This window comes from Gopherus evgoodei, chromosome 1, assembly GCF_007399415.2.
Source record: "Gopherus evgoodei ecotype Sinaloan lineage chromosome 1, rGopEvg1_v1.p, whole genome shotgun sequence".
Lineage (NCBI taxonomy): Eukaryota > Metazoa > Chordata > Testudines > Testudinidae > Gopherus > Gopherus evgoodei.
The window spans coordinates 217,475,165-217,547,253 of record NC_044322.1 but is presented as its reverse complement, the minus strand read 5'-3'; the positions used below and the strand labels follow the sequence as shown (position 1 = coordinate 217,547,253).

Sequence of the window (72,089 nt, the reverse complement as noted above, 5' to 3'; positions counted from 1 at the left end):
CAGCACAGAGTAAAGCGGAAGAATGACTTCTCGTGTCTTGTTTACAACACACCTGTTAATGCATCCCAGAATCATGTTTGCTTTTTTTGCAACAGTATGACACTGTTGATTCATATTAAGCTTGTGGTCTACTATGACCCCTAGATCTCTTTCTGCCATACTCCTTCCTAGACAGTCTCTTCCCATTCTGTATGTGTGAAACTGATTGTTCCTTCCTAGGTGGAGCACTTTGCATTTATCTTTATTGAACTTCATCCTGTTTACCTCAGACCATTTCTCCAATTTGTCCAGATCATTTTGAATTTTGACCCTGTCCTCCAAAGCAGTTGCAATCCCTCCTACTTTGATATCGTCCGCAAACTTAATAAGCGTACTTTCTATGCCAACATCTAAATCGTTGATGAAGATATTGAACAGAGCCGGTCCCAAAACAGACCCCTGCGGAACCCCACTTGTTATACCTTTCCAGCAGGATTGGGAGCCATTAACAACTACTCTCTGAGTACGGTTATCCAGCCAGTTATGCACCCATCTTATAGTAACCACATCTAAATTGTACTTTCCTAGTTTATCTATAAGAATATCATGCGAGACTCTATCAAATGCCTTACTAAAGTCTAGGTATATCACATCCACCGCTTCTCCCTTATCCACAAGGCTCGTTATCCTATCAAAGAATGCTATCAGATTAGTTTGACACGATTTGTTCTTTACAAATCCATGCTGGCTATTCCCTATCACCTTACCACCTTCCAAGTGTTTGCAGATTTCTTTAATTACCTGCTCCATTATCTTCCCTGGCACAGAAGTTAAACTAACTGGTCTGTAGTTTCCTGGGTTGTTTTTATTTCCCTTTTTATAGATGGGCACTATATTTGCCCCCTTCCAGTCTTCCGGAATCTCCCCCGTTTCCCATGATTTCCCAAAGATAATAGCTAGAGGCTCAGATACCTCTTCTATTAACTCCTTGAGTATTCTAGGATGCATTTCATCAGGCCCTGGTGAGTTGCAGGCATCTAACTTTTCTAAGTGATTTTTTACTTGCTCTTTTTTTATTTTCTCTTCTAAACCTACCCTCTTCCCGTAAGCATTCACTATACTAGACATTCCTTCAGACTTCTCAGTGAAGACTGAAACAAAAAAGTCATTAAGCATCTCTGCCATTTCCAAGTCTCCCGTTACTGTTTCCACCTCCTCATTGAGCAGTGGGCCTACCCTGTCCTTGGTCTTCCTCTTGCTTCTAATGTATTGATAAAAAGTCTTCTTGTTTCCCTTTATTCCCATAGCTAGTTTGAGTTCATTTTGTGCCTTTGCTTTTCTAATCTTGCCTCTGCATTCCTGTGTTATTTGCCTATATTCATCCTTTGTAATCTGACCTAGTTTCCATTTTTTATATGACGCCTTTTTATTTTGTAGGTCACTCAAGATCTCGTGGTTAAGCCAAGGTGGTCTTTTGCCACATTTTCTATCTTTCCTAACCATCGGAATAACTTGCTTTTGGGCCCTTAATAGTGTCCCTTTGAAAAACTGCCAACTTTCCTCAGTTGTTTTTCCCCTCAGTCTTAATTCCCATGGGACCTTACCTATCAGCTCTCTGAGCTTACCAAAATCCGCCTTCCTGAAATCCATTGTCTCTATTCTGCTGTACTCCCTTCTACCCTTCCTTAGAATTGCAAATTCTATGATTTCATGATCACTTTCACCCAAGCTTCCTTCTACTTTCAAATTCTGAACAAGTTCCTCCCTATTTGTTAAAATCAAGTCTAGAACAGCTTCCCTCCTAGTAGCTTTTTCAACTTTCTGAAATAAAAAGTTGTCTGCAATGCAGTCCAGGAACTTATTAGATAGTCTGTGCCCCGCGGTGTTATTTTCCCAACAAATATCTGCATAGTTGAAGTCCCCCATCACCACCAAATCTTAGGCTTTGGATGATTTTATTAGTTGTTTGAAAAAAGCCTCATCCACCTCTTCCACCTGATTAGGTGGCCTGTAGTAGACTCCCAGCACGACATCACCCGTGTTTTTTACCCCTTTTAGCCTAACCCAGAGACTCTCCACACTTCCGTCTCCTATGTCCATCTCCACCTCAGTCCAAGTGTGTACATTTTTAATATATAAGGCAACACCTCCTCCCTTTTTCCCCGTCTATCCTTCCTGAGCAAACTATACCCATCCACACCAACATTCCAGTCGTGTGTATTATCCCACCAAGTTTCAGTAATGCCAATAATGTCATAGTTGTATTTATTTATTAGCACTTCCAGTTCTTCCTGCTTATTACCCATACTTCTTGCATTTGTATATAGGCATCTAAGATACTGGTTTGATCTTGCCTCCCAGCTTTGCCCTGACCCTCCTTCCTCTCTGCCATTATAGCCCGTGCTCCCTCCTGTTAGACTCATAGACTCATAGGTCAGAAGGGACCAATATGATCATCTAGTCTGACCTCCTGCACAAGGCAGGCTACAGAACCCCACCCATCCAATTTTATAACAACCCCTAACCCAGGACTGAGTTATTGAAATCCTCAAAATTGGTTTGAAGACCTCAAGCTGCAGAGAATCCACCAGCAAGCGACCCGTGCCCCACGCTGCAGGGGAAGGCGAAAAACCTCCAGGGCCCCTGCCAATCCGCCCTGGAGGAAAATTCCTTCCCGACCCCAAATATGGCGATCAGCAAAACCCTGAGCATGTGGGTAAGACTCACCAGCCATTACCCAATAAGTAATTCTCTGCAGTAACTTAGTTCCCATCCCAATCCAACATCTCCCCGCAGATCATTGAGCAGACCTATCTGGTGGTAATCCAAGATCAATTGCCCAAATTAACGATCCTATCATAACATCCCCTCCATATACTTATCAAGCTTTGTCTTAAAGCCAAAAAAGTCTTTTACCCCCACTACTTCCCTCGGAAGGCTGTTCCAGAACTTCACTCCCCTAATGGTTAGAAACCTTCATCTAATTTCAAGTCTAAACTTCCTAATATCCAGTTTATACCCATTCGTCCTCGTGCCTACATTAGTACTAAACTTAAATAATTCCTCTCCCTCCTTAACGTTAATCCCCCTGATATATTTATATAGAGCAAGCATATCCCCCCGCAGCCTTCTTCTGGCCAGGCTAAACAAGCCAAGCTCTTTGAGTCTCCTTTCATAAGGCAGTTTTTCCATTCCTCGGATCATCCTAGTAGCCCGTCTCTGAACCTGTTCCAGTTTGAATTCATCCTTCTTGAACATGGGACACCAGAACTGCACACAGTATTCCAGATGGGGTCTCACCAACGCCTTATATAACGGTACTAACACCTCCTTGTCCTTGCAGGAAATACCCCGCCTGATGCATCCCAAAATCGCATTTGCTTTTTTAACAGCCGTATCACATTGGTGGCTCATAGTCATCCTGCTATCAACCAATACCCCAAGGTCCTTCGCCTCCTCTGTCGCTTCCAACTGATGCGTCCCCAACGTATATCTAAAATTCTTATTATTAATTCCTAAGTGCATGACCTTGCACTTTTCACTATTGTATTTCATCCTATTTCTATTACTCCAGTTTACAAGGTGGTTCAGATCTTCCTGAATAGTATCCCTGTCCTTCTCTGTGTTAGCAATACCCCCCAGCTTTGTGTCATCCGCAAACTTTATTAGCACATTCCCGCTCTTTGTGCCAAGGTCAGTAATAAAAAGGTTAAATAAGACCCATCTCCTAGGTCTTGTTCCCCACTTACCTGTGGGCTTTGCTCACCTGTCCCCATCGAACCTATTTTAAAGCCCTCCTTACTAGGTTAGCCAGTCTGTGCGCAAATAAGGCCTTTCCCCTCTTCGAAAGGTGAACGCCATCTGTTCCTAGCAGTCCTTCCTCGAACAGCATCCCGTGGTCGAGGAAGCCAAAGCCCTCCTGGCGACACCATCTTCGCAGCCAGGCATTCACCTCCATGATGCATCTGTCTCTGCCCGGACCCCTACCTTCAACAGGAAGAATCGAAGAGAATACCACCTGCGCTCCAAACTCCTTAACCCGTACTCCCAGAGCCCTGTAGTCACTCTTGATCTGCTCAGTGTCACACCTCGCAGTATCATTTGTGCCCACATGGATGAGTAGCATGGGATAGTAGTCAGAAGGCCGGATAATCCTCGACAATGCCTCTGTAACATCTCGGATACGGGCCCCTGGCAGGCAGCATATCTCCCGGGATGAACGGTCAGGGCGACAGATGGGTGTCTCCGTCCCCCTCAGCAGAGAGTCTCCAACCACCACTACCCTATGTTTCTTATCAGTGGTGGCAGCAGACCTCCCAGCCTTAGGGGTATGAGGCTTCACCTCCTTAACTGTTGGGGGTGATTCCTTCTCTCCTGTATCAAGAAGAGCATAACGGTTATCTTTTACCACAGCAGGAAGGTTCGCAGCCACGGTGGAGCATTGCCTACTGCTAGAAGTAACCAGCTGGCTGTGTCCACCCTGAGCCTCCTCCTCCACTGGTGTGTCAGATACACCCTGAGGCATCTCCTCCTCCACTGGTGTGTCGGTAGTCCTGTGAACTGGGACAGCTACGTCAGTTGTCTCCACATGAATACTGTCCAGGAATTGCTCATGGATATGGATGTTCCTCAGCCTAGCCACCTCCTCCTGTAGCTCTCCCACCTGCTGCCTGAGAGATTCCACCAGTATGACTTATATCCACACTGTTGACTTATATCCAGCTTCTCATCCACTGTAACTCCTAGGTCCTTTTCTGCAGAACTGCTGCCTAGTCATTTGGTCCCTAGTCTGTAGCAGTACATGGGATTTTTTCATCCTAAGTGCAGGACTCTGCACTTGTCCTTGTTGAACCTCATCAGATTTCTTTTGACCCAATCCTTTAATTTGTCTAGGTCCCTCTGTATCCAATCTAGCCAGCTTTCTATCCACCTTATAGTCCATTCATCCACCCCATACTTCTTTAACTTGCCAGGAGACTGTATCAAAACCTTTGCTATAGTCAAGGAATAACATATCTACTGATTTCCCTTCACCTACAGAACCATAAGGCAATTAGGTTAGTCAGCCATGATTTGCCCTTGGTGAATCCATGCTGATTGTTCCTGATCACTTTCCTCTCCTCTAAGTGCTTCAGAACTGATTCCTTCAGGACCTGCTCCATGATTTTTCCAGGCACTGAGCTGAGGCTGTCTGGCCTGTAGTTCCCCGGATCCTCCTCCTTCCCTTTTTTAAAGATGGACACTACATTAGACTTTTCCCAGACATCCGGGACCTCCCCCATTCGCCATGAGTTTTCAAAGATAATGGCCGATGGCTCTTCACCCACTCCTTTAGCACTCTCGGATGCAGCACGTCCGGCCCCATGGACTTGTGCTCATCCAACTTTTCTAAATAGTCCCAAATCACTTTCTCCACAGAGGGCTGGTCACCTCCTCCCCATGCTGTGATGCCTAGGGCAGTAGTCTGGGAGCTGACCTTGTTCATGAAGACAGAAGCAAAAAAAGAACCGTGTATATTAGCTTTTTGCACATCACCTGCACTGGGTTGCCTCCCTCATTCAGTAGGGGACCCACACTTTCCTTGACTTGCTTCTTGTTCTAACATACTTGAAGAAACCCTTCTTGTTACTCTTAACATTTCTTGCTAACTTCAACTCAAAGTGTGATTTGGTCTTTCTGATTTCAATCCTGCATGCCTGAGCAATATTTTTATACTCCTCCCAGGTCATTTGTCCAAGCTTCCACTTCTTGTAAGCTTCTTTTTTATGTTTAAGATCAGCAAGGATTTCACTGTTATTTACTATTCTTCCTGCACATCAGGATGGTTTGCTTCTGCAACCTCAGTAAGGCTTCTTTAAAATTCAGCCAGCGCTCTTGAACTGATTTCCCCCTCATATTAGCCTCCTTGGGGATCTTACCCATCAGTTCCCTGCAGTAGTCAAAGTCTGCTTTTCTGAAATCCAGGGTCTATATTCTGCTGCTCTCCTTTCTTCCTTGTGTCAGGATCCTGAACTCAACCATCTTATGGTCACTGCCTCCCAGGTTCCCATCCACTAATTCTTCCTGGTTTGTGAGCAGCAGGTCAAGAAGAGCTCTGCCCCTAGTTGGTTCCTTCAGTATTTGTACCATAAAATTGTCCCCTACACTTTCAAAAAACTTCCTGGATTGTCTGGGCACCGCTGTGTTACTCTCCCAGCAGATATCTGAGTGATTGAAGTCTCCCATGAGATCACAGGGCCTGTGATCCAGTAACTTCTGTTAGTTGCCAGAAGAAAGCCTTGTCCACTTCATCCCCCTGGTCTGGTGGTCTATAGCAGACTCTGACCATGACATCATCCTTGTTGCTCACACTTCTAAACTTAATCCAGAGACTCAGGTTTTTCTGCAGTTTCATACTGGTGCTCTGAGCAGTCATATTTCTCTCAAGTGGTGAGCTGGAGCCGGTTCCCACCGGTTCACGGGAACCGGTTGTTAAATTTAGAAGCCCTTTTAAAACCATTTGTCCCTTGACAACTGGTTTTAAAAGGGCTTCTAAATTTAACAAAAGCTCCAGCAGTTCCCTGCCCTTCCTCCAGCCCCAGCTCATCTCACTCCGCCTCTGCCTCCTCTTCTGAATGCTTCCCCGGCTTCTCCTCCCCCTCTCCAGCTTCCCGCGAATCAGCTGTTTGCGTGGGAAGCCTAGTAGGGCTGAGAAGGAAGCATCAGCATCCCACAGGTGAGCTGGGGCAGGCGCGCAAGTGAGAGGAGAGCTCCAGGTGTTGCCCAACCCTGACCCTGAACCCGCCCAGTGCATGTCCAGTTGAGGTCCCGGCTGGCTGGCTGGCCAGCCGGGTGACGCGTCTCTAGCCTGGCCCTGGTCCGGGCAAGGCTCCGGCCCAGCCCCTAGCTCCCGCCCCGACCTCGGAAGGTTGATGTGGCTCTGGCCCGGCCGCTGGGTCCAGCCCCAACCTCCGAAGGGCAGCTCGGCTCTGGCCCCTGGGCCTGGCCCCAGCCGGGCATCGCAGCTCCAGTCCCAGACCTGGCCCGGCCCGGTTCCAACCTCCAGGCACATGGTAAGTGGGTAGGAAGCAGGGAGGGAGTGTTGAATACAGGGCAGGGGATTTGTGGGGGCTGGATTATTGTCAGAGCAGTCAGAGGGCAGGAAACAGGGGAATTGAATGGGGGCAAGGATCCTGGGGGGGCAGTCAGGAAGGAGCAGGGGCTGGATGGGGATGGTTGGATGGGGCAGGGGTCCCAGGGTGCCATCAGGAATGAGAGGAGGGGTTGGATGGGGCGGCAGGGGGAAGTCAGGGGACAGGGAAGGGGCGTGGATGAGGCAGGGGTCCCAGAGGAGGCTGTCAAGGAATGTGGGTGGTTGGATGGGGCAGGAGTCCCCCAGAGGGGGGCGGAGGCACAACCCCCTCATGGGGTGAGGAGCAGGTAATTGGTTGTTAATATTTTGGCAGCTCATCACTGGGCCCATACATCAGAAGAAGACCCCTTTTGAAGGGGGGACAAAGAAAGGAGGCACATTTCAAAGTGGCAAAGAGAAATAGGCTGGCCAGGGGCATGAGGACAATGGCCCAGACAAACTGGGAGGGACTTGCTCAAGGAGTGGAGAGAGACAGAAAAGCAGACAGGCATGGGATTGGTTTCCTGTCTTTTTTCCTTTGGTCACGATTTTAACTGTGACTGTAATGGGGAGACTTGAGAAATACCTGTGGCCGCTGGTGAGGTAGGTGGCCACCCCGAGAGCACAGAGCTGAACATTTTGCACTCACCTGTTCTCTGCCCCAGAGCCGGGCCGTGATCGTATAGTGGTTAGTATTCTGTGCCGTGGCTGCAGCAACTTCAGTTCGAATCTGGGTCACGGCATCTCTTTGTGGTGGTGGTGATGGTGGCGGGGGGCTATCCTGCAGCACGCTTGGTGGCTCAGCCTAATTGCGTCCATTTGCAAAGAGAGCCAGCAGCCGGTCCCTACTTTCTGCTTGGTATAGGAAGGTTTGCTGCTGAGCTGGTAGGTGAGGTCAAGGTCCCAGGCGGATGTTGTGTGAGGAGCTGTGTGGGCCTGAAAAGGCGGGCTGCTGGACAAGGGCAGGTGCGTGGGGCCAGTGTGATGGTGTAGGGACTGTCTATGTGAGGGATGGGAGAGCAAGGGGTGACTTTAGGTGAGGGACCGGTGCTAAGCCTGTAACCTGAGCTAGGCAGGGGAGAGGGGTGTCAGCACCTTTGCTCGGAAAGCTGGACAAAGGAAGGGGTCGGCTAGAGGGAGTTGGGGGAGTTCAGTTTCAGTTTCGGGCTGGGTAGTTGGAATTCAGGGAATCTCAAGCTGGGAACTAAGCTTTCTAAACCCCAGAAGGACTTAATTGAGGGGTCCTGCTTGTACCTACTGTTATATCCTTGAGGGCAACCAGTTTAGAAAGAAATCACTTGAGGCCAGACAGCAGACAGCTAACAAAACTACCATTTATTTACAGACACAGAGCTCGCCTAACTGACCGAAGCTGGCTGGGCTGTCCCCTAATAATCTAACTCAGTTGCCATGGGAACAAAAACCATGACAACCAAATACACAACATATTTCTCCGCCCTAATAAGAACATCCCCTAAATAAAACACACACTAGACTAGAGAAGGAGGGTAGACTGCCTCCATTCCCGGCTAAACCCTGGGGATTATTTTGCTCCATAACCGTGGGTTCCCCCTAGCTAAAGATCCAGCCGATGAGGAGGCCTTCTGTCTATAGGTGGATTACGGTGAACTTCTGGTGTTGTTGCACCCGAAAGTACCATGGGCTTAGGGTCCGCAGCACGAACAGGTGAGGAGGTGGTATCAGCTCGTGCTGGGCAAAGGGGTATCTCAGCCACCAGCAGTAATGGAGGAGAACAGTCAGGAACAGGTGATTCGTGATTCAGTGTCTCATCAGAAGAGGTGAAGTCAGACCACTCAACTGCAGATGTGTCCTGAGGACTGGCATGACCTGGCAACAGCTGATCTACATGTCGCCGCCAGGTAAGATTCTCTGCAGTCCCGACTGTGTAGAAAACAGGTCCTGTTTGAGTGATGATCATGGCAGGGACCCATTTAGCTCTGGAAGTATAATTCTGAGCCAAAACTGGCTGTCCCGGGCTAAAGGTTCGATCTTTTGCTCTGGGTGCCCATCTGATGACTTGATATTGCTGCTGATGTTGCACAATTTGTCAGGGTTCAGAAGGTTTCAGCAAATCAAAGCAAGTGCGCAGCTGTCATCCCATCATTAGAAAGGCCGGGGATGTCTGGGTCATAGCATAAGATGTGTTTCTATAGGAAAGTAAGAAGGTATCCAGACGCTTTTGAATGGAGTGTTGTCCCCTTGCTGATTTCAAAGCGTGTTTCATTGTCTGCATAAATCTTTCATCTAATCCGTTGGTAGATGGATGATATGGTGCTGACGTGATGTGGTGTATCCCATTTGCCTTCATAAAATTTTGAAACTCCTGAGAGACGAACTGCAGTCCGTAGTCGCTCACAAGTTGTTCTGGCAGACTGAAATGGCTAAAGAGTCCCCGTAGTTTTCGGATAGTACTCTCTGCAGTAGTGGACTGCATTATAGAGAGTTCTGTCCATTTAGAATGGGCATCTACTGCCACCAAGAACATGCTTCCTTCAAGGGGTCCAGCGAAGTCAATGTGAATACGTTGCCACAGGTTTTCAGGCCAGTCCCATGGGTGTAGGGGTGCCCACTGGGGTGCATTTCTCACACCCTGACATGACATACAAGCTTTTGCCTTCTCTTCAATAGCACTGTCCAATCCAGGCCACCAAAAATAGCTTCGTGCAATTTCCTTCATGCGCACTATTCCACAGTGACCGGAATGTAGCTGTTCTAACATTTGTGATCTCAGTGGTGGTGGAATAATGACATGTTTCCCCCACAACAAACAACCAGATTGGACCGATAACTCCGTCCTCCTGGACATGTAGGTAACAAGATCGCGTGAGACCGGAGATATTTGTCGAGATTTTCCATGCATCACCAGGTCCATAACTTGGGACAATACTGGGTCAATGCCAGTTGCCTTCTTTATCTGAGTAGCAGTGATGGGTGTATTCTCTACCTGTTCAAAGTAGAAAATTTCCTTTTGGGCACTATCTTGATGTTTGACTGGCAAAGGCAACCTTGAGAGGCCATCTGCATTGCCGTGCAAAGTGGATTTCCTATATTTGATTTCATATGTGTGTGCTGAAAGTAACAATGCCCAACTTTGCATACGACTAGCAGTTAATGGGAGAATGCTTGTGTAGGGTCCAAAAATTGACGTCAGAGGTTGATGGTCTGTGAGAAGAGTAAACTTTCGCCCAAACAAGTACTGATGAAACTTCCGAATTCCAAAAACAATTCCTAATGCCTCACGTTCGATTTGGGCGTAGTTAGTTTCTGCTTTGCTTAGAGTGCTTGAAGCAAAAGCAATAAGTCTCTCTTCTCCCGAAGGCATAATGTGTGACACAACTGCTCCCACTCCATAAGGGGAGGCATTGCAGGCCAATTGTAGGAGTAAGGATGGATCAAAGTGCATTAGAACTTCAGAATTTAGCAATGCATCCTTAGCTTTGTTAAATGCAACATCACAGGCTTCAGTCCACTTCCAGGCCTTGTTCTGCCCAAGGAGCTCATGAAGTGGTTTTAGCAGTGTGGCTAACTATGAGATGAACTTTCCATAATAGTTCAGTAGTCCTAGAAACGAGCGCAGCTGGCTTACATTTCGAGGTGAGGGAGCCTTCACAATAGCTTTAACTTTTGCAGGGGCCTTATGAAGACCTGAAGAATCAATGGTGTCCCAAATATTCAACAGAGGGCTTGAAGAATTCACACTTGTCTTTGCGAACTCTTAGGCCATACTCTTCCAGTCTTTGTAGGGTAGCCTCTAAATTATTTAAGTGATCCTCTTCATTCCTTCCAGTGACCAGGATATCATCCAGATAGCACTGAACTCCTGACAAGCCACACAAGATCTGGTCCATAGCTCTCTGGAACAGTGCAGGAGCAGACGTTATTCCGAAGGGTAGGCGACAGTATCAATAAAGCCCCTTATGAGTCACAATAGTCAACAGCTCTTGGGACTTTTGCATCTGTAAATATGCTTGACTCAGATCAATCTTACTGGACTTTTTGTCCCCAGCCAGGCCTGCGAAGAGGTCATCGATGCGGGGAAGCGGGTATTGCTCTGCACACAACACTAGGTTGACAGTGACTTTAAAATCATGGCAAATCCGGTGGTATTAGGACTCCATTGTTGACCAGGTGCTCCAGGTCTGCTTCAACTTTTGGCCTGATGGCATATGGCACAGTTTGGGCTTTCAGATATTTTGGTGGACTGTCAGGTTTAATGGTCAATGTCACAGTGATTCCCTTCATACTTCCCAAATCATCTCCAAAAACAGCAGCATGTTTCCTTAGTATAGGGGTTAGACTGGTTTCTTCTTTAGTCATCCGGTGCACTGCTGCTCAGTTCAGCTGAATCTTCCCAAGCCAAGACCTATCCATTAAGGCTGGGTAGTTACCTCTCACCACAAACAGTGGCAATTTAGCAGCCTGTCCATCGAGTTCCACCTTAACATCAATAGTGCCCAACATGGGCACAGCTTCTCCCGTATATGTCTTCAGAACAGTTTTTGTTGCCTTAAGTGGAAGATGCTGTAGCTTTTCTTTATACACAGTCTCAGAGACCAACGAGACGGCTGCACCGGTGTCCAGTTCCATGCTTATAGGTTTGCCATCCAACAACGGGGTCACCCAGTATTCATGTGAGCCCACTGCCAAAGACAAAACATGCAGTGGCACTTCCTCTTGCGATGAGATGTCACCTTGATCATCCTGGGTCTGCTCTAGGGTATGCAGGGTTCCTCTTTTTTTGGCCCAACCACAAGCCTCTTTTTCTTTTGTTTACAGGCACACTCAATGTGTCCCTTTTTGCCACAGTGTCGACACACCAGGTCCTTAAACCAGCATTCTGATGCCTGGTGACCCAGTTTACCACAGCGGTAATATTCTTGACTCTGCACAGTTTTGTGGGTAGGTCCTTGTGACACTTTTTGCACCCTAGGGGATGCACCGATGTAATGCACCTCCCTTGTAGCCAGTTCCATGGAGACAGCAATATCAACATTCCCTCTCAGATCTGAATCTTAGAGTTCAGAAAATGAGATACTAGCACCTGAATCCTCTAAGCTTAATTACCAGCTTAGATCTGATAGCACTGCCACCACACAAAAATATAGTGTTTTGGGGCACTCTGACCTCTCCAACCTTCCCTGGGGACCCCAAGAACCCAGATCCCTTGGGTTCTTAAAACAAGGAGAAATAAACCATTCCCCCACATTTCCCCCTCTCAGAACTTCCCTCCCTGGGCTATCCTGGGATACTGATCTAACCTCTTAAATCACCATACAGAGAAGCATCTCCCTTCCCTTCCACAAAGAGGCAAACAGATTCAAGGAAAACAGAGAGAGATTCTATCTCTCCCCCCTCCCGTCTCCCCCACCCATCCTGGTGAGTTATCCCAATCCCCTGGAATAAAACAAGGGAAACAAAAAAAGAAAAATCAATCAGGTTCTCTAAAAGAAATCTTTTAATAAAAGAAAGGAAAAAGTAAAGAATTATCTCTGTAACTTCAAGATGTAAATATTACAGGGTCCTATAGCTTACAGACACCAGAAAGAGACTTTCCCCCCAGTACCAATACAAATCAAAATATTCCCAGCAACTACACATATAAAAGTTAACCAGCCAGATCCACAATTGCAAATAGAGTAAAACAATCAAAAAGCCTAAACCGCCTGTTTTTACTTACTATTTGAAAAGAAACTTAGACAGCCTGTAGTAATATCTGGTCTCTCTCAGACCCTCCAAGAGAAGAACACACAACGGACAAAGAACACACACAAAAGCTTCCCTCCACCCAAATTTAAAAGTATCTTGTCTTCTGATTGGTTTTCTGGTCAGGTGTCCAGTTCCCTGCTTGTAACCCTTTACAGGTAGAAGAGACAATAACCCTTAACAATCTGTTTATGACAACCTCCCTTGTAGCCAGTTCCATGGAGACAGCAATATCAACAGCCTTCTGGAATATAAGCTGAGCCTCTGTCAGTAGGTGCTTCCATATAGCTTCACTGTACAGGCCACACACTAACCTGTCACGCAGGGCATCATTTAACACCTCTTTAAATTCACAGTGTTATGCTAGTTTTTTTTAAATTGCTACAAATTGTACAACTGTTTCATCTTCCTTTTGGTCTCTTTTGTGGAACCTATATCTTTCAGCAATTACCAGTGGTTTTGGGGAAAAATGGGAGCCCAGGATTTCCACAATGTCATTATAAGATTTAGTCTAAGGCTTAACAGGGTGTAGTAAGCTGCTTAGCAGGGAGTAAGTTTTAGCCCCTACAATACTTAAGAATATTGGCACCTTCTTCGCTTCTGTAATGTCATTTGCAACTACAAAAAGCTCAAACCGCTCAGTATACACATGCCACTGCTCTATATTCTCATCAAAAGGTTCCAGTGGCCTGGTCAGAGTAGCCATGATTTTTAGTTTCACTTTCATAGTCAGTGCAAACAAGCGGGGTTTTTTTGTTTGTTTGTTCTTGACCTTGACTTCTACTTCCTTCTGTTACTGGAGCAGCACCGGAATCCCATCCTTGTCGTCACTTGTTATATCCTTGGGGGCAGCCAGTTTAGGAAGAAATCACTTGAGGCCAGACAGCTGACAAAACTACCATTTATTTACAGACACAGAGCTCGCCTAACTGGCCGAAGCTGGCTGGGCTATCCCCTAATAATCTAACTCAGTTGCCATGGGAACAAAAGCCATGACAACCAAATACACAACACCTACAAGAGCTGCTGTATCCTTCGTTCCTGTTGTCCAATAAATCTTCTGTTTTACTGGCTGGCTGAAAGTCACTGTGAGTCCCAGGAAGAGGGGTGCAGGGCCGGACTCCCCCGGACTCCATGACAACTGGTGGTTGCAGTTGGATCTACTGCACCCCGTGGACGGCGTTTCCTGCGGTAAGTGACTGGGGAGCAGGAAAACGTAGGGACAACTTCAGGGGTGATTAACCCCTGGGAGTGTGTGCCCAGTGAGAAGGATTCTGCAGTAACAGGTTCCCCCAGGGGATTGCAGCGAGCGGTCCTAGGGGCGGAGGAGTCTGCAGCTCGACCCTGGCAGAGAGATGGTGACCTCAAGAAGGGCTGGTGCACGAGGGGTCTCCCTGGAAACCGTGGGGAGCAGCAAGCACCTTGGCCTGCCAGTGGCCAGCAGGAAGATGTATGCCAAGTGCCTTAGGTTAGATCTGGTGGAGCTGTGCAAGCAGAGGGGACTGCGCAGTGGGAGGCTCATCAAAGACCAGCTAATTGCCCAGCTGGAGGAGGGAGACCACTTGAATGAACTGATCCCTGTCTCTGAAGGAAGCAGCCTGGCAGATGCAGTGCAGGCACCAGTGTCTCTTCCCACTGGGAGTGGTCAGCTGGCCACTGAGGGCTTCCCGGGACTCCCCATTCCTATGCCTAGGGGAAGGGCAGGTAGGAGCCCAGCGAATGCCAAGGGAACCATGACACCCCCGGCCAGCAGGGGATCCTCCCAGCGACGCTTGGCATCCATGGAGCAGAAGCGGCAGGAATGGGAGAGAGAGCTACAACTGAGAGAGCTGGAGGATCGTGAGATACCTAGAGAACATGAAGCGAGACAGAGGAAACATGAGGAGAGACAAAGACAGCGGGAACTGGAGGAGAAAGAGAGACAGCGTCATCATGATCTGGAAATGTCGAGGCTGAGGAGCAGCGGGCCCCCGGCTGCAGTGAGTGAGGGGGGGCCCAGGAATCCGCAGAGCTTTGATAAGAGCGTCCTGGCCCAGCGTAAGAAGGGGGAGGACATGGATTACTTCCTGGATGCCTTTGAGATGGCCTGCAAGCTGCACCAGGTAGATCCTGCGGACAGGCTCCGGGTTTTCATCCCCTTACTGGACCGCAAGGCCATGGCATTGTACCGCCAGCTGGGAGAGCAGGAGAAAAGGAACTACGAACTATTCAAGCAGGCTCTGCTACGTGAGTTTGGGCTGACTCCTGAGATGTACCGGGAGAGGTTCCGGAGTCGGTATAAAACCCCTGAGGTCTCATATCGGCAGCTAGCTGTCTGCATGGAGGGATATGCCAACAACTGGGCAGATGGGGCCCAGACGAAGGGGGACCTGGTTAAACTGCTGGTACTGGAGCAACAGTATGAGCGGTGCCCATCCGACCTGAGGCTGTGGTTGAGGGACCAAAAGTCAGAGAACCTGCGACATGTAGGGCAGCTGGCTGATGAGTTTGTGAAGAGCCAGAAGTGGGGTGGCAGGGAGGAGTTCCAAAGGAACAGGCCTACCACAATGCAGAGAGAGAGTCATCCTGGAACCTCCCAAAGGGGGAATAGGGAGAACCCCCTCCCAAGGGGAACGCCCAGCATCAGGGACAACCGACGGGTTCGCGGGGAGCAATGGGACATGAGCTGCTATCAATGTGGCCAGAGGGGCCACATACGTTCCCAGTGCCCCAGGCTCAAGTACAGACTGAGCAGACCGACCCCACACCGGGTTAACTTGATAGAGACCCAACTGGACGAGGGGCATCATTCACAGGAAAAGGGGGCTGGCCGCGTACTGCATGCGAAGGAGGGAGGAGGGCCCCAGGTCAGCTCCTCTGTGGGGCTGGATGCTCCAGGCTCCGGGTTTTTGGTTTACAGGGTGGGTGTGGGGCTGCCCCTCCGGAGAGAGTGCCTTGTTCCCATGGAGGTAGATGGGAGGAAGGTCACTGGGTACTGGGACACGGGCGCAGAGGTGACGCTGGCCCGGCCTGAGGTGGTGGCCTCAGATTTCATGGTGCCCGACACCTACCTGACTCTGATGGGCGTGGATGGGACCCCATTCAAGGTGCCCGTGGTGAGGGTACACCTGAAGTGGGGGGCCAAAGAGGGCCTCAAGGACGTGGTGGTACACCCACATTTGCCCACGGAGGTGTTAAATGGGGGGACCTGGAGGTCTGGCCAAGCAACGCCCGGGGTGCCCTGGTCGTCACCTGTAGTCAGAGTTGGCGCAGGGCACTGCGCCCTGACAACGGGGAAGGTACTCTGCCCGAGACACAGGACCCTAACCTGGTGGGGAGGTAACGCCCAGGGGCACGGCTCAGAGAGGCTGCTGCCTCAGACCCAGCTGACAAGAGAGAGCTTGTCCTCATTCCTGTCCCAGCTGCTGAGTTCCAGGCTGAGTTGCAGAAAGATCCCTCCTTGCGGAGGCCAAAGGACCTGGCCGAGCTCAGTGCGGTACAGTCCATGAGAAGAGTTTGCAAGGAGAGGTTCCTGTGGGAGAAGGGATTCCTGTATCGAGAATGGGCTCCCTCGGGGGAAGTAGAGGCATGGGGGATCAGGAAGCAGCTGGTGGTTCCCCAGATGTTTCTCCACAAGCTACTGTACCTGGCCCATGACATCCCTCTCACAGGGCACCAGGGAATCCGGAGCACCAGGCAGAGGCTGCTACAGAACTGTTACTGGTCTGGGGTCTTTACTCATGTCCGACAGTACTGCCAATCCTGTGAGCCCTCCCAGAGGGTGGGGAAGGCCCAGGACAAGGAGAAAGCGGCTTTGAGGCATTTACCCATCATAGAAGAACCTTTCCAGAAGGTGGCCATGGACATAGCGGGACCTCTCAGCAAGGCGACCCGGTCTGGGAAGAAATACATTCTGGTGGTGGTAGATTTCGCCACTCGCTACCCCGAGGCAGTAGCCTTGTCCTCTATCGAAGCAGACACTGTAGCAGATGCGCTGCTGACCATTTTCAGCTGGGTGGGGTTCCCCAAGGAAGTCTCAACGGACCAGGGGTATAACTTCATGTCGACACTGCTCTGGTGCTTGTGGGAGAAATGTGGGGTCTGGCACTACTGGGCCTCAGCGTATCACCCCCAGTCCAACGGGCTGGTGGAAAGGTTCAACAGGATGCTAAAGATGATGCTAAAAACATTTATGAACCAGCAACTGCAGGACTTACCTCACCTGCTGTTCACGTACAGGGAGGTACCCCAGGAATCTACCAGGTTTTCGCCTTTCGAACTGTTATATGGAAGGCGAGTAAGGGGGCCCCTGGACCTGATGGAAGGCGAATGGGAGAAGAAGGCTGCTCCTGATGGAGAGTCAGTGGTGGAGTACGTCCTGACCTTCCGGGAAAGACTTGCCGAGCTCATGGGCCTGGCCAGGGAGAATCTGGCCTGAGACCAGAGGAAGCAGAAGGTCAGGTATGACCGTGCCTTCGCCACCATGGATCAAGTGATGGTTCTCATCCTCGTGAGGAAAAACAAACTCCAGGCTGCCTGGGAAGGGCCCTTCAAGGTTGTCAAGCAACTAAATGAGGTAAACTATGTGGTGGAGCTGTCAAACCGGGTGCACCACTGCCTAGTGTACCATGTGAATATGATGAAGCCATACTATGACAGGGGGAATGTGGTGCTGGCCATGTGTGGACATTGGGAGGAGCAGGGAGATGACCCTTTAATGGATCTATTCCCTGGGACAAAAGCTGGTTCCCCCCGGAGGCAATTCCCCTCTCTGATCAGCTGACCCTGGCTCAGCACGCTGAGATCAGAGGGGTGCTGCTTCTATACCGACAACTGTTTTCCAATCAGCCTGGATGCACTAATTTGACTGTCCACCGGGTGGAGACCGGGTCACAGCCCCCTATAAGATGCTCCCCTTTTCAGGTCACCGGGAAAACTGCCCAGGACCTAGAAAGAGAGGTCAGGGACATGCTGGCTTTGGAGGTGATCCAGCCGTCTTCCAGCCCTCGGGCCTCACCAGTGGTGCTGGTCCCCAAAAGGGATGGGTCAACCCGGTTCTGTGTGGACTATTGAAAGCTCAATGGCATCACCGTATCTGATGCCTACCCCATGCCTGATGAGCTCCTAGACAAGCTAGGAGGCGCTGGTTACCTCACCAACATGGATCTTACAAAGAGCTACTGGCAAGTGCCGCTGGACACAGATGCCAGGCTGAAATTGGCCTTTATCACCCCTCTGGGACTCTACGAGTTTCTGACCCTGCCATTCGGCCTCAAGGGAGCGCCGGCCACCTTCCAGAGCCTGGTGGATCAGCTACTGAGGGGGAAGGAGAGTTTTGCCATGGTATATATTGACGACATCTGCGTCTTGAGCCAGACCAGGGAGGACCACGTGTCCCAGGTTAAACAACTGCTGGACCGACTCCGGGAGGTTGGGTTAACCATAAAGGCTGAGAAGTGCAAGGTGGGGATGGCTGAAGTATCTTACCTGGGCCATCGGGTGGGGAGCGGCTGCCTAAAGCCGGAACCAGTCAAGGTGGAGGTGATCAGAGACTAGCCTGCTCCCCAAACCAAAAAGCAGGTCCAGGCCTTTATTGGGATGGCAGGGTACTATCAAAGGTTCGTGCCCCACTTTAGCGCCACAGCCACCCCCATCACTGAGCTGTGCAAAAAGGGGAAGCCAGATAAGGTGATCTGGACCGAGCAGTGCCAGCAGGCTCTCCAGGCGCTGAAGGAAGCTCTGGTTAGTGGCCCAGTTCTGGCAAACCCAGACTTTGACAAGCCCTCTATGGTGTTCACCGACACCTCAGACACAGGACTGGGAGTGATGTTAATGCAGGAGGATGAAAAGGGGGAGAGACACCCCATCGTGTACCTGAGCAAGAAGTTACTACCCTGGGAGCAGAACTACGTGGCCATCGAGAAGGAATGCCTGGCCATGGTGTGGATCCTTAAGAAACTGGAGCCATATCTGTTTGGGTGACACTTCACCGTGTACACCGACCACTCTCCCCTGACCTGGCTGCACCAGATGAAAGGAGCTAATGCCAAGCTCCTGAGATGGAGCCTGCTCCTGCAAGACTATGACATGGATGTGGTCCATGTGAAGGGAAGTGCCAACCTGATAGCAGACACATTGTTCCAGAGAAGGGGCCCTGAACTTCCCCAGGTCATTGGGCAGAGTGACCCCGCTCAGTTCAGTCTCGAAGGGGGGAGAGATGTGATGGAGTAGGGACTGTCTGTGTGGGGAATGGGAGAACAGGAGGTGACTTTAGGTGAGGGACAGGACCTAAGCCTGTAACCTGAGCTAGGCAGGGGGGAGGGGTGTCAGCACCTTTGCCTGGGAAGCTGGAAAAAGGAAGGGGCCAGATGGAGGGAGTCAGTTCAGTTTCGGTTTTTGGGCTGGGTGGTTGGTATTCAGGGAATCCCTAGGTGGGGACTAAGCTTACTGAACCCCCAGAAGGACTTGATTGAGGGGTCCTGGTTGTGCCTCCAAGCTCTGCTGTAACCTGCATTCCTCTTGTCCAAAAAACCTTCTGTTTTACTGACTGGCTGAGAGTCAATGTGTTGGTGTTACTAGGCATAAATCTAGGTAACTCGGGAGGATGGTAGACCACAAGTGCCAATGAAGCCCTCCTGTTGTAGGCCTCCATGAACCCATGTTCCTCCATGTTCAACACTTTGTGTAACCTAGTGTAACCTAACGTACTAATAGTTGCAAAAATGTAATGTTAGCAGTTAGTTTTTGGTTGTAACAGCCAGTTCTCTGCTGTAATACATTGAAGCTAGGCTGAAGCAAGTTTCAAGGCCACTTTTAGATACAGCATACATGTCTCTGCAGTAGAGAAGGGGAGAGGGAGCGGGAAAACAAAGAAATGTGTGAGAAGAGAATGCTGCAGCTGGACAGAAGAGGGAGAGGAAACGGGGGATTGCTAGTCAGTGAGAAAAGTTCTCATGGATATAAAGGAACAGATTGCTTGTTTTAGACGTGCTTGATCTGAGTCATTCTCCCTGCACCGCTTTGAGATCTCAAATAAATTTAGTTTGCTTCTCCACCCTGGTGTGTTTATTGGCGCGGCAAACCAAGCAACGGACTCCCGCCGCTGTTGCTTGGCCTCAGGCAGTTATCTGCCGGCAACAGTTCTTGGCGCCCAACGTGGGGCATTGAGGCAAAAATTAGCCTTGCCTGGATCCCTTCTGGTGGTTGACAGATTGCGGCGACGACCGACGCCCAGCGCGCACCGGTGACTTCACCGGGGGCCTCGGCGGAGACGCGGTGTGAGCGACCCCAGAGGGCACAACGGTGCAAAGTGCTCGAGTAGTGGAGAAGCAGTTGTGGGCGACAGTGAGGAACCGGTCCCTTGGATAAGGTAGGAACAGTCCAGTAGTGTGGACTTAGGCCCGAGGCTGGGGACGCCCAGTTGTTGTAATTCCCATTAGGCGATAGAGCATCATATAATGGGTCAAGGGCATGGTATGGGGCGCCAAATACGGTGTACACCCCTGGAATGCATTCTGGAGAATTGGAAGGTGTTTGGATCGGATCCGTTATCCAAAAATAGGTTACAAAGGTTTTGTACAGTGGACTGGCCTCAGTATAAATTAGAGGGTCAGGAAAGGTGTCCACCTGAAGGATCAGTAAATTACAGTACAATTACTCCTGTTTTGTCAGTGAACAGGTAGGTTCTGAAACTTTGTATGAAAAGCTCTGGTTAAAGAAAAAAAAAGAAAAAGAAAAAAAACGAACAAAACCGTAGCTCCTGGTCTTCCCCGTCTGGCGGAGTGCAAGGATCCAAAAGCAGGTTAGGGATAGTTCAGGGACAAAGGAGGGACCTGTCTAGGAAGGGGAGACCCTATGTCCTAGTGTACTCTCTCCCTGTTGTGGCTGCAAAAAAAAAAAAAAAAAAAGGGGGGCCAGTGTGAGTGACTGTTACCGGAAGACACCCAGAGTACCCTGTGAAGCAAAAGCTCGTGACCAGGACTACTCTAACACAAGCCCAGTAACTAGTGGATCTTTAGGAGGTCTGATCCATGGTGGGCTGACGGCCTGGCATCGTCCGGTGAGGAAGCTGCCTGGGTGTAGGAGTGTGTATACCCATCTTCCCTCCCCCTTTCCTTTTCTGTGTGGGCTACTGACAATCTGATCATCTCACTGGATGCAATCAGAGTAAGCGGTGCCGTCTCCCAGAGACTAGCCGATGCTCTTTGCTGAAGGGAGGTGTAGGATGGTCGTGGCCATCCTCGTTAGCCTCTCCTGTGTGAGTACCCTGTAGGGAAAAATCCTTAGTTTATGAGCCGCTAGCGCGGACAGGGCACCCTCCCTGTGTGTGTAAGTGGAAAATGGATGGAGGGGCAGTCTAAACATTCCATCTCACCCCCTAAGAGTACCCCAGCATATTACATGTACGTACATTATGGTTCATCAACCTGCAGGTATTTAGAGTATTGGAATATTTACATGCGTGAAAATCTATCTAAACAATGCCCACTAGAAGGTACTTCAATCTAGATAAGATCATACATCTAAGAGGAGCGTTTAATCACCGAAAAGCCCTGACACAGCGTGAGCAAATTTGTCTATTGAGGAAAGGAACGGGTTAATTTAAAAATCATCTTGGCTCAGGGATGGAAGGGGCGGGGTTGCTCTGCGTTCAGGGTCAGGAATCGGCGCGGACTGTGCTTGGTGCAGGGAGGGGCTGCTTTCAGCCACAGCTGGCTGTGAAAAAAAATATAGACAGAGGCGAACCAAAGGCAATACAAGTTACAGAACTGAGATTACATTTGCAAAGATTAACTGTCCAGTAAGATCCAATAGTGAGCCTTTGTGACCCTGGAGTCGGTGTGGCTTGGTGACACCAAAGAAGCCACAGGCAGCCGACCTGGACTGGAATCTCTGAAAGAGACGCCGCAGGAGATTCCAGGGTGTAAGAGAACAGCCCTCCCAAGAGCAGAAGCATGTTGGAAACTCTGGACAAGCTGCATACAGGATAATCTCCTGTCCACCTCTCCCCCTTCTCTGAACATTATACACAGAAGTGACCAGTCTGGACGTACGTGTGTGGGTATGAAAGGGGCTTAGGGCATTAATGTTTTCCTGAATGATGAGGGAGCGTTCCCAACACTCTCTGTTGTTGTTTTATTATTTTATTAATGAAGCTTTAAAATTCAGTTATATGGTGTGTTTTCTTTATCTTCCCCCAACGATCCTGTAGTGTCAGCCTGATCACCTGACACGAGGGATAGATTGGTAACAGAAATTTGTCACAGTTTGGTGAGCAATTAAGAGGGGGGAGCCCTGCAGAATTTACACCATCTATTTGTTTTACACTTGTTATTTTATGTTTGCTTTGCTTGGTACTGTTGGTGTTATATGTTGACAACTCCATGAGTAAAAGTAAGCCTTAATAGGATAAGGAAACACTATCTGGTTCTGGTTCTGTTCTGTTTAACCGATTACTGTTGTTTTTCTGCTCTGTTCATTTGGGCGTTATTAGTGTGGGCGGAACTGAACCTCTCGTTCGTAATTCCTCGGAGTGGAAGCCATGCTTGCGAGGAAGCTCTGAGGTCAAATTGAGATCCTTCTGTCCCGTCCCCTGTAGCGGTCAGTGTATAGAATTGGGAAAACCTGGCTTAAACTGTAATTTCCTCTGCTCTCTGTGTAATTCACTCTTCTGTTTAAGTGTCAGCAGACAGATGGGTGGGTCTCTAGGAAAACTCTCTAAAGGGGGTTGGATTATATGTTAAGTAAATGGCCTTTGCCCAATGGGCCATGTGTTTTTGTCCAGGTGACAAGCCTCATGAAGGAGGACTCGGATAGTCTTGTGAGTAAGAATGTTTAAGGGAAAAGACCAGGTGGGGTGGGGGCTAGTTGAGAAGCCCACCTTCTTAGCTAAACTGGTAGTGGAACAAGTTGGTGCCCATGGAAGGGACGGTTCAGCAAGAAAAGCAGTATCGGGCCCAGGTGGGCAGGCAACAGACAGAGAGATTGGAAAACAGATTGGATAACTTTAAGGGTGTAGTGGAAGGAAGGAGTCAGTAAGTATAAGCATGGGGATTTAAAATACCCAGGACTTACTTGGAATGGTGGGTTAAGTTGATAAAAGTGGCTGTTGGGAGACAAGCAAGTGATTTAAGAGAGAGTGAGAAGTTTACTCTGTAGTTGCTGGAGGGAACAGCAGTTGAACTTTGTAAAAATGCTAAAGAAAAAAGTTTTTGGTGTCTGTGAAATGTTTGTAAATAAATTCAGGCAAAGAAATTATTGGATTGCAATCATTTGGTTTGGCTATGAACAATTTAGTTAAATTAGCTGAAGAATGTATACAGTGTTATGTAATTGAAAACCTGGGCTGCCTATGAAACAAATACAAGAAACTATGGGGTAATTCCTCTGTTTTGCCTGAAGTCAACACGAGTATTTATATATTTTAAGCTATGATTGTCTGCCCAGAAAGGGTAGACCTCTGTTTTTTTGTCTTTCAGATAATCAGAGAAAACTGATGCCAGCTGAACAGCATTCAACGTACCATGCATTTACTGGCACAATAGGAATCATGTTTTGTGTTCTATGTTCTGTCTTGTGGTGTTTGTCTTGTGGCCGGAATTTTTGTGTTGAATATTTTTATAAAATAGTCTAGTTTAAAATCAAACAAAAAGGTTAAATTAAAATGCAGATACTTGTTTTGTTCAACTTGGAATACAAAGTGTTTGGATAAATCAGGAGAATGTGATATACTAAAGTCTAATGCATTTCCTTAAATAAGGAAAAGAAACTTTATTGGTCAAACTGTTAATTGCAAAATTGTTGTTAAAATTTGCATACCAACAGTCTTTGAAAGCAAGGACATGCAAAGTTAACCCACTTCCCATATTGAATATAGGATCTTTCTGGCTACCTCAGATTTCTAGCCAGAGGGCTGGGGATGGTGGGAAGCTATTGGACTAGAGGTTAAATTGAATAAACTCCTCAAAGTGGGTGTGGTTGTCCTGGCTTGTTGCTCCAAAGTTCTGTAATAAGGTTAGTAAAAGGGAATGTGTGGCATATCTTGAATAATAAGACTGATGTACTGTATAATGACAATGTTTATGTCTTCATTATTGGGAAAAAAGGTGTATAAGTAAAAAGTGAAAGTTTCCTTTGCAGGTTAAAAGAAGCCAAGAAGGGAAGAAAGACAAAGAATACAATGAGTTAACTGGAAAAAAAGAATTAGCTAGCAAGCTCAGGCTATAGATAAGACACTGACTCCATTCAAGGACACTGCTCACAGTTAAGACTTGGCTAACAACTAGGAAAAGGAGGGCTTGAATTTGCCCACGCAGCTATGAGATCTGAAAAACACTGCCAGGCACTAATGAAATGTGTTAAGTTTCTTTTCTCACAGGTAAAGAAGCGCTACCCAAAGATCCTAGCAGCCCTGCCACTCCTTGGAATTAGGAGATGGGATTGATGTAAAGGTCCACCAACAAAAGTCTGCTCTGACTCCACCCTGGAAAGGCCCTTATTAAGTCCCGGTGACTACCAACATCGCTGTAAAATGTCAAAGACTGACTGCTTGGACCCAAGATTCTCACTGCAAAAAGACCCCTCCACATTGGGAGAATTCTTCTACTGATGATTAGCCTATTTCACCTTCTAGCTCCACTGTGCCTTCTGGACAGTAGGGAAAAAGTACAAGGATGCTGCACCACGACTGTTTTGGGAAAGAAGAAGGAACACTCGCTCCACTGAAATTGCCAAAGTCCAGGAATTCCTGACTAGAAAGGACATTAAGAACTGACCCTGGTGAAGAAGCAAAGAATTATACACTGGTGGGAGGACATTTGTGGGACCCATGTTTGGGAATGTGGTATTGAATGGATTTTGGGATTTATTCTACAGGCTGTGCCCTGTGTTTTGGATATATCCTTCAGCATGTATTGCTCTCTCTAATTGGATTTTAAATAACAAGTACCCAAAGAGTTTGTTCTGCTACTAGAAATTTTACCCATATTGAAATCATTCCAGTGACTAATAATGTATGCTATTAATGGGAATGCCTTTTGACAGTACCTGAGAATAGTTAAATAACAGGTGTATTATAGTACTACACCGAGAAAAGATGGTATTGAATATAACTGAGGCTGGGAAGGCATTGCAGTGGGATCTAGTATGTTTAGGAATTTGGGATTTCCTGAATGACCAGCTGATGGCCATTCGGAGTGATCTTGAGTACCAGACTTGGTCCACTGCCCTTACAGACACATCAGGAATACCATCTGATCTGTGATCATGGAGACATATGTGGACACTTCCTGGGTGGAAGTGTGGCTTCCCAGGGCGGGGTGTGCGCCCTTATAGGGGATGAATACTGTACTTATGTCCCAGAAAGCCCACAGGATATTAACAAGCACATCCTGTCAGCCAAAAAGGCTTTTGAACAGTGGAAGGCCCAGGAAAGGAAACCTACTATTTCTGATTCCCTCTGCGGCTGGTTAACTCAACCTGGGAGAACTAGGGGAAGGTATTGTTCACCTCCTGCTCACTGGTGTGGTGTTGTGTATCGTTACTCTTCTCTTGCTTGCTTGCTGTAAAGCACTCCAGCTCCCTAGAGCTTAATCACGTTATCCTTTAAATGTGAGCACACTCAGCCAAAAGTTTGTTGAGTATTCTCAAAGGAAGGAGTTGTTGGTGTCACTAGGCATAAATCTAGGTAACTCGGGAGGGTGGTAGACCACAAGTGTCAATGAAGCCCTCCTGTTGTAGGCCTCCATGAACCAATGTTCCTCCATGTTCAACACTTTGTGTAACCTAGTGTAACCTAATGTACTAATAGTTGCAAAAATGTAATGTTAGCAGTTAGTTTTTGGTTGTAACAGCCAGTTCTCTGCTGTAATACATTGAAGCTAGGCTGAAGCAAGTTTCAAGGCCACTTTTAGATACAGCATACATGTCTCTGCAGTAGAAAAGGGGAGAGGGAGCGGGAAAACAAAGAAATGTGTGAGAAGAGAATGCTGCAGCTGGACAGAAGAGGGAGGGGAAACGGGGGATTGCTAGTCAGTGAGAAAAGTTCTCATGGATATAAAGGAACAGACTGCTTGTTTTAGACATGCTTGATCTGAGTCATTCTCCCTGCACCGCTTTGAGATCTCAAATAAATTTGGTTTGCTTCTCCACCCTGGTGTGTTTATTGGCGTGGCATACCAGGCAACAGACCCATCCCCCCACCCCCGTTGCTTGGCCTCAGACAGTTATCTGCCGGCAACAACTGTGAGTCCCAGGAAGAGGGGTGCAGGGCCAGACTCCCCCATCCTCCGTGACACTGACCTCCTGCATACTATAAACCACAGAATTTCACCCAGTGATTCCTGCATTAAATCCATGACTTTTGGTTGAGTTACAGGGTGTCTTTTAGAAAGATGGAAAGAGAACTAGTTGAAAATTTTCCAGCTGAACCTTTTTCTGTCAGAAAATGTTGATTGACAAAACAAATATTTCACAGGAAGTATCTATTTCAGCAAAATTTTGGACAGAAAATTACTTAATTGTATTATAACACCACACAATATCCCCACACAAACAATCCCACTACAACACCCAATATATACACATTCCACCAACACCCCACCCTATCACACACAAAACCAACACATGCTCAACACCCTCCACACATATCACACTCAATTCACACTCCTCAGACATCACCCAAGCCACACCCAACACATAAACAACATACACAACACCACCATCACACACTTCATAAAACACTCCACTGTGATGGAAAGGGACTGTCTGTGTGGGGGATGGGAGAGCCAGGGAGGACTTTAAGTGAGGGACAGGACCTAGGCCTGTAACCTGAGCCAGGTGGGGGGGAGGGGTGTCAGCACCTTTTGCCTGGGAAGCCAGACACAGGAGGGACAAAGGAAGGGGCCGGCTGGAGGGGAGTTAGTTTTAGTTTCAGTTTTGGGTTGGGTGGTTGGACTTCAGGGAATCCTAAGGTGGGATCCAAACACCCTGAACCCCCAGAAGGACTTGATTGAGGGGCCCTGGTTGTGCTTACAAGCTCTGCTATAACCTGCATTCCTGTTGTCCAATAAACCTTCTGTTTTACTGGCTGGCTGAGAGTCACTGACCCAAGCCTCACCCAACACATAGACAACAAACACTACACCACCATCACTCACTTCATAAAACACTCCACACCCAACACTCATCCAGTACCCACACACCCACTGTCAGACACACACACACACACACACACAAACACATATACACCGTCACATGCACCAGGGCAACACACATGTAATTTTAACACTCTGATGGCCAGTATGGAGTTCGCTGTGCAGGCAGCTCTGGACACGAAAAAGCATGTGCAGGAACACAGCAAGGAAATCCCCTTCCATCCCAGGGCCCTCTGTTCCACACCACGTGAAGTGAACACACTGGAATAATACAATGAATATAGGAAAGGGAAATATTTATTCACAGAGTGATGAATGGTGAAAAACAACAGTTGAGAAGAGGAGGGAGTAGTAAGATGGGGTTACATCCAACTACGGCTACCAATTTTCTAATTGCTCAAAACCAAACACCCTAGCCCTGCCCCTTCCTCAAGGCCATGCCCTTGCCACGCCCCTTTCCTGAGACCCTGCCTCTGTCAAGGTATATTTCCCCAATCTGAACCTTAGAGTCCCAAAGATGGGGTACCAACATGAATTTCCCTAAGCTTAATTACCAGCTTAGATCTGATTGCTGCCACCAATCAGGACTTGGAGTGCCTGATACACTCTGGTCCCCCCCAAACCTTCCCTGGGGACCCCCAAGACCCAGACCCCCTGGATCTTAACACAAGGAAAGTAAACCCTTTCCCTCACCAGTGCCTCTCCTAGGCTTTCCCTCCCTGGGTTACCCTGGAAGATCACTGTGATTCAAATCCCTTCTCCCTCCTTCTCAGGCTCTCCTTCCCTGGGCTATCCTGGAGAGATAGTCAGATTCAAGCTCCCTGAATCTAAAACAAAGGGATTCCACCCTTCTCCCCTCCCTTCTCCTTTCCTGTTAAGTACAGACTCAATTCCCTTGAGACTCAACAAGGGGAAAAAATCAAACAGGTCTTAAAAAGCAAAACTTTTAATAAAAAGAAAGAAAAAAACCTAAAAGTTGTCTCTGTAATTTAGATGGTAAAAGTTACAGGGTCTTTCAGCTTATAGACACTAGAAAGAAGCCTCACCCCAGCAATATACAATTTAAAATACTTCCAGCAAAATACACATTTGCAAATATAGAAAACAATCAAAAGACTATAACCGCCTGTTCTACTTAATACTTACTATTCTGAATACATAAGAGACTGTAGCAGGGAGATTGGCAAGAAACCTGGTTGCATGTCTAGTCCCTTTCAGGACTCAGAGAGAACAAAGCAAAACCCAAAAACCACAAACAAAGGCTTCCCTCCACTGAGATTTGAAAGTATCTTGTTTCCTGATTGGTCCTCTGGTCAGGTGTTTTTGGTTCCCTGTTTGTTAACCCTTTACAGGTAAAAGAGACATTAACCCTTAACTATCTGTTTATGACACCTGCCTCCCATTCACTGCATTCCCTTTCCCTTGGTGGCTTGCTCTCCCTCACTCTCACTCACTTTCACTGGGCTAGGGCAGGGAGTTGGGGTCTGAGAGGGGGTGTGCGCTCTAACTGGGGATACGGGCTCAGGGGTAGGGCCAGAAATGAGGGGCTCAGAGTTTGGGAAGGGGGGTCTGGGCTGAGGCAAGGGGTTGGGGTGCAGGAGCGGGTGAGGACTCTGGCTGGGAGTGCGAACGCTGAGGTAGGGCTGGGGGTGAGGGGTTTGGGGTGCAGGAGGGAGCTCTCGGCTGAGGTGGAGATTGGGGTGTAGAAGGGAGTAAGGGATCCCACTGGGGTTGTGGGCTCTGGCGTGCAGCCAGGGATGAGGGGTTTGGGATGTGGGAGGGGGCTCCAGGCTGGGGAGTGGGGCAGAGGGGTTCATGGTGTGGGAGGGGGTTGCACATTGAGGCAGGGGGTTGAGGTGCAGGATGTGAGGGCTCTGTCTGGGGTTGCAGGCTCTGGGTTGGGGCTGGGCATGAGGTTTTGGGTTCAGGAGGGGGCTCCAGGCTGAGGAGTGGGGTTGAGGGGTTCAGGGTATGGGAGGGGGCTCTGGACTGGGGCAGGACTGAGGGCTTCAGCTGGGGCTGCAGGCTCTGGGGAGGGGCACTAGATGATGGGCTTGGGATGCAGGAGGGGGCTCTGGGTTTGGGGAAGCTCAGGGCTGGGGCATGAAGTTGGGGCACTGGCTTACCTCTGGCGATTCCCAGTCAGTGGTGCAGTGGAGGGGCTAAGACAGGCAGCCTGCCTGTCCTGGCATTGCGCTGCACCTGGGCTGAAGTGGCCAGCAGGTCTAGCGCCTAAACGGAGGTGCACAGGTGGCTCTGCATGCTGCTCTAGCCCACAGGTATCATCCCCAGCTCCCACTGGTCGCAGTTCCAATTGCAGTGCGGAGCCAGTCCTCAGGGCAGAAGCAGCTCGCAGAGCCCCGTGGCCCCCATGCCTAGGAGTCAGACCTGCTGATGGCCGCTTCTGAGGTGCAGCGCAGAGCCAGGATAGGTAGGGACTAGCCTGCCTTAGAGCTGCAGCACCAGCAACCAGACATTTAATGGCCCAGTCCACAGTGCATCTGAGGAAGTGGGTATTCACCCACAAAAGCTCATGCTCCAAAATGTCTGTTAGTTTATAAGGTGTCACAGGATTCTTTGCTGCTTTTACAGATCCAGACTAACACGGCTACCCCTCTGATACCAGTCCACAGTGCTAACCAGAGGTGCTAGGGTCCCTTTTTGATTGAGTGTTCTGGTTGAAAACTGGACACCTTGTCACCCTACATCCAACACAAAGCCCCACAGATCCAGCAGTACCACAACATGACAGGGCAGATAGCTAGCACTGCATCTCCACTCAGAGTTCAGGAATACTCGGCAGAGTTCCAGTCTGGCAATGAGTCTAGGGTGCTCCTGGTCATCTTTGGTGCTAGTGAACTGTCCCCAGCAAACCCCTCTGGTGCCCTCTTCTCTGCTCTCTGCAAAGCCACACAGAGCAACAACTTCCCCACTTAGCTAAATACAGCCTCTTTCCTTATTCCCAGTGCAAGGTCACACAGCCCCATATAGCTCTGGGCAACCGTGATAGTGGGTCCAGCTCTGGTTTGTTCTTCTCAGGGGATTGCTCCCTGGCAGGGTGCTCCTTCTGGCTCCTGTTCTGGGGTTTCTCCAGTCAGTCATTCTGTCCCTCCCAGGCTTAAGGCAGGTTCTTGGCTGCTTCACTATGTGATGGCCTGCTCACTGTAGTCCTCTTGTCTGGAACTACAGACACACACACTCTGGTTTTAAAAGGGCCACACACAAGGTTTTCAAGGGACCACACTCTCTAAACCCCAAGGCGGTTACACAGACAACACAATCATATCACATATACAGAGGCATTTTAACCTTCTCTTAGATATTCCCATAGAATATCAACTCTAATTCAAGGTCTCAGTTCATATATTCAATCAAGAGCCTCAGAGGTAATTAGGCCCCACAGGATTGTGAAAGCTGGCTGACCCCCCTTAAGAGATTACAAGCGGCCAGTAAGTGGGGAGGGGGGAGTAAGTACTGCTCATGGACACAATAGTTTGCATTTTTGCACTCTCTCTTTTCCTCTGCCTCAAGGCAGGAAGATCCTGCTCCAAACCAGTTAGTTCTACTTAGATAAGGAGAACATGAAATTTTACACTTACCAATCAAGTATTAACATGCAAGGGTCTTTATCTAAATGTGTATAAAAAGTTTGTAAAATTTGTGTAAAACAAAATCTTTTGTACCAAGGTACAGGCTCTCCTTTTTCTGCAAAATAAAGCATTTTTCCTGATTGCTGTCAGGCTTTTAATTGGCTCTCAGCTAGGCAGACCCGATATTTCGGTAACAGTTTCTGGCGACTCCAGACGGGACTCTCCTAGCTCAGACAATGGACTCCAGACGACTGCGGCGAACTAGGAGCGGCGCCACTGGGGTGCTTAACCCCTCTTCCTCACTTCTCCGTGGCTCCTGGGGTTCGTGCTCCGATAAGGTGAGCCCTGATAGGATAAGGAAATACTATCTGGTTCTGGTTAGAGGCAGGCCTCTTATCTGGTTATCTGGTTCTGGTTCTGTTCTGTTTAACCAGTTACTGTTGTATTTCTGCTCTGTATACATTTGGGCGTTAGGAGTGTGGGCGGAACTGAACTTCTCGTTCGTAATTCCTCAGAGTGGAAGCCATGCGTGCAAGAAAGCTCTGAGGTTGTATTGAGATCCTTCTGTCCCGTCCCCTGTAGCGGTCAGTGTAATAGAAGTAGGAAAACCTGGATTAGACTGTAATTCCTTTTGCTCTCTGTGTAATTCTCTTTTCTGTTTGAGCGTCAGCAGACAAATGGGTGGGTCTCTGAATAAATCCTCTAAGAATAGTCCTTTAAATTATATGTTAAGTAAATGGCCCCTACCCAGTGTTCAAAAAGGGATGACAAGGAAGCGCTTTTTACAATTTTGCACCAAGGATTGGCCAGTCCTGGGAACTGCATGGCCCGAGTTTGGCTCCTTTAATATTCCGACTCATTTAACCCCTTTGCCCCAATATTGGAGGATCAAGCGCCAGGTCAAATGAATTATTGGTTTTTGTGGGATGATGAGGCTCATCGTCGCTTAAAAAAGGTGCACATTCAGGCCCCTCTATTCCCGAAAGCCTCTGCCCCTCACGAAGCTGATTGTTGGGAGGATATTTCCCCCATGTATTGCCCCAGACCGCGGCCACCTTCAGCGGTAGTACCATTGCCTGTGGCGGATTCGGTATCCTCCTCTACAAAGCCTGGGACAGCAGGTGTATCAGGACAGGTCCCACCCATAAAAATTAAGGAAGCCACAATTCAAGCCAGTGAGCTAACTAGTGGAGCAACAGGTGGTGGGAACATTTCTTCTCTGACCACTGTCTTTAGTCCGTCTCGTATGAGACAAAAAGCTGACTATAAAAAAAAGCAGTTAATATTCAGGCACCCCTTCAGATCATCCCAGTCCCCACAACGGATAGGAATGTAATAGACCATTATGTCCATGTCCCTTTTACTACTACAGATCTTATGAACTGGGAAAACACTACGCCTCGCCTTAGAGACGATCCAGACGTCATTCACAGGCAATTCTGTGCCATTTTTCAATCTCATAATCCTGATTGGCAGGAAGTGGGCCAACTGTTAGATTGCCTACTGCGCACAGAGGAGAAGGAGCGGGTCCTAAGGGGGGTCAGGGAGGCTGCGGAGGTTGCCGGTGATGGAAGCGATATTATAGCTCTTACTAACCCTACTCAATGGAACCCAAATGATTCAGCCCACCAAGCAAACTTAAAAAAATTCCTAACTCATATTTTAACAGGTATAAAACAAACAAAAAAACCCTCTAAATTAGTCTAAAGTCCATAATACTGTGCAAGGGAAAGAAGAACACCCCTCCAACTTTTATAAGACACTTTGTAAAACATTTTGTACTTTTACTAATATAGACCCCAAGGCTGCGGGCACACAGTCCACGATCAGGCTTATTTTTATCTCACAATCAGCTCCAAATATTAAAAAGCGGTTGCAGCAGCTCGAGGGGGCTAAAAAAAAATCTCTAAAAAAACTGGTAAGCATAGCCACCCAGGTGTATCACACAAAAAATAAAGTTAAAAAAACCAAGCAAGTAAAAATGCTAGCAGCCCTTGTAAATGTAAAAAGTAAAAAACAAAGTGAAAGGCGAAAACCCCCCAGGTGGCAACCGAAAGCGGATAAGGGGAGGGCCCCAAGCCATGCTAATAAAATATGTCATTACTGTAAGCAACTTGGTCACTGGAAAAGAGAGTGCCCAAACCAACGCACCCGATTACAGCTCTGACCTAAATACCAGATGGCTGTAAACAAAACAAACGCTGTCAATAATAAAAAATAACGGCGACCCGGAAGTTCACATGTTACCTATTCAAATAACTTTACAACTTATGTTTATTCCTCCACTGACCCCCAGGTCCATTTAACTTTAAAAAAAATCATTTATTCTTATCTTCTAAACTCTGGGGCTGCCCTTTCCACCGTTACTGCTAAGCCAAAAAAAAAACCCCTTACAAATAAAAGCATTATGTTCCCCTTATCTAAGTAGAACTAAATGGTTTGGAGCAGGATTTTCCTGCCTTGAGGCAGAGGAAAAGAGATAGTGCAAAAAAAAGACCCAATATTTCAGTAACAGGATCTAAAAAAAAAAATCACCTAACAACTCTCTGTTCCACTTGCCAGGGAGCTACTTCAATCTGTCTTCACTAACAGAAATTTGTAGCACATCATAAAACAAAACCATCAATAACTGCCTGTAAAACTCCATAAAAATCCATATGTGCTTTTGCCCTTAGGGGAGGAAGGAGAATGAACCACACATGATGACAGAAAATAATGCCACTTAACTAAGGCCCTTTTCTGACATTTTGGGATTTCATTCAGACCAGTAAGGAGTTGTGTCACTGCCTGTCCTGTAACCCTGGATGTCTCTGTCCTGTGCAGCTTTGGCTCAGGGCCCTGACACCAGCAGCCTAACCACAGCACAGTGGCCTCACCCTGGCTTCCACCACCAGGTATACTCCTTAGAGGGTGACACTAACGTCATCCTTCCAGTCCTGAGACTCCCAAAGTCATCTCCCCTGCAGTGCCCAGTCCCTCTCACTGTACCCTCACATAAATGATTGCACTCCCTGCCTCCACAGAGACAGAGGACGCACAGAAGCCTGATAGTTTGGATAAAACCCATGCTCCAACTTAATGCACAACTCTGAGATGTTTCTGTAATTAAATTTAAAAAAATGTTTATTAATAAGGGCATAAGTTGGAGTGATTACAAGTAACAGATAGGAAAGGTTACAAATAAAACAAAACATACTTTCAGGTGACTGAAATTTAATATTAGAAAGTTACAATCTTTGCCTGATCAGTTTCCTAACTTACATCAAGCCATCAACATCCCTGGTTCCCCACACCACAGGACCCAACTGTCATAGGCTTGAAGGTTCTGTGACCTGTTGCCTGGGATGGATGACAGAACAACTTTTTGCCTCTACTGATATCTTCTCAAAGTCCATTGACCCTGTTTCAAGAGGTAGGGAGGCTTTCTGGGGTGTAGCCTCCATCCCCCATCAAGATGGTTAATTGGACAATTCCCCCATGATGGCTTTGTCTACCTTGCCTGTAAATGTCCATTTCATTGTCTTAGGTCACACTTTGCTTAATTTACACTGGAGACACAGGCAAGTTGCAAAAACACATTCCTTTGTTTGAGAAAGGCAGCGCTTAGGCACAGTCTGCCTAACACATTTTAGAAATACATTTCCAGCACACACCTCTATTTCTTTACACAGCACCTGTGTCATAAACAGATAGCTAAGGGTTAATGTCTCTTTCACCTGAAGCACCTGACCAGAGGACCAATCAAGAAACAGGATTTTTTCAACTCTGGGTGAAGGGAAGTTTGTGTCTGAGTTCTTTGTCTTCTGCCTGTATGCTCTCTCGGATGAGAAGTGATTTCTGTTTCCTGCTTTCTAATCTTCTGTTTCCAAGTTGTGAGTACAAATATAGTAAGACAGTAAGGTTTCTATTGTTTTCTTTGTATTTACATGTCTATAGTTGCTGGAGTGCTTTAAATTGTATTATTTTTTAATAAGGCTGTTTATTCATATTTCTTTTAAGCAATTGACCCTGTATTTGTCACCTTAATACAGAGGGACCATTTGTATGTATTTTTCTTTCTTTTTTGTATAAAGCTTTCTTTTAAGACCTGTTGGAGTTTTTCTTTAGTGAGGAACTCCAGGGAATTGGGTCTGCAGCTCACCAGGGAATTGGTGGGAGGAATAAGTCAGGGGGAGATCTGTGGGTGTTAGATTTACTAGCCTGACTTTGCATTCCCTCTGGGTGAAGAGGGAAGTGCTTTTGTTTCCAGGACTGGAATTAGAGAGGGTGGACTCCCTCTGCTTAGATTCACGGAGGTTGCTTCTGTGTATCTCTCCAGGAGCACCTGGGGGTGGGGGGGAAGGGAAAAGGTTTATTTCCCTTTGTTGTGAGACTCAAGGGATTTGGGTCTTGGGGTCCCCAGGGAAGGTTTTTGGGGGGACCAGGGTGCCCCAAAACACTCTAATTTTTGGGTGGTGGCAGCAGTACCAGGTCCAAGCTGGTAACTAAGCTTGGAGGTTTTCATGCTAACCCTCATATTTTGGATGCTAAGGTCCAAATCTGGGACTAGGTTATTGACATGAGTGCCAGCGGTGGGATAGATAGAATCCAGAAGCCAGTAGGAATATTATATTTTTCTTTTCTCTGCTAGGGGCTTTTTAGCAGAGAGAAACAGTTTGGTTTTAAAAGGGAACCAGAAAGAATTTTTTTTCTGCTCTCTCTGGCAGCTGTGGCTTGCATATTAAGCAAGCAACCATTAAGAGACTGTTAAGGGTCTTTTGTCACACAATAGCACTCCCATTAGGAGGCAAATACCAGCACTATATACATGCAAATAAAGTGGTTTTTCTGGTTTACTTTACATTGAAAAAATTAGCTAGGAAGAAAGGGAATAAGGCACTGTTGCTAGGCAGACCCCAGGAGGCAACAGAGCCTGCAGTTCAGAAGATAAACACCGGAGGGCACCCCAACACAAGAAAACAGGAACAATGCCTACCAAGACAAAAATGGAGGCCGAAGAACAAATCAAAGAAGCTGAACACAGGCGAGAACTGGAAAAAAGACAAAAAGAGGTGGAGCTGAAAGAAAAGGAAGAAAGCATCAAATTGGCAGCCTACAAAAGAGAACAAGCAGCCAAAGAGGCAGCCCACAAAAGAAAACTAGAAGAAGAAGAGGTGGCCCACAGAAGGAAACAAGAAGAAGAGGTGGCACACCGAAGGAAACAAGAAGAAGAAGACATGGCCCACCGCCGAGAAATGGAAAAACAACAAAAAGAAAGTGAAGAGAAGGAAAAACAGAGAAAACATGAACTGGACTTAGCGCAAGCTGGGCTGCATACGCCAGCCAATCCTAACAACCCTTCGCCAATTATGGTTCCACATCCCAGGAAATTTCCCACCTACAAGGCAGGTGATGACACCGAGGCCTTTTTGGAAAATTTTGAAAGAGCCTGTCTTGGGTACCGCATCCCTGAAGACCAGTACATGGTAGAATTGAGGCCACAGCTCAGTGGACCTTTAGAAGAGGTGGCAGCTGAAATGCCTAAGGAGAACATGAACGACTATAAACTTTTTCAAACCAAGGCCAGATACAGAATGGGGATAACCCCGGATCATGCCCGTCGGTGTTTCAGAACCCAAAAGTGGAAACCAGATGTGTCATTTCCCAAACACGCCTACTACGTTGGGAAAAATTATGAGGCCTGGGTATCAGGACACAATGTTAAAACCTTGGAAGAATTGCACCTCCTCATACAAATTGAGCAGTTCTTAGATGGTGTTCCTGAGGACATCACACGGTATATACAAGATGGAAAACCCAAAAATCTCGCTGAGGCGGGGGAGATTGGAGCCAGATGGATGGAAGTGGCAGAAAGCAAGAAAGCTACGGTCAAGGGGAACGAATACCCCAGGGGGCACACCGACCATAACCCCTACAACTGAGGACAGCCAAAGACCCCACATACAATCCAAGTAAAGCCACAGACGCCCTATTCTTCCACCTCACCAGTCTCCAGTAACTCACCTCGGCCCAGTGATCCATCAGATGGCAGATGCTTTAAGTGTAATGAACTGGGACGTATCAAGGCCAACTGTCCAAAGAACGCCATCCAAGTGCAGTTCATTACACCACCAGCACACCAAAGATCCCCAGGCCCAGATGCCTCTCAAATACCCTTGGAGCGGAGGGAAAATTTGAGAGTGGGCGGAAAGAAGGTTACTGCGTGGAGAGACACGGGAGCACAAGTGTCAGCTATCCACCAATCCTTCGTAGACCCCAAATTCATCAACCCGAAGGCCCAAGTGACAATTTACCCCTTCATGTCACAAACTGTAGACTTGCCTACAGCTCAACTGCCTGTCCAGTACAAAGGCTGGTCAGGAATGTGGACTTTTGCAGTCTATGACAATTCTCCTATCCCCATGCTACTGGGGGAACACTTGGCTAACCAAGTGAAGTGGGCCAAGAGAGTGGGAATGGTTACACATAGCCAAACCAGGCAAGCTTCCAGACCCATTCCTGTTCCTGAGCCGTCCACAGACGCCCCGTCTGTGTTACCAGAGACCCAGACAGAGGTAGTGGACCCGGATTCCATGCCAACCACTGAAGCAGCCACAGCACCTCCAGTCCCAGGCCCGGAATTGGAACAGCAACCAGCACCAGCAAGTGCAACTACATCTTCAAACTCAACGCCAGAGGGCACCAGCGAGCCAAAACTGACAGAAGCAACAGACAGCCATACCCAAAAGGCTCAGCCAGAGCCTGAAATACCCTCAGGTGCACCAGCGGAGAGCGGTTCACCAGCAACAGAAACAACCCCATCACCTACATTGGTTCCAGAGGGACCAAGCCCAAGTCCACAGTCTGAGGAAGAACTGGTGACCCCAGCCTCAAGGGAACAGTTCCAGACTGAGCAGGAAGCAGATGACAGCCTTCAGAAAGCTTGGGCGGCGGCACGGAGCACCCCACCGCCTCTCAGCTCTTCTAATAGATCCCGGTTTGTTATAGACCAAGGACTTTTATACAAGGAGATTCTTTCTGGTGGACACCGGGAAGAATGGCAGCCGCAAAAACAGTTGGTGGTTCCAACTAAGTACCGGGGGAAGCTCTTAAGCTTAGCCCATGATCATCCCAGTGACCATGCTGGGGTGAACAGAACCAAGGACTGGTTGGGGAAGTCCTTCCACTGGGAGGGGATGGGCAAGGATGTTGCCAAGTATGTCCGGTCTTGTGAGGTATGCCAAAGAGTGGGAAAGCCTCAAGACCAGGTCAAGGCCCCTCTCCAGCCACTCCCCATAATTGAGGTCCCATTTCAGCGAGTAGCTGTGGATATTCTGGGTCCTTTCCCAAAAAAGACGCCCAGAGGAAAGCAGTACGTACTGACTTTAGTGGACTTTGCTACCCGATGGAAGCAGCAGCTCTAGGCAACACCAGGGCTAACACTGTGTGCCTGGCCCTAACAGACATCTTTGCCAGGGTAGGTTGGCCCTCCGACATCCTTACAGATTCAGGATCTAATTTCCTGGCAGGGACCATGGAAAAACTGTGGGAAACTCATGGGGTGAATCACTTGGTTGCCACCCCGTACCACCATCAAACCAATGGCCTGGTGGAAAGGTTTAATGGAACTTTGGGGGCCATGATACGTAAATTCGTCAACGAATACTCCAATAATTGGGACCTAGTGTTGCAGCAGTTGCTGTTTGCCTACAGGGCTGTACCACATCCCAGTTTAGGGTTTTCACCGTTTGAACTTGTGTATGGTCACGAGGTTAAGGGTCCATTACAGTTGGTGAAACAGCAATGGGAGGGGTTTACGCTTTCTCCAGGAACTAACAAACATTCTGGACTTTGTAAGCAACCTACAAAGCACCCTCCGACACTCCTTAGCCCTTGCTAAAGAGAACCTAAAGGATGCTCAGAAAGAGCAAAAGGCCTGGTATGACAGACATACCAGAGAACGTTCCTTCAAGGTAGGAGACCAGGTTATGGTCTTGAAGGCGCAACAGGCCCATAAAATGGAAGCATTATGGGAAGGGCCATTCACGGTCCAAGAGCGCCTGGGAACTGTGAACTACCTCATAGCATTTCCCAATTCCTCACTAAAGCCCAGAGTGTACCATGTTAATTCTCTCAAGCCTTTCTATTCCAGAGACTTACAGGTTTGTCAGTTTACAGTCCAGGGAGATGATGCTGAGTGGCCTGACGGTGTCTACTACGACGGGAAAAAAGACGGTGGCGTGGAAGAGGTGAACCTCTCAACCACCCTGGAACATCTGCAGCGGCGACAAATCAAGGAGCTGTGCACTAGCTTCACTCCATTGTTCTCAGCCACCCCAGGACGGACTGAACGGGCATACCACTCCATTTGCACAGGTAATGCTCACCCCATTAGAACCCCACCCTACTGGGTGTCTCCTCATGCCCAAGCTGCTATAGAACGGGAGATCCAGAACATGCTACAGATGGGTATAATCCGCTCATCTACTAGTGCATGGGCATCTCCAGTGGTTCTGGTACCCAAACCAGATGGGGAAATACGCTTTTGCGTGGACTACCGTAAGCTAAATGCGGTAACTCGTCCGGACAACTATCCAATGCCTCGCACCGATGAGCTATTGGAGAAGTTGGGACGTGGCCAGTTCATCTCTACAATAGACTTAACCAAGGGGTACTGGCTAGTACCGCTAGATGAACCTGCCAAGGAGAGGTCAGCTTTCGTCACCCATGAGGGGGTGTATGAATTTAATGTCCTTCCTTTTGGCCTTCGAAATGCACCCGCCACCTTCCAGAGGCTGGTAGATGGTCTACTATCAGGATTGGGAGAATTTGCAGTTGCCTACCTCGATGATGTGGCCATTTTTTCAGACTCTTGGCCCGAACACCTACTACACCTGGAAAAGGTCTTTAAGCACATCAGGCAGGCTGGACTAACTGTTAAAGCCAAAAAGTGTCAAATAGGCCAAAACAGAGTGACTTACCTGGGGCACCAGGTGGGTCGAGGAACCATAAACCCCCTACAGGCCAAGGTGGATGCTATCCAACAGTGGCCTGTCGCAAGGTCAAAGAAACAGGTCCAATCCTTCTTAGGCTTGGCTGGGTACTACAGGGGATTTGTACCACACTACAGCCAAATCGCTGCCTCACTGACCGACCTGACCAAAAAGACCCAGCCAAATGCAGTTAAGTGGACTGATGAGTGTCAAAAGGCCTTTACCCAACTTAAGGCAACGCTCATGTCTGACCCTGTGCTCAGGGCCCCGGATTTTGACAAGCCACTCCTAGTAACCACGGATGCATCTCAGCGTGGTATAGGAGCAGTTCTCATGCAGGAAGCAACAGATCACAACTTCCATCCTGTCGTGTTTCTCAGCAAGAAACTGTCTGAGAGGGAAACTCACTGGTCAGTCAGTGAAAAGGAATGCTATGCCATTGTGTACGCCCTGGAAAAGCTACGCCCATATGTTTGGGGACAGCGGTTCCAGCTACAAACTGACCATGCTGCACTAAAGTGGCTTCATACTGCCAAGGGGAACAACAAGAAACTTCTTCGTTGGAGTTTAGCTCTCCAAGATTTTGATTTTGAAATTCAGCACATCTCAGGAGCTTCTAACAAAGTAGCTGATGCACTCTCCCGTGAGAGTTTCCCAGAATCTAGTAGTTAAAAAGTGTTCTTAAAATGTAGAAGTCTGTTAGTTATATACTTAGTGGTATATGTAACGGTGCATGTGTTGTATTAATCTGTTTAGTTTAAAGTTCTAGGAGGAAATCGCCGCCAGTGAGCTTCCCCACTGTCTGCAATTTGGGGGGCGTGTCATAAACAGATAGCTAAGGGTTAATGTCTCTTTCACCTGAAGCACCTGACCAGAGGACCAGTCAAGAAACAGGATTTTTTCAACTCTGGGTGGAGGGAAGTTTGTGTCTGAGTTCTTTGTCTTCTGCCTGTATGCTCTCTCGGATGAGAAGTGATTTCTGTTTCCTGCTTTCTAATCTTCTGTTTCCAAGTTGTGAGTACAAATATAGTAAGACAGTAAGGTTTCTATTGTTTTCTTTGTATTTACATGTCTATAGTTGCTGGAGTGCTTTAAATTGTATTATTTTTGAACAAGGCTGTTTATTCATATTTCTTTTAAGCAATTGACCCTGTATTTGTCACCTTAATACAGAGAGACCATTTGTATGTATTTTTCTTTCTTTTTTGTATAAAGCTTTCTTTTAAGACCTGTTGGAGTTTTTCTTTAGTGAGGAACTCCAGGGAATTGGGTCTGCAGCTCACCAGGGAATTGGTGGGAGGAATAAGTCAGGGGGAGATCTGTGGGTGTTAGATTTACTAGCCTGACTTTGCATTCCCTCTGGGTGAAGAGGGAAGTGCTTTTGTTTCCAGGACTGGAATTAGAGAGGGTGGACTCCCTCTGCTTAGATTCATGGAGGTTGCTTCTGTGTATCTCTCCAGGAGCACCTGGGGGTGGGGGGGAAGGGAAAAGGTTTATTTCCCTTTGTTGTGAGACTCAAGGGATTTGGGTCTTGGGGTCCCCAGGGAAGGTTTTTGGGGGGACCAGGGTGCCCCAAAACACTCTAATTTTTGGGTGGTGGCAGCAGTACCAGGTCCAAGCTGGTAACTAAGCTTGGAGCTTTTCATGCTAACCCCCATATTTTGGACGCTAAGGTCCAAATCTGGGACTAGGTTATTGACAACCTGTACATACATCATGCCATTATATTAATGAGCAGCATCTTAGAAGTTTGCATAGAACATCTTACACAACACCCTTTAGATATAGATTATATGAGTGGATTGGGACAATAAGAGTGTCAGGCCTCATGAGATTCTGGTATGGTATGCCCTCTCTCTACTGGTTCCCTGGATCACAGGATGGAGGCAGAATGAACACACATGATGAAAGACAATAATATCACTTAATTAAGGGCCTTCTTTTTAGGTTTTTATTTTGTTTGAAATTTCTGGGAAATGCCTCAGTGTTTATCTCAAAAATTAAAAAAAGGGTGGAAAATCAGTAGAAAAAATTAACTTGGCAGTTTTGGGAGGGAATATCAGGGAAATATGACTCTTTTCTCCTAGGCTTTTTTTTGTCTATTTGTTTTCTAACTTTCAAGCCCCCCCTCACCCTCTGTATGTTCTGAAATGGAAGCAGATACAGTTTTTTGTTTTCAACCCATTTTATCATATCTTAACTACCTTTATTTTGCTTTGACTGCTGATGACACTCTGCACTATCTGTAAAGCTGGTATTCTGTATGTGGTGGGTGTGGGATTGACACCAGCACATACACCACCACTCAAGTTGTTCTAGTGCTTTTGATCTGGCTTCCCACTCTGGAAAGAGAGATGATGGCATGGTAACCTGGGTCATTCAGGTTACCAAGCTGCCATTTCTCCTGGAGCAGGGAGATGGGGTTCCACCACATCTAAAATTTGGGTGAAAATTGTTAAAAACAGAATAACGGTTTTTGTAAAACTCAGCAAATGTTCATTACAAAATCAGTATAAACCAAAGATGAAGGACCTTACACTTAATGCACCACTGAAAGATGCTCCAATGCTACAGTAATGGGCATGAGATATGAATTTGTACAGAAGAGAAGAGAAGAGGATGGGAGGGGGGTATCTTTTAACTGCTATCTAATTGTGTGTGTGTATTAAGGTTCCTATAAATAATGTCCATTTATCCTCCTGGATTTTAAAGGAAAGTCTGGAGTTTGGATGGCAGTTCGGGCCATCTCTGGAGTTAGGATTATTCTGTTGCTGGGTTTTTAACCATTACCACACAATGGACAGAACGTTCATTCTCCATCCAGCACCCTATTGAACAATCTGCAATACCGAGAGGTGACATTTTGCAATTATTATTTTTTGTGGTTCAGACTCCATCTCACTCTCTTATGATCCCTTATGCACCTTGTGAGAGAAGCATCGTTCCCGGAATAAACTTTTAAAAAGGATTCAGTATGAAAAAGCAAAAATGCACAATGAAGAAAATATTAGGAATAAAAAAGCAGGACAAGTTCCGGGCAACCAGATCAAAGAGAAATTAAAGGGAAAATCACAGACCCTGTCTCAGTCACACTTATATTTCTTTCAACTACATAAAACCCCAATATAAAAGGTGAGTGAACTAGATTCATGGCAGGGACTATCTCTGATGCCCCTATGCCCAGTTAGCATTCAGGAGAGAAAGAGTCTAATCATACAGCATTTACATCCTCGCATGATATATGATTGGAACTCGGTCATTCTTATATTGATGTCTCAGAGATGTCAACATCAACGTCATCATAACCTGGGTCTCCAGGAGGCGGGAATGGGCTCTCTCTCTCAGTCCCTGAGGCCCCTTCATTTCTTAGGGAGTGCAGATTCCAATCTAAAAATATCAAAGGAGACACATTACAGCCAATAGATCTATTCTACACCTGTGTGCACTCACCTAACATGGGTGAGCAGCCTATAGTATGGGCTGTGAATTATCCCCTCTGTTCTTCTGATTGGGATTCTGCCAAGTTTAATCCATTATGTCCCATAAAGAAAACATCTGGGAGTAGATTCTCTCCATGCTGAGATGCGCAGGGGAGGGATAGCTCAGTGTTTTGAGCATTATCCTGTTAAACCGAGGGTTGTGAGCTCAATCCTTGAGGGATCCACTTTGAGATCTGGGGCAAAATCAGCATTTGGTCCTGCGAGTGAAGGCAGAGGAGAAGACTCCATGACCCTTCAGGGTCCCTTCGAGCTCTAGGAGATAGGATATCTCCATAATTAAAGTGTGGGAATGTCAGTGACTTGGTGACACCTCCTTGATGCTTCAGTAGGGGCTGCTCTAACTCCCGATGGCTAGCATAGTCCCTAAGGGGACATGTGCCAGGTGAGACTGGGTGGGGAGGAGCAGCGCAGGGCCCTACCCCAGGGGACATGCAAGGGCAAGGAACCCAAAAGGGAAGGATGTCATAGGCTTCATCCTGTCCACACAATACACATTTGCATGTTATTCTCATCAAGTACAATGAAATGCACATTTCATCCCAACCCACTTTCCTCTGAGGTGCAAAGTGGGAGCTCAGCCTCAGACTGTGAAGTGCTCTGGTATAATTGGGTCCATACGCACACTGAAGAGAGTGATTTCAAACCTGAAGCCAGGCCACTAACTAACCCCATCACAGGGCCCTGTTCTTCCCATTACCATCCAGGCCACTGCCACCTTGTTTGGGCCCTGATCCTGCAAATCCACTCATGTAACTTTGCTGATCTGGACAGTCCCATTGAAGTTGGCACTAGGGTGGGGCTTGCAGGGGCTATAGCCACCCCAAAATTTGTCTTAGCAGCCCCACAGCCACCCAGTAGCAGCTGCCACTCTCCAGTCAACTAGCTCTGAAGGCAGAGTGGAGAGAGTGGTGGCTGCTGGCTGGGTGCCCAGCTCCAGCAGCAGCAGAGAAGTTAGCCCAGGCCAGGTGCCGGGTGACCAACAGCAGCCCCCAGCCCATGTCCCTGCCTGCCGAGATGCATCATGCAGGGCAGGTGGACAGTCCGGGGCTTCTCACAGTAGCCTAGACTGACCTGCTCTGGCCCAGGCTCCTAGGCCCTGCCCCCCAAGGGCTCTGTTAGCCCAAAGCCAGGTCCCCCTGCCTGGACAGCTTTTAACAGCTGCAGTCAGCCAGTGCCTGTCATTGCCTGGCTCTGGCTTCCAGCCTGCAACCTGGGCAGGGGGCAGGGCCACAGAGGGGGGTGGGATCTCATGGTGAGGAGGAGCACAGCCCCATCCCCTCAGTTTTCTGTCTGGCTCACTTCAGTCCCCCCACCAGGAAGAGGCTGGTGTCACCCTTGAGTCAGTGAGAATATTCATGTGATGAGAGTGACAAGTGGGCTCTAGTGTTTGCAGGATTAGGGCCTTATCCAGGAATCATCAGGTATTTCAGTCCATTTAACAGTGTTTAGCAGAAGTCAGGGTAGGGATACAGCTGAGAAGGTTGGTTTAACAATAGCTGTATTTTAGTGAAGTGACCTCTAGTGGTCAGTAGAGGCTGTTCCAGGTTATTTGCTCATCAATCCTTTCTGCAATTTCTATCTCAAATGTGTCCATGCAAAGAGCTCTACAAGAAGAGGAGATTCCTCACAACCATCGCTTTGGCCAGTGTCACTTCTTTGCTGCATAACCCACATCCCCCTCACCCTGAGATTGTTCCTGTGGGTCACTGGGAAACACAGACATTTCCAGCACTGCCATCTCCCAAGTGTTTGGAAATTGGGATTAAGGCCTCAAATATCATGAGATTGGCTTAAAAATCTGGAGATTAAAACAAACATTTTGGTGTCCTTTTGGTTTCTGTTTGTCTTCCAAGGGTGCTAAAGGACTTGGCGGATGTGATTGCAGAGCTATTGACCATTATCTTTGAAAACTCCTGCCGAAAGGGGGAGGTCCCGCATGATTGGAAAAAGGCTACTGCAGTCCCCATCTTTAAAAAAGGGAAGAAGGAGGATCTGGGGAACTACAGGCCAGTCAACCTCACCTCAGTCCCTGGAAAAATCATGGAGCAAGTCCGCAAGGAATCAGTTCTGAAGCACTTAGAGGAGAGGAAAGTGATCAGGAACAGTCAGCATGGATTCACCAAGGGCAAGTCATGCCTGACTAACCTGATTGCCTTCTATGAGGAGGAAATAACTGGGTCTGTGGGTGAGGGGAAAGCAGTGGATGTGTTTATTCCTTGACTTTAGCAAAGCTTTTGATACGATCTTCCACAGTATTCTTGCCAGCAAATTAAAGAAGTATAGGCTGGACAATTGGACTATAAAGTGGATAGAAATCTGGCTAGATCATCGGGCTCAACGGGTAGTGATCAACAGCTCCATGTCTAATTGGCAGCCGGTTTCATGTGGAGTGCCCCAAGGGTCGGTCCTGGGGCCGGTTTTGTTCAATATCTTCATTAATGATCTGGAGGATGGTGTGGACTGCACCCTCAGCAAGTTTGCAGATGACACTAAACTGGGAGGGTAGTAGATACGCTGGAGGGTAGGGATAGCATACAGAGGGACCTAGACAAATTAGAGGACTGGGCCAAAAGAAACCTGATGAGGTTCAACAAGGACAAGTGCAGAGTCCTGCACTTAGGACGGAAGAATCCCATGCACTGTTACAAACTAGGGAGCGAATGGCTAGGAAATAGTTCTGCAGAAAAGGACCTAGGGGTTACAGTGGACAAGAAGCTGGATATGAGTCACTAGTGTGCCTTTATTGCCAAGTATCAGAGGGGTAGCCGTGTTAATCTGGATCTGTAAAAGCAGCAAAGAATCCTGTGGCACCTTATAGACTAACAGACGTTTTGGAGCATGAGCTTTCGTGGGTGAATATCCACTTCTTCAGATGCATGTGGTGGAAATATCCAGGGGCAGGTATATATATGCCTGCCCCTGGATATTTCCACCACATAGACTCATAGACTCATAGGTCAGAAGGGACCAATCTGATCATCTAGTCTGACCTCCTGCACAAGGCAGGCCACAGAACCCCACCCATCCAATTTTATAACAACCCCTATCCCAGGACCGAGTTATTGAAATCCTCAAAAATGGTTTGAAGACCTCAAGCTGCAGAGAAACCACCAGCAAGTGACCCGTGCCCCACGCTGCAGGGGAAGGCGAAAAACCTCCAGGGCACCTGCCAATCCGCCCTGGAGGAAAATTCCTTCCCGACCCCAAATATGGCGATCAGCTAAACCCTGAGCATGTGGGCAAGAGTCACCAGCTAGCACCCAAGAAGGAATTCTCTGCAGCAACTCAGTACCCATCCCATCCAACATCTCCCCGCAGACCATTGAGCAGACCTGTCTGGTGGTAATTCAAGATCAATTGCCCAAATTAACGATCCTATCATAACATCCCCTCCATATACTTATCAAGCTTTGTCTTAAAGCCAGGAAAGTCTTTTGCCCCTACTACTTCCCTCGGAAGGCTATTCCAGAACTTCACTCCCCTAATGGTCAGAAACCTTCGTCTAATTTCAAGTCTAAACTTCCTAATATCCAGTTTATACCCATTCGTCCTCGTGCCTACATTAGTACTAAACTTAAATAATTCCTCTCCCTCCCTAACGTTAACCCCCTTGATATATTTATATAGAGCGAGCATATCCCCCCTCAGCCTTCTTTTGGCCAGGCTAAACAAGCCAAGCTCTTTGAGTCTCCTTTCATAAGGCAGTTTTTCCATTCCTCGGATCATCCTTGTAGCCCGTCTCTGAACCTGTTCCAGTTTGAATTCATCCTTCTTGAACATGGGACACCAGAACTGCACACAGTATTCCAGATGGGGTCTCACCAACGCCTTATATAACGGTACTAACACCTCCTTATCCTTGCAGGAAATACCCCGCCTGATGCATCCCAAAATCGCATTTGCTTTTTTAACAGCCGTATCACATTGGCGACTCATAGTCATCCTGCTATCAACCAGTACCCCAAGGTCCTTCTCCTCCTCCGTCGCTTCCAACTGATGCGCCCCCAACGTATATCCAAAATTCTTATTATTAATTCCTAAATGCATGACCTTGCACTTTTCACTGTTGTATTTCATCCTATTTCTATTACTCCAGTTTACAAGGTGGTTCAGATCTTCCTGAATAGTATCCCTGTCCTTCTCCGTGTTAGCAATACCCCCCAGCTTCGTGTCATCCGCAAACTTTATTAGCACATTCCCGCTCTTTGTGCCAAGGTCAGTAATAAAAAGGTTAAATAAGATCGGTCCCAAAACCGATCCTTGAGGGACTCCACTGGTGACCTCCTTCCAGCCCGACAGTTCACCTTTCAATACGACCCTCTGGAGTCTCCCCTTTAACCAGTTCCTTATCCACCTTACAACTTTCATATTCACTCCCATCTTTTCCAATTTAACTAACAGCTCCCTGTGCGGAACCGTGTCGAACGCCTTACTGAAATCTAGGTAAATTATATCTACCGCATTTCCTTTATCTAAGTAATCCGTCACCTTCTCAAAGAAGGAGATCAGATTGGTTTGGCACGATCTACCTTTAGTAAATCCGTGTTGCAATTCGTCACAATTACCATTGACCTCTATGTCCTTAACTACTTTCTCCCTTAAAATTTTTTCCAAGACCTTACATACTACAGACGTCAAGCTAACAGGCCTATAATTACCCAGATCACTCTTATTCCCTTTCTTAAAAATAAGAACTACATTAGCAATCCTCCAGTCATACGGCACAACCCCCGAGTTTATCGATTGCTTAAAAATTCTCGCTAACGGGCTCGCAATTTTACGAGCCAGTTCCTTTAATATCCTCGGATGGAGATTGTCCGGGCCCTCCGACTTCGTCCCATCGAGCTGTTCAAGTATGGCCTCTACCTCAGTTGCGGTAATATCCACTTCCATATCCACATTCCCGTTTATCATCCCTCCATCATCGCAAGGTTCCTCACTAGTCTTATTAAAAACTGAGGCAAAGTACTTGTTTAGATGTTGGGCCATGCCTAGGTTATCCTTAACCTCCATTCCATCCTCAGTGTATAGCGGCCCCACTTCTTCTTTCTTTGTTTTCTTCTTATTTATGTGGCTGTAGAACCTTTTACTATTGGTTTTGATTCCCTTTGCAAGTTCCAGTTCAATGTGGCTTTTAGCCTTCCTCACTTTATCCCTACATGTTCTGACCTCAGCAAGGTAGCTTTCCTTACTGATCCTGCCTTCCTTCCACTCCCTGTAAGCTTTCTGCTTTTGTCTAATCCCCTCTCTGAGTTGCTTGCTCATCCAGTTTGGCCTACAACTCCTGCCCATGGTTTTTTTCCCCTTTCTCGGGATGCAGGCTTCCGACAGTCTCCGCAGCTGTGACTTAAAGTAATTCCAGGCCTCCTCCACATTTAAATCCACTAATTCCTCCATCCAATCCACTTCCCTAACTAATTTCCTTAACTCTTTAAAATTAGCCCTCGAGAAGTCAAAAACCCTAATCCCAGATCTACATTTGTTTATCCTTCCATCTAGTTTGAACTGAATCAGCTCATGATCACTCGAACCAAGGTTGTCCCCTACCACCATTTCTTCTACGAGGTCCTCACTGCTCACCAACACCAAATCTAAAATGGCATCCCCTCTCGTAGGTGCTTCAACTACTTGATGAAGAAATCCATCCGCTATCACATCCAGAAAAATCTGACCCCTATTATTCTTGCAAGAACTCGTCCTCCAGTCTATATCCGGGAAGTTGAAGTCCCCCATAATCACACATTTCCCCTTTGTGTTTACTTCATTAAAGACATTAAAGAGGTCTCTATCCATATCCCAATCCGATCCCGGCGGTCTGTAGCACACCCCAAGCACTATCTCAGGGGAAGCTCTAGTTGCTTTTTTACCCAGTGTGATTTTTGCCCAGACAGACTCTGTCTTATCCATTCCATCGCTTCTTATTTCGCTACATTTAATTTCATCATTGATGTACAAGGCTACTCCACCACCTTTGCCTTTCTTCCTGTCTTTTCTAAACAGCACATAGCCTTCAATACCCGTGCTCCAGTCATGAGTACTATTCCACCAGGTTTCGGTAATCCCTATAATATCCGGCTTCACTTCCTGCACTAGTAACTCCAGTTCCTCCATCTTGTTACCTAGGCTCCTCGCATTAGTGTACAGACCTTTTAATTTTCGGCGTTTGGCGTCAGTGACATTCTTTCCCCCGTCGTGCACAAACTTTCTACCACCAGCATCACCCGTTACTCTGGTTTCTACTCCACTATTCCTCCTTGGATCAAATCTTGGGGTCGCAAGGGTATCCCCGCTCACTTTGTTTACTTCCCTCTCCAGGTTATATTCTGGCGTGGAGATCTCCCGAACATCTCCCAACCATCTCCCCCAACTTCCTAGTTTAAAGCCCTCTTGATGAGGTCGGCGAGCCTCCATCCTAGAATTCTATTTCCCTCCTTGCTGAGATGAAGTCCATCCTGAGCGAACAGTCGTCTATCCGTAAATGCTTCCCAGTGACTGTACATCCCAAAGCCCTCCTTATAACACCACTCCCTGAGCCATCTGTTGATCGCCATAATCTTGTCACTCCTTCGTCGCCCCGCTCTAGGAACCGGCAGAATCCCACTGAAGATCACCTGAGCCTCGATGTCTTTAAGCCTCTTCCCCAGTCTGGCATAGTCCTCCTTGATACAGTCCAGCGAGTAACTAGCCGTGTCATTCGTTCCCACATGAAGGATAATCAACGGATTCTTTCCCGCTCCCGCTAAGATCGTATTCAGCCTCAAATCCACATCCTGTATCTTAGCCCCTGGCATACAGCACACTCTTCTGTTCTCCCGATCAGGTCTAGTTACAGGCCTGTCTACTCTTCTCAGTAAAGAGTCTCCAATCACGTAGACTTGCCTTTTCCTGGCGACAGTGCGATTCTGCGGCCTATCCCCCACAGCAGCTGGCCGCGATTCCTCTCGATTTGAATTCGCCCTTACAATCCTCCTAGGGCTCGTACTTGATGTCGCCTCCAGTGACTGCTCCCCTCCTTCTGCAGTACTAGCTGCTTGCCTCTTCTTCCTCGCCCTTTCTCCTTCAGCAGCCTGCTGTGTTCCATCTTCATTTCCCAACTCAGCAAACCTGTTCCTGAGTTCTATTTGTCCATCGCTGGCCCGTCTTTTCCTCTGCCTGGTTCTCCTAGTGACATGCTTCCACCGTCCACTTTCCTCACCCAGCAGTCCCTCCTCAGAGTCCTTAGGTCCCGCTTCTGTCTGCTCGTCTGAGCTTGTCCCCTGTGCCTCATCATGTCTGTGTTCCATCATCTGCTCAAATCCCCTTCTAAACTCAGCCAGAGTTTCCACTTGCATCTCCAGTCCCCTTACCTTTTCCTCCAGTAGCTCTATCAGGCGGCACTTCATGCAGATGAAACTCCTTTCAGGTGCTCCCTCTAGGACCATGTACATGCCGCAGCTACCGCATCCAGTCATCCTCAGTGTGTCTGCACCTGCTGCCTCTGCCTCCATCGTAGCGCTGCAACTCTGTGCCTGGCAATCCACAGCTCACACCGCACCGCAGGCCACCGACAAGCGCTGGGCTGCTGGCAGACCCCTGCCTCTTCCCTAGTCTGCCTTCTTGGTTCCTCTGCCTTGGTCTCCCCTGCAACCTCCCCCTGGAAACTCCCACTGAAACTCCCCTGTTAGCCGCTCTGTTCGCCGCCTCCTGTGCTGCTGCAGCTGACTGTGCCGCTGCCTGAGTGCCTGGCTCCTTATATAGGACCCCTAATCTGCATCTGAAGAAGTGGGTATTCACCCACGAAAGCTCATGCTCCAAAACATCTGTTAGTCTATAAGGTGCCACAGGATTCTTTGCTGCTTTTATTGCCCAGAAGGCTAATGGCATTTTGGGCTCTATAAGTAGGGACATTGCCAGCAGATCGAGGGATGTGATCATTTCCCTTTATTCGACATTGATGAGGCCTCATCAGGAGTACTGTGTCCAGTTTTGGGCCCCACACTACAGGAAGGATGTGGAAAAATTGGAAAGAGTCCAGCGGAGGGCAACAAAAATGATCAGGGTGCTGGAGCACATGACTTATGAGGAGAGTCTGGGGACTTATGAGGAGGGAACTGGGATTGTTTAGTCTGCAGAAGAGAAGAATGAGGGGGGATTTGATAGCTGCTTTCAGCTACCTGAAAGGGGGTTCAAAGAGGATGGCTCTAGACTTTTCTGAAGTGGAAGCAGATGATAGAACAAGGAGTACTAGCCTCAAGGTGCAGTGGGGGAGGTTTAGGTTGAATATTAGGAAATACTTTTTCACTCAGAGAGTGGTGAAACACTGAAATGAGTTACCTAGGGAGGTGGTGGAATCTCCTTCCTTAGAGGTTTTTAAGGTCAGGCTTGACAAAGCCCTGGCTGGAATGATTTAGTTGGGATTTGGTCCAGCTTTGAGCAGGGGGTTGGACTAGATGACCTCCTGAGGTCCCTTCCAACCCTGATATTCTATGATTCTATGATTCTGGTTCCTAAGCCTTTAGGTTAAACTTGGTTCATGATTTGAGGCTTCTTTCTGCAACCATGAGGGCTGGAAAACTTCCTTTCTTAAACTGAAAGCTCAGATTTTCATGTAACCATCTAAGTCTAGGAGCTGTGTCTTTTACCAAATATCGGGAAAGTCTACACTAGAAACTTAAACTGGCCTGTGTTAGGTCACTTACACCACCACAGCAATTCCTGCAATGGTTCATGTACACACTGCCCTCCCTGTGCCCGTTGTGTGGGTCCTCACCAAGGGCTCTTCCACTGTCCTAAGAGGGGCAGTGTGGGAGGCTGAGAGCCATGCAGCTCCCCGTGAGGAGCCTGGCTACCCCTGATCTCTTGATTTCCCTCTGCTGGGAGCCAGATCCCTGCTTTCTGCTGCCAGGAGTGTGGCAGGCCCCCTGGGCTCCTGGCGTGGAGCTCTGTGCCTGTAGTCTGGGCGGCTTTTGGGAGCCAAGGAAGCAACCCAGCTGGGAGTGGGGAGCCAGGCAGGTGCAGCCCGGCTGGGAGTAGGGAGTTGGGGAGCCTGGCAGGCACTGCTCAGCTCTGAGTGGGGAACAGGCCGAGCGTAGCCTGGCTGGGAGTAGGAAGCCTGGGGTCAACCAGACTCTAGCTGGAGCCCCTCACTCCCAACCTTCTTTTTGGTCAATTTCATGGCTCTAGCATGCAGCCATGAAATTGACAAGAATGACAGCCAACTGCTGATGTAAGTAAGGCAGTGTCTACACAGACATTGTGTTACCCTAACTACACTGACATAAGCCCCATGCCTCTCGTGGAGGTGGAGTTATGATGTTGGTGTAGTAGAGCACTTACATCAGCAGGAGCAATGTTGTAGTGTGCACAGTGTCAGAATTAGGTCAATGTAAGCTGTCTTACATTGACCTAAGTCTGTAGTGTAGACCAAGCCATAATTAGACTAGCAATCAAACTGCAAGAATTGCAACTGGGCTTTTCCCCACTCACCTCTCTGTGAATCCCTATTCCTGTTGCTCTCCTGAGGGGCCCAAGTAACTTCCTGGGCACACTGCCCCGAACCAGGATCATCTTCAGGGTCAGAAACTTCTCTGACATCATCATAACTATCCCCAGGGACATCTCCAGGCAAGGCATGGCTCTCTGAAACAGAGTCAGGAATTAATGGTAAATGAGAAGAGACCTTCCACTGAATAGATAAATAAATTATACACCAGGTAGGAAGGGTCCTGAGGTACTGACACTCCCACAATGATAAGAGATCAAAAGTCCCCTTCTCCCCTGCAACCTCAATGTCCGAGGAATTTTATACAGGTCACATTTATCTGACACATTTTAAGAACTTGATGTGTCTGTAAATTGCTGGACGGAACCGAAAGCAGAAACCCATGTGGGCGTGTGGAGATCTGGAAAGAGGTGGCTGGGGATAGGATCTATGTCAGAGGAAGATTTCTTCACTGTAATTTGTTGTTATATTAATTATATATCAATTAGTACTTAGTAACAGATAAATGACACTTTAATTTGTTCTGTTTATCACCCATTTCCTACATTTCCAATTATGGCTAAAATCTTGTTTTGTTCCATTTCCCTGAACTAGTTTGGCCCATAAACCACCTTCAATCTGCAGTCTCTGGAAGCTACACCACTAGTTCAGGACAAGATATGGGTCTGTGTGTCAAAACTATACAGTGCATGTGAAACTCACATCTAGATCAGTGGACTCATCACAGGTAGGAATGGTGGAGAGGGACCGTTACCGCAGATCAGAGGGCTGTGCTCAGAGAGATTGTCCCCTAATATTGTGAGCAACGTTAGTGTATATGAAAGTGAGGGCCAGGGATCAGTGACTAGAATCAGGCAGCATGGGCAGGGGGAGAACAAGCTTCTTCTAGAGTCATGGGGCTGAACAACCTCCTTCTAGAGTCACACTAGTTGGCTAATGTACCTCTATTTTGACCTGTGTCACCACATGCTTTGCTACTTCTTGGTCCTCTTAGTGCATCTCTGGACTAAACCAGTGCACACTGCCATGCTTTATGGGAGAAGAGTTTGTCAAACAGCTGCTTGCAGAACACTTGATCCTGTGAAGTGCTGAGCACTCTGAGCTCCCACTGATCGCAGCAGGACTGAAGAGGCTCAGCACCTTGCAAGAGCAAACCCATAAAGCACAATTTATTTCTCTACAAAGACAATATTATTAGCTTTTTCCTGAGCTAATGCTGCTCCCAGAAGGCAGTTTCACTCCTCACCTTGGTCATCTGGAGTCTGGGGGTCATCATTCAACGCAGGCTCCTTCACGTTATCGTAATCCAACTGAGACCCCCCAGGGGAAGCTCCCTCTGGAACAGCAAACACAACACTCAGCTCCCTCTGAACACACCCAGTTCCTGAGCAGGTTTCTAGTTCCCCATTAAGTGCCTGTTGCATTGGAGCCCAGGCTATTTATCCCGGCGTTTGTAGGAGAAGTCACAGGGTGATCAAGGAGAAAAGGGAAAGTCATGGACATTCTGTAAACTAGGAGTGGTGTCACTGTGACAGATTCCCCCCAGGGTGCCACTTGGAACTGGGGTACCACTGAGCCCCCTGACTCACCAGCCTGGTCTCCGTCTCACACTGTGCTGCTGTGACAAGCTGCAGACCCACTCCCAGTCCTACACTTCCACCAGCATTCACACAGGTAGGGACACACCCAGTTGCAGTTACATGCAGGATCTCTGACCAGTCACTGTATGAACCAGCGGTGACGGTACCTCCCATAAGGCTTTATGGATATAAGCTTAGAATGTGTTTTATGCTACATATGCCATGTAACATATCTACGTAAAAGTTATGATCTACTGAATGTACTAATCCTATTTGTATGCATGTATCATTTTTGTATTCGAAGTTATGAATGTTGGCTGTGTACTGGCTTGATTTTTAAATAACCTTAGTAGGGCATTTGGTTAGTTCCTGGAGAAAGGAAGGTTGAAGTTAAGTACCTAATCAAGAAACACTTAAAGGACAATGGATCTTGGAATGCTCCAATCCACATAAGAAGTCTACGTGAGGATGTTCGACGTAGCATGTAAACAATGGATGCTATCTGTAAAAACTGCGAGCCATGCGTGAACATGTGACTTGCCCAGGGGACTCCTAAACTCCATCTTGGAGCTGGACTTTGCATAGGGGTGAGGAGGGGTCTTCACCCACAAGAGAAAGTCTATTTAAACCCTGGGGAGACCCCTCCATTTTGTCTTCTTCTGGCTGAAAGAGGAGCCATCATGAAGAACCCCCTAGCTACCATCTGAGCTGGAACAAGAGCTGTACCAGGGAAAGAATTGTGCCCGGGTCTGGAAGGGATCCAGTCTGAGAAAAAAATTACTAAAGCATCTCTGAGGGTGAGATTGTCTGTATTCAGTTTGATTAGACATAGATTTGTGCATTTTATTTTACTATGCTTGGTGATTTACTTTGTTCTGTCTGTTACTACTTGGAACCACTTAAATCCTACTTTCTGTATTTAATAAAATCACTTTTTACTTATTAATTAACTCAGAGTATGTCTTAATACCTGGGGGAGCAAACAACTGTGCATATCTCTCTATCACTGTTACAGATTTATGGGTTTATCCTGCATAAGCTTTATACAGGGTAAGACTGATTTTTTTGAGTTTAGACCCCATTGGGAGTTGGGCATCTGAGTGCTAAAGACAAGCACACTTCTGTGAGCTGTTTTCAGGTAAACCTGCAACTTTTGGGGCAAGTAATTCAGACCCTGGATCTTTGTTGGAGCAGACAGGAATGTGTGGCTCAGCAAGACAGAGTGCTGGGGTCCCAAGCTGGCAGGGAAGGCAGGGGAAGAAGTAGTCTTGGCACATTGGATGGCAGCTCCCAAGGGGGGTTAATGTGATCCCACCCATCACATCAACAATAGAGAGATTACAGCCAAAACAATTGCTAGCTTCCCAGTCTAGGACCCCAGAGCTGTACCATCCTGCCCTGGTCAAAACCCCGACCAGTATGAATTTATTATCCAGTTTGCCTCCCCCTCAATGTGCAGAGAAAATGCAACAGCCTTTTCTCCTTGAGCTAAGATTTCCAAGCACTTCATTCCAACTCACTTATTTAGATAAAGAAAAAACAAGTTTACTAAAATCAAAAGATAGATTTTAAGTGATTATATGTGATAACAAACAGATCAAATCAGATTATCTAGTAAATAAACAAAAATGCAAATTAAGCTTAACATACTAGAACAGGGGTAGGCAATCTCTGGTATGCGTGCCGAAGGCGGCACACAAGCTGATTTTCAGTGGCATTCACACTGCCCGGATCCTGGCCACCAGTCTAGGGGGCTCTGCATTTTAATTTAATTTTAAATGAAGCTGATTAAACATTTCAAAAACCTTATTTACTTCACATACAACAATAGTTTAGTTATATATTATAGACATAGAAAGAAACCTAAAAATGTTAAAATGTATTATTGGCATGCGAAACCTTAAATTACAGTGAATAAATGAAGACTCGCTATGCCACTTCTGAAAGGTTGCCGACCCCTATACTAGAAGGATAGGATTTGACTTAACAATCTCTCATCCTGACTGATGATACAAGCAGGCCAGCAGATTCTCAAGGTACAAGCTGCACTTGCTTTCCAGCTAGGAATCCCCAAGTTTTTATACACAGGCTAGAGATCCCTTTAACCTGGGTCCAGCTCTTCCCCCAGTTCAGTCTTTTGTTCCTTTAGGAGTCTTCTTGTGTCGGGAGTGAAGAACCATAGATGATGTCACTTCTTGCCTGATATAGATTTAGCAAATGGCAGGAGCCATAAGGCTTAATCTTGGTTCCCAGGCCAGTTTGTGGAAAAATACTGACATCCCAAAATGGAGTCCAGTGTCATGTGGCTTAGTCACATGCCCTTGCATATCTTGCTGAGTCACAGTGACCATTACTTACAGGCTGTCTGGAGCATTCTCAGGAAGTTTAAGCTATTCCACAGCCTGTTGTCTTTGTTGCTGAGCCATTGGCACTGTCTGTCTTCTTCACTATAGTACCTGAAAGGCTGGCTGTAGGTGTGTTCCAATACAGATCCATAGTCAATATTTATAACTTCAGATACAACTGAACTATATAAACATGATGTTAAGTCTCCTAGTTTATATGGGCTCGATTGTGATTTGGGCTTGTGTTCATGCCATGGAAGCAGGTGAGTAAGACTATGGGCACAGATTAGGGTTTTGTTTAATGCTCAGTGCCAGATGTAACATTCAGGTTCTTCTACTGCATGCAAATATTCCTGGGCCCCATTCCTAACAGGTCCTTCTGCGGGGGAGGGTACCATGAACTGCACACAGGAAGGGTCAGAATTTGATCACATATTTCCATCACAGGGTCCATCAGAAATATTTGAAAGTCTGGTTAAATCTGATCCCACCAGAAGGGATACAATCAGTGCTGGGCAATGAAATCAAGTGAAGGGAAATGACAGCCTTTACAGAAAGTGCCGTGGAAATTAAGTTCTCCACCCAGACTTGAGTCTTTGTCTTTGTCTGCCACCTTACCCCATTACCTCGTTCTGATCCAGAATCATTTCTCCCCTCACTGTCCCCGTGTAATACTGCAGTTTCATCACTGAATCCTCTGCATAGGAGACTGGAGAGACAACAGATGAGATGTTATCACAGTGAGAGCAGCTAAACTGACTGCTAGCTGATGCATCCAGGTCCTAGAGCAGGATTTACGGCATCCATATATTCCAGGCATAGCTCTTCTACAGTTAAAGTGCAGCTTGTGGAGAAACTACGGTCTAACACAAGTTGTGGCTAAAATTAATATTAACACCAATTTTTTAAAAAAGCTATACAAATTAGTGAAAGAATTTCAAAATTGGTTTTTGCTCCTACTGAGTGAACCCGATAGTGTGATAGTGAGATTGATAGAAAGAGAAGCTCTCATTCATATGTGCATTATATCAAGAAATTGTATCATTCTGTACTAAAAAGTTGTGCTGTGTGGACCTCAGGTGCTCGTGATCTCCCCGCATTCCACAGAATACATGCTGTGTTTACTGTTCATATGTCACTTTTGAATAGTTTTAGATTTAAGTTTTAACCCTACATTAATTTCATGGATAACAATGACATCTTCAAAATGTAAGAAACACAAGTATGAAGAAAAAAACCAAAGTTTTAAGTCAGAATGGAAGGAAGATTTTGATTCACTGTTAAAGATGGCAAACCCCTGGGCCTTATCTGCAGTGCACTGCTCGGTCACTACAAAGCAAGCAACCTGAAAAGTCATTATGAAACGAATTACAATAAATTTTCATCTAAATACCCTTCTGAATCAAAATTAAGGAAAAACAAGATAGACATTAAAAATACACTTAAACAGTCAACAGACACTACTTTCAGCATTCAGTAAAGAAACTTACACAACGACCAAAGCTAGTTTTGTTATGGCAAGGAATAGCACACATGCTCACTTGTGTGAACCCCTGTATAGTGCAAATGATTGGTTAGTGTTTTTGCATAGCTATATTTGAAGTAAAATAATTGGTTAAGGCATAGATAAGAGAAATCCTTATTTTAACTACATAATGAGAGTCAAAAGACAAGCTTGTTGGAACTTAACTCTAGGCTACAGCTCAAGACCTTTTAACCCTGCAGGACCAGACTGTGCAGAAGCCAGAGCACAAATGCCACGACCCTGACTGGCCATCAGGCGATGTCCGTCTGTTTTATTGGAACTGGAGAGCATACGATGCTTGGTGTGCGTGTATTCTGTTGATTTGTTGCTAGTTGTTAATAAATTATTGTACATGTTTAAGGATATTGACTGTGTTCTGAATCCATGCGAAATGATGTTAGCCCTGAGCCCACAGAAGGATAAAGTTAGGTCCCTTATGCCCTGAATACCCATGAGGATGGAGGTAGCTCTATATCACACCATGAGGATGATAGGGGGAGAGTCACAAATTGTACAGGTAACACCACTTCTTAAAGCAAAATACTCCCTCTCCCCCTGTCACGAATATATGAGGAAGGGTAGCAACCTTTTTGTATGCAGTAGCATAAAATCTCTCCTTGGCAGCTGTACTGGATTGCCTTATCTGTAAAGGGTTAAGCAGTTCAAATAACCTAGTTGGCACATGACCAGAAGGACCAATAAGGAAAGAAGATACTTTCAAAGCTGGGGGGAAAGGATGTTTGATGTTCCCTCTCCAGACAGAGGAAGAAGACAAACAGGTACACTATCTCCTGAAATATATACCTGGAATAATCCATCTAAAACCACAGAAACTGTGAGGAAGGCAAGGAGATGTGTTAGGTTATTTCTTGCTTTGGCTTGTGAATTTCACTATGCTACAGAGATAGTTTCATTCCTGTTTTTGTAACTATGAAGCTCAGCCCAGAGGGGAATCCTCTGTGTTTTAAATCTTTTTATTACCTTGTAAAGTTACCCTCCATCCTGATTTTGCAGGTGTGATTCTTTTACTTTTTCTTTACAATAAAAGTTCTTCTTTTAAGAATCTGATTGATCTCAAGGTCCTAAAGACAAAGGATCTGGTTGAGCTCATGTTTCTAAGTCAACTGGTTGGTATTTTAGTCTCAAGCCTCCCCAGGAATGGAGGTAAAGGGGCTTGGGGGGATATATGGTGGCGGGATAGGGATTCCAAGTGATCCTTCCCTGAATTTTTGTGTAAATCACTTAGTGGTGGCAGCAATATACCGTCCAAAGACAAGGAAAGAAATGTGTGCTTTGGAGAAGTTTTGACCTAAACTGGTGGAATATAAGCTTACGGGGTCTTTCATGCAGGTCCCCACATCTGTACCCCAGAGTTCAGAGTTGGGGGAAATTGGATTCACTTAAAATCATTTTGCTTAAAGTCACATTTTTCAGGAACATAACTACAACATTAAGCAAGGTTTTACTGTATATGACAATTAGTGGCTATACCTTGTGGTCTGTGCCCCCCTTAACCACTTTAGTATACATTGCAAAATTAGCATACTTAACAATAGGCCAAGAACCACAATAATCCACAGTAATGTTGTCAGCCCTGACCATAGTAATATAGTCCAACATCCAGGCCACCAGGAGAAACACTGCTTCTCCTCTTTTGGCAGGGTTACAATCCTTTTAACATCATTCTGGAGAATGTATTTTAAATGTGTCCAATTGTTGCTCCAGGGCTGGAACACCCATGGAAAAAAATTGGTGGGTGCTCAGCACCCACTGGCAGCTCCCCGTGACCCTGCCCTGCCCCCCTGCTCCAGCTCACCTCCATCTTTGCTCCGCCTCCTCTGTGAGCCTGCTGCCGCTTCCTGCTTCTCCTCCCTCCCAGAGCTCGCTACACAGCTGATTCACGGGGCAGGGAGGGAGAGGGGAGGAGGGGGAAAGCAGCCCAGGGAGCCCAGGGCTGGGGTTGGGGCAGCCAAAAATTTTTTTGCTTGGAGTGGCAAAAAACCTAGAGCTGGCCCTGGTGCCAGCGGGAGGTGCCGTGGTGGTGAGTCCCAGCCGTGTCACAGTATACAAAAGATTATATGTGAAATACCAAAGCCACATCATACTAACTAATCCAGTTCTGGCACAGAGGTCTGTCAGTGTTGCAACTTTGAATGAGAGATTCAAATGGAATTTTAATGCCATTGTTTTTTCAGTATTTAAAAAATAAACAAACAATTTATCTTCAACCTACAAACAGTATTTTACAAACCATGAGTGGTGGTTTAGGTCCTTAAAACCTCACAGAATTACACAAAAAGATTCACACACAAAAATCCTCCTGCCCAACACCCCTTGCACTGCTTTTATTATTTTTTACACAACTGTACCCCAATAACATTCCCATTTTGTACAATTAGAGGCAGTCAAGTTAAATTCCAATAGAAACCCCTTACATTTCTTTAGTGATTTTGATTCAATCGTATTTACAAACCTTTCCTGTGGGAAAAAGGTCCATTTTCCTTCAGAACAGCTGTAAAGGCTTCTGGGGACAAAAACATAGTGGTGGTAGTAGTTTAACTACCAGGGTTCCATCCAATGTGACTGAACGAGTTGCGCAAATAATTAGATTCATGTAACTGGATTTTATCATCAAGCCTAAAACTTCCTTCTTATAACGCACTGTTACTCTTTACCATCTTCACAACTATTACCTTTTAACATTTCCACAACTCTCAACCATTTACTTCCCTCCAAATTCCCCCACACTCTGTAGTATTAATTTCTGCAAACAACTGCCTTTTACCCTGTGCTGTCTTTACCTCGGGATTGTTCAAAAAGGCAGTAAAACACTTTTATCTCCAATGGTCGCCCCTGGATCTTTTACTCTCAAATTTTCAACAGAATCCAGCAGACTTCCCTCATGCTTTGTCCAAACTAATATTTCACATAAATATCCAAAGTACCCTCCATTAAAACTTCAGAAAAACCAAAAGTGTGAGAGAGAGGGATGAGGTGGAAAGCAACCAATTACTCTGTGTAGTTATTTTAAAGTACAGACTAACAGCTAAAATTATGCCTAGATTTTTATCCTGGCTTTGGGAGAAGAATGGGGGTTGTTACCCCTCCTGCAAACCCTGCTCTTTTTCACTTTGAAACTTTTTTCCCTCCGCTCCTCTAGGACCAAGTCCCAGCTCCCTGTCTCTTAAGGCGGTCTGCTAACTCTGCTTCTGACTCCAAACCCTGTAGTGCCAAATTATCTTTAGCTACCCCTAGCTGTAATTTACAACCCTACAGTTGCCTTTGCTGGAATAGCATCAAACTTGAAAGATTACTGGCAGCCTCCCATAATGTGGTCTTTACTTCAAATCTCTTACAAGTGGACTTAATTGACTCCTTTCCCTGGAAGGCACCCTGTCCCCATGGGAAGGGACCTCCTTCTGCTACCCATTTACCAAGGAGGGTGGGCTCCTCAGCCAGCCCCCATCCCTCTGGGTCCCCTAACATTGCACCAGTTTCCTTTTTAATCTCATTCCAGGTACCTCTGTACCTGGAATGGGCCCTGATTCTTCTGTATCCACTTATCCAAAAAGACCATTACCCCATCTTGCAAAGACCCGCAACTTCCATCATGAGACCCCAGCATAACCCCGTCCAAGCAGCTGCACAGACAGTTAGGGAGGGGGATTTGCATGGCTGCTACTTATCTGTCCAGAGTGATGCATCCGAGTCACTGCACCAAGATGTTAGAGGGCTTTCTCTCAACCCTCCCACTTCCCTGGTTCTTGTCACACAGAAAACAAGCAGCAAAAGACTAGAAGTCCGAAGCGCAGACAATGCAGTGTTTATTGGGGTTAATTTTCAAGCAAGCATATTCTGAAGCCCTTCACACCAGTCGGGCTTATCTCTATACACTGACAGAATCCGTTCCCCAGTGTCCCCCTTCCCAGCTCTGACATCATAGAGTCTTGCCTGTGTCCTCGTTCCCATTTCCCATTCCCTATTCCCCATTCCCCACTTCCTCCTTCTAAGCAGGCCCAAATATACCTGCAATGGAATGCCCACAGTCCCATCCCTTACAATTTAGGGTCATGTTTCATTTTGGTCTGGGTTCTTCATCCCACCCCTTTTGTACCCCATGGGACGGGTAAGGAGCGAGGTTGTGCTATGGTCAGGGATGGGCATTTCTTTGGTCCTTTCGTGTTTTATACCTCCCCTACCAAGCCCCTGTGCCTCTCCCGACTGGTTGCTTGACTTTTCCTTGACATGGAGTCAAGGCTATCTTAGCCCGCTCTCGAGTAACACTTTTAACTGCTCTTATCTATTCCCATTGTATTAACAAATGCAGCTGACTAGGCAGAAGCAACATCAGTGTCTCTGTCCCTTGTTTACACATTTTAGTATAAAAGTATCAAAAAGTCAAACCCAAAATTCTATCCCAGAATAACAAACAGACCTCTATACTAACAGAGTGGAATGGGGATAATGGTTGTACTTTGAAAATCAGTTGCTAACAAGGCCAGTGAGAGAAATCTCATTTGTGTTCTATGTCCCTGTGAGGGTCTGCTCAGGACACCCAGAACTGGAAGCCACTGTGATACCCATCTACATTAGCAAGTGAAAGCTTTGGTGCTGCTCAGCTGTGTGCCAGCTCCCTGACCTACCAACTTGGCTGCCTTTCTAGAAAGCTCTTCAAAAATGTCAGTCTAAATCTTGATTTGCAGGTAACAATCAGTGACCCAAGTTACCCGGATACGTCTCTCAACAGTGTTGACACTCACAGATATTATTCAGTTTGCTATCTCCAAAGAGACAGTGCACACCTCAGCCTGTTAGGTTAGCTGAGGCCCCACAATTCACTTTAATATAAAGCACTGAGATGATTTTTGTAATAAAAAGAGTATGTTTATTAATAAAGAACACAGATTTAGGTGATACCCAGCAAGACTAAAGAAGAGAGAAATGGGTTACAAACAAAACACAAATAGCATGCTGTCTTTGCTTGAAAGTTTCTCATTTACAGTAACTCCAGCCAGTCAGGTAAGGGAATCTACAGAATCAGAGGGTGATTTTCCCCTTGTCTCCCAAGTGATGGATAACTAGAATGTCTTTTTGCCCCCCTTGTATTTTTCAAAATTCACTGTCTTTGCTGTAAGAGCCAGGAAGTCCTTTTGGGGGTACAGACTCCAGCATGTCCCCCAGTGTTCTCACCAAGCTCTTTACTCCACTGCTTGTTAGCTTGATTGCTTTGTTTACCTTATATTAAATGCACTTTCATTGTCCTCTGCCTGTGACCAAGTCAGGCAGACAGGTAAATTCACATTCCTTTGCCTGTGGCAGGCTAGTTTATCCATTGTCTCCAAAACATATTACATTTTAAGAACTTATTACCAGCACACACATATAACTCTTTATATAAACCCATACATACATCACACAATGATATTCATACCCAGCATGTCACCAGTTTTTATATGATACCTTACAAGACACTCTTTGACTAAATGTTCTGACAACAGAGTATTGAATGTGCCCTTTGCCAGCTGGCATAGAGAGATTCTTAGGGTCAACTCTTCTTTAACCCCAGATAGAAATAGCAATTCTGCGCTGCCTCATTCCACTCCGTGTAAGAGGCACAACACTGAAATTCAGTGCCACATTTGGCAATGTGTTGGCACTCCTGCCCTGAGACCCAAAGGGCTGCCTCAGCAATCTGTGTAAATTGGGGTAATCACAGATAGACACAGCTTGAATGAATCCCTCTAATTATCCCAGGAGGCGGCTGGACTGTTCCAGAAGGGGGTAAGCCAGAGTCAGTGGTCTAAGCCAAGGCTGAACATACTGCAGGGTTTGCTTATGTGAGATCAGAGATGGCACCAATATTACCTCCTAACTGAGCACAACCAATCCAGGCCAACAGCACTGCTATCCCTTGCTCCCAAACCACCTGCTTAACTTAAAAGCCAATGCCAAGGGACAAGTCAGAGTTCAGGAACTAGGTATCAGAGCTGAGAGTCAAGCTGGAGGCAAGAACCAGAGACCAGAGCTGAGGATCAGAGCCAGAATCACCTGAAGCAAGCAGGGTAATAGGCAAGATGGGTCACAGGCAGGAACAGGACTGAGACAAGGCTAGGGACAAGGCAGGAGCAGCAGGAATAAGATACCACAGGAATAGTCACAGTGATGTGTGCGAGCAATGAGTAACCAGTGAACAGCTGCTGCTTCTGCTGACTTAAGAGCTAGTCTACTGACCCTTCCAGCCAATCAGGTGGTATAGCCAATCCAACAGCCTGCTGCAGGCCAGCTGTGCTCATTAGATTGCATGGAGACTAACTCTGCTGCAGGCTCTGATTCCTGACACACAAGGCCTATTGTCCCTATTTCCTACGTATGGAATTCACAGCATGCATAGACCCCAGTCCCCTGCAATGGCTCCTTATGAAGCACAACCCAGAAGGATGCCTGTGGAAATGGATTCACAAACCATGTGAATATGCAGTCACATTCCACCATAAACCTGAAAAGCAAAATGTAGTTACAGATGCTGTCAGTCAGTGAGTGCAGTGAGAAAAGATTCAGTCTGGTCTTGTGAGCACATCTGGCAAGAGCAGCCTAAGGAACCTGAGTTGTGTTCTGTGCGCCAACAGATCTGTCAAAGGAGACCAAGACTAGGGAGGGTCAGTGCAGTTCAAGAATGATTGTCCATTGGTCCAGCTACCAACTTGCTAGGTGTATGAAAGTAATGAGATTGTCTTTCCAGGAAGTGTACAGAGAACAGTCCTGAAGTGTCTTTAAGAGAACAAAGCAGCAGACAACTTGGGGTATGGAAAGACAATGAGCTGAGTATCCAACAGATTTTTTTGGCTGGGCATAGCTGAAGATATTAAGGACAGGGTACCTCTACAGCACCAGCAAGGAGAGGCAGAATTCCTTTAGGGGAAATGCTCTAAACTCATATGCCCTGGAAGTTTGTACAGATTAGTTTCAAAAGCTCACTAGCAGAAACACCAGCAGAAACACCAATATGATACTTCCTCAAAGTATGTGGTGGCACAACTACTGAAGGATAAAAGGACATTGATGAAACATACAGTGTTGTGGTTTGGCATACCCAACTGCATCTGCAGTGATCACTAGAAAGAATTTGAATTGTGGTTATTGAACGAGGTTTTTCAGATAACGAAGATGAGGACTAGTGTTACCCACCTTGAGAGTAACAGAGAAATGGACAGTAAGCTGCACCACTGGTTTCATACGAATCTTAGTCTGTGAAAACCAACACAACTGAGAAGACACCTTTTGTCATCTTTGCATACAGCACTAATAGCCATTCAATATTCTTTACTTCTGTGATGAAATTATTTTGGATTCCAAAAACCCATGCTTCCCTTGACTTGATGTTCTACACAAGTGGGAGACACAGCATCATCTTATATCTGTAACTTGAGGACAACATTCCAGAAGATGGAGGAACAGATGAGACAGAAGCAAGCATACCAGGCACAAGGTACCAGGGAAAAGGAAGCCAGGGATCTGATGGAAAGGTTAGGTTGTACAATTCCTTTTGTTGTAACTTGGAAGTGCCCAGGGCAGGCAATCATTCAACAGAGAGTCTGGTTCCCAGATATACTGGAATTGGAAGCAGATCAGGAGGCAGCTTCATCTAAAGAAGGTGTGTGGGGGGGAATAGGGCTGGGTCTCCTACTGTCTAGTACAGCAAGGAGACACCCCCTTCCTCCCCACCCCTTCACCTTTAAAATGGTGCTGGGAACAGTTAATGGGGTAGGGGATGACAGTAATCTTACACTAGGTGATACATACTAAAATAGGAAGGGTGACATTTGATGAAGGATTTGTTGCAGGTAGTTCCCAGATGTGTTACTTAAGTTATGGTCTAATTAACCAACATTCCTTGTGTCTTATCTTTCTTCTCATAGTGTCCAGGACAATCCAAATGTGAAACCATTCCTTGCCTGTCAGGAGGGCTGGGACATCTCTGGGGTCATGTGATACAATTTAAAAAATTTCTCCTTTCAGATGGCACTTGATAATCTGCAGAATCCTCACCAATGCCTGCTTCAGTTTGGGATTAATTAGAATCAGGATAAGGGAGTGCCCTGAGGGGTAAGCAGCAAGGACCATGGAAGTGATTGTAGGTGTCCAGTTGCGATCAGTCAAACAAGAAGGTAATGCGAATACAGTCACAGCTACAAAATAGAAAATATAGAGAATAAGGCAAGAGATCAGAGCTTTAATGGCACTTACATGGGCCTTTGTATTGGGGTCCCAGAAGCTGGTTGTATTGCACTGCATGTTCCTAGTGTGTCTCCAAAGAGAGGAAATTAACAGGGTGGATGTTGTCAAAAATATGATAAAAGGAATGAAAGATGCTGCACTGTACAGAAGATCGAAGTAAAAGTATGAGACATCCCAGGTTTTATCTTCCACAGTGCTGTTACTGAAAAGATGCCCTGTTGTGATGCAAAGGTAAAAGCTGTACTCACCCCAGATCAATGGGATAGAGGTAACAAAGGAGACCAGCAGTGACCACAGGAGCAGCTTGGGGACCATCACAGAGATTTTCTGCTTCATTCGAAGGAAGAGGGGCTGGTTGCAGATGGTGATCTTCACACAGTAGAAAATGCCAAGGCAGGCAGTGAACCAGAGATCAGCAATGTTTGCAAAGAACCACAGGAAGCTGAGAGATTTCTGTACTTGATTCAAATGAAATGTCCCAGGAGCAAAGATGTTGATGACGATATTTGCTGTAAATATCCCCTGCAAGAGAATTCTGGACATGGCTAAACAGGTCAAGATCTGGTCACATGAAAATAGTTTTCTGCTTTTGACCCAGTCAATGCAATAAATGACTGCAATAAATCCATTTCCAAATATCCCTATGATGATCTCTGCCAATGAAATGATTTGGCCAATGGTATAAAATGAAATAAACATCTTTCTTCTCACAATCACTATGACCTGCTTGTGGAGTTAAAGGAGAAATTTCCCAAGGAGAACAGGTGTCACCAAAGCAAAGGCTTACTGGTATCTGTCTAACACACATTCCTCCTGCTTTTTATTGGAGAGCAGGAAAGCATCTGGAAACGGGATTGTAGTTGCTTTCATGTCTTGATCTGGAGGATGCAAATCTTGGAAGGATTCCATTACAGGGTTTACAATTAACTGACTTGTGATATTTGCATTTTACACAGTTCTCAGTACTGATCAGTAGCTTCATTTTACCTCTCATTTTCATCTTTTATCCTGTCATCTGTAGGCATTTTAGAGCAAGGTAAATGTGGCTATAATAAGACAGAACTCTATGGAGACAGATCCATCCCATAATCTGGAGTGAAAAAAAAGCTTTTGGGGCATCCATAGAGGTGAAGGGTAGGTACAATGGAGAAAGAGAGAGAGAGATGGTCCATGGTGGAGATGGAAGAAGCGGGAGAGGGAAAGAGGTGATGCCTCTGAAGGAAGAGAAAGATATGGATGTTGTGGAAAGGAAACTAAAAATTGAGTGAAAGTGAAAGATGAAACAACAGAAAAAAACTGTTCTTTTTTCCATAAAAAAGAGCAACCATACAATTTCAATTTTTGAAATTTTGACTTTTAGATTTAGGAGTGAAAGTAATGTCTTCATGAGAGAGCATAGTGCATGTATCTCCCTTGACCAGCTGCAGCAACTCTGAGAACAAACTTGTTACTATCTCTGCACATTGCAGGAGTCTCAAAAATGAAGAAGTGCCTGCTCCTTTCAGACAACTCTTGCAGAATGTAATAGAAAATGAAGGAAAAAATCATGTGAAATTTTATCCAATTGGAAATAGTTAGAAAATTATATCCCTGAAATAGAATGTACAAAAGAATGTGGAAGGGATATGATTCTTTATTCAATTCTATATAATTTAGACCAATTTCCCTAGAACACTGTTAAATTCTAATAGAACTCTATTGCTTTCTTCTTAATTAAATTCAGTGGGCTAGCTTGTGGCATTTATTCAACAACCGTGTGTAGGTGGCAGTGTGAAACCACTCTACCCAGGTGGCATATAGTGAGATTTTGCCTCAGGTAGGACAAGTTCTACTGGAACTTCTGTAAGCCTATGAAGAGTGTGAAATTGTCAAGTAGAACAGACCAATTCTAACAGCTGATGAAGAGAGGCTGTGCCACGACTCTGCCCATCTCTACTCCCTTTATGGTGTTCTGTGCCATGGAGAAGAGCAGGAGTAAACAGGTTTTGCTACTATGGAAGACAATTGCATAGCCGCACAAATAGTGGTTGTAGAGGTTTCATGCCTTCCTCTCCATTCCTACACGCTCATGCAAGGGCCAGCTACACTGTGACCCCGTGTGTTTTTCATGAGGGGCATAACAGGTGCAGCTGTGCAGATAATAGTAAATCCATTCTGCAACTGATTTGGAAATTTGGCTTAGTTCCAATTTGAAAAAGAAAACTAAAAAAACCCAAAAATGTTCATGAAACAAACTAAAAAAAATTGTTTAGAAAAATTGAAACATTGTCTTTCAGTGTTTAGAAGTGAAATTCTGCCCGACAGGCTGAAAGAAAGCTGGGAACATGAAAGCCCTGAGTGCTCCCAACCTCCAAGACTCCCACTTCAACCAGGGGACTTCCAGACTTCCAACTGCCCTTCAGCTGAAGAGCTACATGGGGAAAATGGCAGGAACAAGGCAGATTTTAAAACCTGGCTGACAGATAGTGTTCCATCTGGATCTTGCATAGGTTCCATCTGACTTTCATCAACTTTGAACCATGTCTGCCAAACTGTTTTATTTCGACAAATCTGTGTTCTTCAAAGGCAAACCATTCTGTCAGAGAATTTCCGACCACTTCTAATAATAAGCACATAAAACAAAGTCACAAGAATGCAGGCTGATACAGATCAATATAAGATCTGTAATAAAAAAAGGTTAAACCATACAGAAAGTTATCAGTGATGAAGTACCTAGGATTACCTTCATCATCCAAGACTGTGTGGATGACACCAAGAGCTCTCTGTTAGTCTATCTCACCCCTCCGGTTACTCAGCTGATCAGAGGCCAAGAGAAGACAAAACAGGTCACAATGCATTCAATCTTTCCTCTAAACTGATACCCAAGCAAGATAAGAAAAACTGGATTCATCCAGTGGACAGTAGGAACCAGAGCCAAAGCAAACACAGATTTTTGTGCTTGTTTACAGACAACCAAAAACTAAAGGGTTTATAAAGAGGCTGACAGATATTTTATCAGCAATGACTGTGAAATATCATGTAGTTGACATATGAGGAAACTTTACCATTCATGGCTACAAGGTCTCATGTGCAAACACCAGAAAGCTCACTTCCTAATTTGCCTCCTTAGGGGTCTCACAGGTCATCTCCATTTTAACTCACAGAAGCAGTCATAGTTTAGGCCTGATATTCAGATTAGAGATCAATGTAGAGGACATCACAATCCAGATGGATTATAGCAGTATTCAGAGTTCTCTCATCTCCCAGGTAACTGGGAAGGCCCAGGATTCCAGGTTTGTCCTTGAAGGCTCATGAGTAAGGCTACATTTTAGTCACAGATATTTTTAATAAAAGTCATGAACAGGTCATGGACATCACAAGAGATCATGCAGATCACGCAGTTCCAGATTTGCGGAGCTCCAGCATGGTCCAAATGGGAGGTACTGGATCTCATCACATGTTGGGGAGGCAAGTCTGTTATGGCAGAACTACGTTCCAAAAAAAGGAACGCAAATATGCACACTAAAGTCTCCAAAGCCATGACAGAAAGAGGCTACTATAAGGACACGGAGCAGTTTCGTACAAAAATCAAGGAGCTCAGGCAAGCGTACAAAAACCCAAGGAGGCAAATGGATGCTCTGGGTCACAGCCCCATACATTCTGCTTCTACCGTAAGCTCCATGCAGTATGGAGGGTGATGTCACCACTACCCCACCACTGCCCGTGGACACCTGCAAAGGGGGAGTTCCACAGAGCAAGGAGGAAGAGTCAGTGGAGAACAAAGACGAGGAGGACAGTGCACAGGCAGCAAGTGGGGAATCCATTTCCTGCCCTAGCCAGGAACTATGCTTAACACCGGAGCCAATAACCTCCCCCTACTCCCAGTGCGGGCTCCAGGACCATGACCCTGGAGAAGGTACTACTGTACTTCTGGTGAGTGAGAGCCTGATCGGAGTCACGCAGTGTGTGGGGGAGAACCTAGTTGCACTGGGCTGTTCACATATAGTTTAAAGTGCCCATCCCTTCTCAGAGCCTCATCGGAGCCATGCGGTGGGTGTGGGGTGGGTGCGTGGAGGGGAGGAGGTTGGGTGTTGTGTGAAGTGATCATCCCAGACAGCCCGCAGGCCCTCTTTTACGGCAAATCCACCAGGCATTGCTTGCTATGGGAAAGGAGTACCAGCAGTTTGAAAACATTGAAATGAACATAGAAGCAGAATCCTATGTGCCCCTAGGCTGCCAGCAAGCTGAATTCTATTGCTCGGCCATGTGTGATGGCTTACTCATACCAAAGTGTCCCCTTTGTTCTCTGAAATGTATATTTTAAAATACTACCCTCCCTTTTTTTCCTCCCACAGGTACAAATTTTCTATGCGGCCCCAATCTACTCCATCCCAGAGGCTGGTCCAGATTAGAAGTTGGAAAAAAAGAACTCGGGCAGACATGTTCACCAAGTTCATGCATGGAGGCAAACAATTGTGGAGTCCCGTAAAGCATTACAGGAACACAAACAGAGGAGGGATGCGTGTGATGGCAGCAGGCAGGATGCTATGGTCAAGCTCATGGAGAAGCAAACTGACATGCTCCACTGTATGGTGGATCTAATGCGGGAAAGGCAGCAAGACCACAGGCTCTCGCTGCAGCCAGTAGCATAGCTAAGGGGGGTGCAGGGAAAGCAGTCTCTTCCCCTGAGGATATTTTCCAAAAGTGGCGCCCTTCTGCACAGCCAGCACTGGGCTCGGACTTGGAGTCTGGAGCCGGGTTTTGCGTGAGGCTGCCAGCTTGCTCTTGGCTCCGCACCGCCCTCCCCCATCTCCAGCCCCGCTCGCTCACTCCAGGGCTGTAGACTCCCCGGGGGTGAGGAGGAGGAGGCTCCTGGCAGATCCCCTTAACCCTAGGCATTAGACAAACCTTCCTACAGTCTTCCTAGGGAGGACGTGTGAGACTTTGCAGCAACCACAGACCAGGGAGGGAGGGGTGACACTGTTCTGTTTAAAAATGTTGCAGACACGTTTTCTCCCAGCAGTAATTTTCAACCTGGTCTTTGGGCTGGGCTGGACTCTGGCTTTCTGGCCAATAGGAAAACCAGCTTCCTAGAGATGTTTGTCCATGATGCTTCTAGGCTCTTGCTCATGAGGAGGTTTGGAAAGATTAGATTTTTTTCTCAAATCGGTAAATGTCAGTAATCGTAGATTTCATCACACGTGCACAAAGTGACCAACCCTCCTCGCCCCCACTGCTCTACCTGAAACTGACAGGCAAGGTGGCTTGATCACTTCTCAGAGTTTGATTTAAGGATCTTGACATTTTGTATAGTTTGACAGGTGATGTTGCCAATGAGTGTTTTAACGGCTTATGAAGCTTTCACATATTGAATGTCAGCACCGACTGTTAAATAAATATTGCCTGACACACACCCCTCCCAATTTCCTGCAACTGTGAAGATAAAAATGGTTTTAAGCATTTTTCCCCTATCATTTTGCACAACAATGAAAACTTATTTTTACGCTTTTTTAAAATCAATTTATCAGTTGAAATATTAAAAAAATACAAATTGAGTTGTACCACTTGCCTTGTGAGTTTGCCAGTTAGCAGTATCCAGCCTTGAGCTAAATACTTAGGAGGGGGACACACACTGAACCCCCAACCTCTTTGTAACCAACAGAGCTGGAGGGCTAGAGGCCCTTGGGGTCTCTGCCCCAAGAACTGTAGGGAGCATCTAGCCACTGCAGTGGGGAGACTCGTGTTATCTCAAGATGATCTAGCATTAAGAACAGTTCTGTGGATGGTGCAGCTCTGCCTAGCCACCTGAGCTTGGATCCCAGTGGGCAAACAGGGGCACTAGCCCGAACTGCTGCAAACGCCAAATGTCTGCACCCATTAGTTCAAGCTAAGCGAGCATGAGTCCATCTGCTTGGCCTGGGAATCATGCAGTGTAG

The 72,089-nt window shown here is 46.7% G+C and overlaps 1 protein-coding gene and 1 long non-coding RNA gene across 2 annotated transcripts; both read right to left on the bottom strand.

Moving 5' to 3' along the window:
• Positions 1–8,166: 8,166 nt before the first annotated feature.
• On the bottom strand, positions 8,167–19,305 carry LOC115636476. The gene is made up of 3 exons (XR_003996962.1): positions 19,242–19,305; positions 12,245–12,249; positions 8,167–8,299 (listed from the first exon to the last, which is right to left on the bottom strand). It is a non-coding gene; the product is annotated as an uncharacterized LOC115636476 (long non-coding RNA).
• A 46,629-nt stretch (positions 19,306–65,934) lies between these two features.
• LOC115644397 (taste receptor type 2 member 8-like) lies at positions 65,935–66,873 on the bottom strand. Its single transcript, XM_030548674.1, has one exon. The coding sequence runs from the start codon at positions 66,871–66,873 to the stop codon at positions 65,935–65,937; it is 939 nt and encodes a 312-aa protein (XP_030404534.1).
• Positions 66,874–72,089: the final 5,216 nt, after the last annotated feature.

Excerpts from the sequence above, each read along its gene's own strand:
- LOC115644397 (XM_030548674.1), bottom strand. The coding sequence starts at position 66,873 with ATGTTTATTTCATTTTATACCATTGGCCAAATCATTTCATTGGCAGAG.